The sequence below is a fragment of the Mustela putorius genome, unplaced genomic scaffold (genome assembly GCF_011764305.1).
Source record: "Mustela putorius furo isolate JIRA1106 unplaced genomic scaffold, ASM1176430v1.1 tig00000759_pilon_pilon_pilon, whole genome shotgun sequence".
Taxonomy (NCBI): Eukaryota; Metazoa; Chordata; class Mammalia; order Carnivora; family Mustelidae; genus Mustela; species Mustela putorius.
The window spans coordinates 50,448-122,536 of record NW_025421467.1 but is presented as its reverse complement, the minus strand read 5'-3'; the positions used below and the strand labels follow the sequence as shown (position 1 = coordinate 122,536).

General features: G+C 40.7%; 2 long non-coding RNA genes across 5 annotated transcripts; one reads left to right on the top strand and one right to left on the bottom strand.

Annotated features, from left to right (window-relative positions):
- Positions 1–34,987: 34,987 nt before the first annotated feature.
- Positions 34,988–62,727, top strand: LOC123386991. Of its 2 annotated transcripts, none has more exons than XR_006607890.1 (3): positions 34,988–35,794; positions 48,382–48,494; positions 59,804–62,727. It is a non-coding gene; the product is annotated as an uncharacterized LOC123386991 (long non-coding RNA). The 2 variants fall into 2 exon arrangements; XR_006607889.1 differs by lacking the exon at positions 34,988–35,794 and adding an exon at positions 35,801–35,979.
- LOC106007279 lies at positions 48,493–69,080 on the bottom strand. 3 transcript variants are annotated; one of them, XR_006607893.1, is made up of 5 exons: positions 68,873–69,080; positions 58,292–58,366; positions 57,643–57,693; positions 50,053–50,814; positions 48,493–49,937 (listed from the first exon to the last, which is right to left on the bottom strand). It is a non-coding gene; the product is annotated as an uncharacterized LOC106007279 (long non-coding RNA). The 3 variants fall into 3 exon arrangements; XR_006607891.1 differs by having other exon boundaries at positions 48,493–50,814; XR_006607892.1 differs by lacking the exon at positions 50,053–50,814.
- Positions 69,081–72,089: the final 3,009 nt, after the last annotated feature.

The following is a 72,089-nucleotide window of genomic DNA, read 5'->3' as shown; positions in this document are numbered from 1 at the left end:
ACCATTCTGTGTGATTTTTTTTTTCCATTTGTAGGAAAAGAATATTATGGCTCAGAGAGAAGTGGTCAAAAGCAGTTTGTTCTGTGCTTGGGTTTTTAGGAAAAAAACAACTATCCAAAGAGTAGTAAGTTGGGTTACAGATCAGCAAGATTTTAAAAGCCAAATCAAAAATGAGAACACGTGATTGTGATCACTTCTACTATTACTGTACTGTTATTACTATTTTCATACTATGAATGGAAGTTCCAACTGAAACGGTATTGCTTTTCAACATTTTTGTATGGAATTAGGAGACAAGTTGCTGGTGTCAGATTGCTCAGGTTTGTGTCTCAGCTCCATCCCATGGATATTTGATCTTGGACATGTTGCTTAACCTCTCTGGGCCTCAGTGAACTCTTCTATAAAATAGAGATAATAATATTGCCTGCCTCCTAAGGTTTTCTTGAAGGTTTAATGCAGTTCTATTCACAGGAGAACCTAATACCTGGTAAAAGTGCTCAGTAAATATTGGCTGTGTTCATTTTTATCCTTTTAAAGTTTTCGTTTAGTTTTTTGTTGTGAAACCACATAAAATTTACCCTCTTAACCATTTTTAAGTGTATAGTTCTATGGTGGTCACTATGTTTATGTTGTTGTGTAATAGTTCTCTAGAACATTTTTATCTTGTGAAACTGAAATGTTTATTATTTTTTATTTTTTATTTTTTATTGGGGCATCTGGGTGGCTCAGTCATTGGGCATCTGTCTTTGCCTTGGGTCATGATCCCAGGGCTCTGGGATCAAGCCCGCATCAGGCTTCCTGCTCAGTGGAAGCCTGCTTCTCCCTCTCCCACTCAACCTGCTTGTGTTCCCTCTCTCGCTGTGTCTCTGTCAGATAAATTTAAAAAATTGAAAAAAAAGTTATTTATCTGAGAGAGAAAATGAGACTTGGGGGGCAGGAGGGACAGGGGAGAGAAACAGACTCCCCATTGAGCATGGAACCCTACATAGGACTCAATTTCATGAACCTTGAGATTGTGACATGAGCTAAAACCAAGAATCAGCCAACTGAGCCATCCAGGTGCACCTGAAATGGTTATTATTTTTTAAAAAGCTGATTTTCCTTCATCATCAATTCTATTCCAAACTCCTATCATGATGGTGTAAGCATAACATGACAATGCACATCATCGGGGTAGGAGTTGGTGTTTGTTTGTTTATTTATTTATTTTTAAAGCCAGTCTGTCTGTCTGTCTGTCTGTCTTTCTTTCTTTACCTGTCAAAGAGAGAGAGTGAGAGCAGAAGTAGGGGGAGTGGCAGGTAGAGGGAGAAGCAGGCTCCTTGCTGAGCAAGGAGCCCAGTGTGGGACTCTCTCCCAGGACTCAGGGATCCTGACCTGAGCCAAAGGCAGATGTTTACCTGACTGAGACACCCAGGTGTCTCCTTCACTGTTGTATCATGAGTTCTGTGAGCCATGCCTGGCCTGTAGCAGGTTTGTTGGATGGATGGATGGGTGGATGGAGAACAGTGAGGCTTCATTTGACATAGCAGAGGTGTTTTTGAAAAATTATTTTTCAAACAGTAAATCCATTTTTTAATGATCTTAAAGATGCATGGAAAACCAGTTCTTTTCGTAAAGTGAAGCAATTTTTTAAAACAATTAACTGGTATCTTATTATTTGTCAAAATTCTGCTTTTGGCAGGCTCGACTTCTCTTAAACTAGGAAAAATAGTATACTTAGTGTAGACATAGTGAAATGAAAAAAAGATATGTTAAATGATTTGTCTAAAATTTGAACAGGATTTACTCTACATTTTGTAGCATTTTTATTCTCTTTCAGATCTGGCCATCAGACCTACTTTTTCCTTAGGCATATGTGAGTCATCTTGTTCTTTCATTTAGAAGTCAAAGGTCTGGGTCTAGATCACTATTTACCAAAATTGGTAGAATACTACCTTTCCACTGAGAGTAAGCATCACCTTTTTTGGGGTCTTTTAAAAGAAGGTCAGCTGAACATCATCTAGAAATGGCCCGTACTCTGTGGGTGGGGAGAAAGGAAGGAAGACTATGTCTCTCACTTAGAAATCTACCACCTATGAAATAAATTATAGTCTTGCTCTATGGAGTTTTTCATTTAAATGATCTATTCTTTTGGAAAATATAAATTTTTTATAAGGTTTATTTGCTTCTGGATGAAATACTTAGTGTTACCTGCTATTGCTCAACCTTAGATTTTTTTGGCATATTAAAATGTTCCACTGAACATTCTATTTCATATTTAAGTATTACCGTGAGGTAGTAGGCACAAAATGCGGCTTATACAGAGGCTCACTTCCTTCTCCCAAGCAATGGGGACCCTGCATTGCCATGGACTTCACAGTCCTGGGCAGGACGTGTAGGAAACCGTGTCACCTGTCCAGATTTTTATTGGCTTCACTCCAACACAGAGTCAGGCTGGAACCAGAAGCAAGATTGCCTCTTTCCTTTCAGCTGATGTTTGACAAACCTTCACTCTGTTCCCATGACAGAAACAGTCACCCCATCTTCCAAAAGGTGGCATCTTGAGTCATTTCCATTACGATTCTGGCCTGTCACTTGAAAAGTGATAAAGAAAAAATCATCTTAACTAGTCACTCTTCCCCAAGCCACAAGCAGAGTTTACCTCTGAATCAGAGACCATAAATCTTCTGAAAGTTCTCTGGTTTCTGAGTTATTAATATTTTTTATTCCTCTGATCACAGGAAAGTGTGTAAAATCTTCCCAATTTTTTTAAACTCCCTTTCGATTCCATCCCTAAAGAGAAACAAAAAACAAATAAAAGGCAGTCCCATTGCCCAGACCATGAGCACAGTAGTGAAGGAGCCAGCTCACGCTACCGCTCATCTGTCCTCCTGTGGTTCCTGTCACACAGAGAATCCAGCCTTCTCCTTGGAGCACACAGGGTTCTGCTGACCTGGCCCCAGCCAGACTCATCAGCTGCCCTGACCAGAGGGCAGGCTCTTCCTGGTGCTGCTGCTTCTGCCTGAAATGCTCTCCCTAGACCTTTTTGATTTTGCTAACTCTAGCTTCATCCTTCGGTCTTATCTTAATATCGCTTCCTCATGAGTCTTTCCTGGTCCCCACCCTTAATGAGCACCCCCTACTTGTTCATAATTTCCCATCTCCCTTCTTTCCTAGTCCTTATTAGAATCTTAATTACAAATTTATCTCTGGGTTTGTTTATTCAGTGGTTTTCTCTCCCATTGGACGATAAGCCCCATCAGCATAGTGGCTGTTTTGTCTGCCCTTTGTAACTGCCAGTTTGCCCCCTTTGACTGAAGTAGAGTAGAAGGTCGCTGATGGTGAATAAGAAGATGTCAGACCCAAACAGTAGGTAGAGGCTATACTTCAGAGAAACGAAACTTCTGGAAGTTCGGAAAAGACTGATTTTAATTACCTTCATGTAATGATACTAATATTGCTCTCCAGTAGCCCTTAATAATTTAGTACTTGCCTAAATACTTTGCATGTCTAATGCACCATACCTGTCCTCTCCTAACAAGAATTAACAGTTGCATATTTTGAAACAATGTCCGTGTTCTTATCAAATAGGAGGCAGGTCAATAATTTATTCATGGTCTTTAGTCCTTATCAAAAAGTATAAAGAGTAGAAACATTTTTATAGTAACCTGATATTTGAAGCCTTTTCACATTTGTAATATCAGAAACCTGACTTTTAATAGGTATCCTAAATTGACAAAGAGGCATTTAACATGTATTTAAAAGAAACTTTCATAGAACATTAATGTTCGCAGGGGACCTGGGTGGCTCAGTCATTAAGCATCTGCCTTCAGCTCAGATCATGATCCCGGGGTCCTGGGATCGAGCCCCACATCGGGCTCCCTGCTCAGCGGGAAGCCTGCCTCTCCCTTTCCCACTGCCCCTGTTTGAGTTCACTTTCTTACTGTGTCTCTTTGTCAAATAAAGAAATAAATTCTTAAAAAAAAAAAAAAAAAAAGGAAGAACATTAATGTTAGCTTTCTTTTGACTACTTCCACATGCTATATCTAACAATTTCAGTGTAAATTTTCATTTTCTTGACCACATTCTATTTAACTGCCCCATTGGTGTTCAAGCAGAAGTAACTGGCTTTATAGAGTATCTGTTCCTAGAAAGTGTGTTATGAAATATGATTTTATAAAGCAGATTATACTATGATATACTTGATCATCTTTTACTTAAGATAATCCTTTAATAATTCCATTTATATCATTATTTCAACTTTAATAATAAATAAATAAGTACTCCTTTTTCTTGAATTACAGGGTAACCATTGAAAACAATAAACTAAGTAAATGATTTTTATTCAATCTGTATTTTTTTAAGAGCATATGTCACTTTGTTTCAGGTGAACATGTTAGTTAATATACCTCTTGCATCAGTCCATGGAGGGGATTGGTGGAGGCAGAGGGAACTTAACACTAACAGAACTGATTTTTTATTTTGTATGAAAACTTGCTGAAATGTGTCCTCAACAATTCTAAGCAGAAATTGAAGGATGAACCAGAGGTTTTCAGATGACTTGGAAGAAACTGTTTTCAGTGGATGACAGTAATAGTAAAAGTGGGACAGTTACATTTACAGTAGGTATTTCATTATAACTTTTAGAAATTGATCATCTCCATGGTACACATTACCCATATAAAAGTACAGCACTTTACTCTGCTTTATACCTACTCTGTGACACTTGTTTAAGGGGTGAGAGGTGTATGGTGGAGACAGAGAAAAACAATAAAACAGAAACCCAGAGTTTATGTACATTTATGATTAATTGTAACTTACTGGTTTCTGGCAGGCACCATTCTACATTGAGTAAAGGATCTTCTGTTCATTCTGTTCCAACAATAATCACTCAGACTCAACCTACCAATTTATCATTCCAATTTAACTTCTGTCATTCCCTTCCCACTTCTCTTCCCTTGATGGCTTCTTTAGCTGTCATCCGTTCCACCTCTTTGTGCCTCGTTATTCTGTCACTGCCAGCCTCCTGTCATGGAATGAGAATCTGGGCCTGGAGGCCCTTGAAACAGATTCTTGGAGAGCAAGACTAGAGCTTTTTCTCAATTCTATTTCCACCTCCTAAAAAAAGAATTTTTTTTTAAGCTCTACGCCCAATATGGGGCTTGAACTCATGACCCCAGGATCAGGAGATGCATGCTCTACTGACTAAGCCAGCCAGGCACCCCTAAAAAAAACCCTTTCCTAATCCAAATACGAAAGATTTTTTCTAAAGTTGGACTGTATTTATTTCAGATTTACATTATTTCTGGTCACCTCATAGCTCAGTCTGAAGTTCATCTGTGTAGGAATGGAGATAACCAACCTAGCAAATGATGTAAATGGAGATCTGAAGGAGATACTTCCCTAGCTTCAGAGGAAAAATTACTTTCATCCAGTTCAGAAATACCCATTTATCTTTAAAAATATATTCTATTTTAAGGAGAAGTTTATCATGTTTTTAACAGTTTATTTTAAAAAAAGTCACTGAAATCTTTTGTTAAAGCAAAACTTAGGCAGTAGTCCCCCCGATCCATGGTTTTGCTTTCCACCCAGAAGCAGGTGACCCTCCTGACATATCCTATCATCAGAAGGTCAGGGGTGGCCTGACACTACATCACAATGCCTGTGTTCGGCTCACTTCTTCTCCTCACAGAGGCACTTTATCATCTCCCATCCTCACAAGAGGAAGGGTCAGCACAATAGGATCTTTTGAGAGAAGGAGAGAGAGAGAAACCACATTCCCGTAGTTTTTACTACAGTATTTTGTTATTATCATTCTATTTTATTTTTAGTTATTGCCATTAATCTCTTCCTATGTCTAATTTATAAATTGGACTTTATCACAGGTATCATATGTGTAGGAAAAGACGTAGTATTCAGTACTATCTGTGGTTTCAGGCATTCACTGGGGGCTTGGAATGTATCCCCAGGGGATACTGCATTAGGCTTTGTTTATCTTTCGTGGTTGTTGCTTAATTTCAGCAGATTAAGGAAGATTACCTGGAGCTAGAAAGACCCATGAGAGTAGAGGAGGGCTCAGAGGAGATGGGAATAGCTTCTGTGGGGGAGTCAAATACAGCAGGAGAACATGGGATGTGCCAGACAGTGGTCCCCATAACATTTGTGCCCAAAGCACATACAGGGGCATGTTTTTGTGTTTGTGCATGCACCTGTATGTGTGTGTGTGTGGGGGGAGACAACTGTATACACACATGGAGACCCCAGAAACCACTGATACTAGTCTGTCCAAGTAGGCAGCAAGCAGGGTCTGTCCACAAGAATTTTGGACCCAGCCATGATCCAGGGGTACTGGCTCAGGGCTGCAGTTCCTGAGAAGAAGATGGGAGGGATCACAGCAGAGCCCCAGCTTGACATTTTTGATTTTCCATTTCTGATTCTGTGAAATGGAAGCAATAATATTATTACCTTACAGGGTTATTTTGAAAGCTAACTAAAAAGATACATATGAAGACCTTAGATTAGCATCTGGTGCATAGTCAATAAGTACTTAGAAAATGTTAATTTTTACACAAAAGCCATGAAAGTGTATCTTACTCTATTTACACAAAAGTAATAAAACAGTATTTCTTTTTAAATGTCCCATAACTGATTTTTAGTTATTCAGTCATTTCAGTTATTTCAGTTCAATGTCATTTTGCGACAGTTTAGGTAGATGACTTCTAGAGGTGGGTTTTTAAATTTTGGTTTGTTTTGTTTGTGGGGGTTTGGGTACTCTAATAATAAATGTTTTATGACAAAGAACTATTTACATGCTGAGAAAAGGGCCGCCTGGGTGGCTCAGTCAGTTAAGCTTCTGCCTTTGGCCCAGATTATGATCTCAGGGTCCAGGATCAAGCCCCACGTCAGTCTTGCTGCTCAGTGGGGAGCCCCCTCCCTCTTATTCTTTCTCTGTGTTCTCTCTCTCTCTCTCTCTCAAATAAATAAAACATCTTTTTTAAAAAATGCTGAGAAAAGAAATTTGCTTTGGGGGAACTAATCCTTATTTTTGCTAAATTCATGGAGTTCCCCAGTGGTGCCAAACTTTGAAGTTCATGGGAAGGGGATGCAGTAATTTCTTGGTAATAATAGGGTAGGTGTAGGAAAAAAGAGATGAAGATTATGTAAAGACCATAATACTAGTCAGAAAATGTCTCCAGTGAAAAGATAATGTTTTCTTCATTAACAGGAAAAAATTTTTATGATCTAAAACCAAAACAGAAACAAAAACGACAGCTCAACCATCCAAGTGGTTTATGCCATCTTGATCATTACCCGTTTTCTTCAAAGTCTCCACTGTTCATTAAGGTTTCATTGAAAATGACACCAACACAAATTAGTTTAAAAGTCAAGCAGAATTATTGACATCACAAAAATCACAATTGCCCTCTTAAGAACGGCATAAGATTTAATAACTCTAAGGGATTTTAAAGACAGTCTTCATGTCTAGGTACACTTTTTGAGGCTATAGAAGTCAAGTAATTTGCCCAAAGTCACTAGCTGGGACCACTGAATTTTTCAGTCAGATAATCTTAAATGTTTGGTCACGCTCTGACAGTCAGCTGTACTTCACTTAGATAGGCCACAGGTAATGTTCTGGTACTGTTTCTTAGTCATATTGTATAGATAGAACAAGATGCACTTTGGTAAGAAGAATTTATAAATGTTACCAGCAATAGATTGGTCCAGCTGCTTTGGAAGACAGTTTGGCAGTTTCTTACATAGGCTGACCATACAGTTCAACACTTGAATTTCTAGTGATTTACCCAAATCAGTAGAAAACTTACATCTACACAAAAACCTACACATGAATATTTAGAACAACTTTATTCATAACTGCCAACACTAGAAGGACACCAGGAGGTGTCCTTCCATAGAAGAATGGGTAAGTTGTGGCACATCCATACCATGGAATATTATTCAACCTTAAAACGAAGACAGGAAGAGCTATCAAGACATGGAAGACACTGGGGCGCCTGGGTGGCTCAGTTGGTTAAAGCCGCTGCCTTTGGCTCAGGTCATGATCTCAGGGTCCTAGGATCGAGCCCCGCATTGGGCTCTCTGCTCGGTAGAAAGCCTGTTTCCCCCCTCTCTCTCTGCCTCTCTCTGCCTATTTGTGATCTGTCTGTCAAATAAATAAATAAAATCTTAAGAAAAAAAAAAAAGACAAAGGAAGACACTTAAAAGCATATTGTCAATGAAAGAAGCTGGCTGGAAAAACACACTGTATGATTCCAACTATAGGAAAGGCAAAACTATAAAGACAATAAAAAGAGCAGTGGTTGCCATAGGCAGGATGATAGGCAGAGGAGCAGAGTGGATTTTTAGGACAGGGACAATGTAGTGTATAATATTGTAGTGATGGATAGATGACATTATGCATTATCAGCCTGCAGAGCTACGTCATACAAAGAGTGAACGCTGAGGTAAACTTTGCATTAGTTAGTGCTAATGTATCAATACTGATTCATTAATTATAACCAATATACCATACTAATGCAAGATGTTAATGACAGGGGAATCTGACAAGAGGGAACATTTCTGCTCAATTTTTCTAAAGTCTTCTAATAAAAATACCAAGTAAAATTTTATTTTATTTTATTTTATTTTAAAGATTTTATTTATTTATTTGACAGAGAACACAAGTAGCAGAGAGGCAGGCAGAGAGAGAGAGAGAGAGAAAAGCAGGGTCTGCACTGAGCAGAGAGCCCGATGCGGTGCTCGATCCCAGGGTCCTGGGATCATGACCTGGGTGGAAGGCAGAGGTTTTAACCCGCTGAGCCATCCAGGAGCTTCCCAAGTAAAATTTTATTTTATTTTATTTTTTTTTAAAGATTTTATTTATTTATTTGACAGAGAGAAATCACAAGTAGTCGGAGAGGCAGGCAGAGAGAGAGAGAGGAGGAAGCAGGCTCCCTGCTGAGCAGAGAGCCCGATGCGGGGCTCGATCCCAGGACCCTGAGATCATGACCTGAGCCGAAGGCAGCGGCCTAATCCACTGAGCCACCCAGGCACCCCCCAAGTAAAATTTTAAAAGTTTATAATCAGCTACAACAGAATAACATCCACAAACACACAAAAACCCCCTAAGTATAACTTCTTATGTAACATAATCTGCCCCTACCTTGTATCTCTAGCTGTTTTGAATTTTTTTTTTTCCATTTATCTTACATGTTTTCTCATCAACCTGTAGCTGGTAGGTTAAAAGAATAAAAAGTGAGTTTGGCGATTCTCTGTGGCACACCAAACTTTCAGGCTCTGAGGGGCAGGTAGAGAACAAGAGAGCTGCCCAGCCTGTGAGTGACGGGTCCTTGTCTTCCCGCCCACATCCTTCCCCCTTCTTTTTTCCCCTTAGCTTTAGCTGGGTCTCACCTGGCTTTTGACAGCAGACAAGAACTGAGGGTGAAGATGGGCCTGGTCACTATTGTGCCTTTATGCTTTATTTTCATATATCTTCTAGCCCTCCCAGCAATTCCCATTTTGTAGATGAAATCCGTGGAAGAGAGAAGATCCATACCCCACACAGTCCGGCTGCCGCGGACCCCTTGAAGGTGTAAGATTCCCTGTCCCAACCTGCCCCCAGCGCCCACCTAGTGGGACAGGTGAGAAGAAGAGCCATTTGGAAAGGTTGGTCCCAGCCTTGGTGCCCTTTAAGTGACCAAACAGCAGGACTTGGTTGGTTTTAGCTGTGATAGGTAAAACCACCCCATGCACCAGCAGCTGCCATTAAGTGTCTTACAGAGAAGAGTGTGGTATGAGTTTGAATGTAATGCCGATTTGGCTTTAGAAATAGCATTATATTATTGTAGTGGGAGTTTGCAGATTTAGCTTCTTAATTATGTTTGGCTGGAAGGACTACTAACATTTGCTTGTCTTCTGTAGCCTGCAGAAGTTTGTGATGCAGAAGATAGGGCGTCCGTTCCCGGCAGGGTAAAGCCGATGTAGTAGTCAGTGCTCAGTCCAGCGAATCCACATGCTGAGGATTAATAGTTGATTTTTGTGTAGACCGTAGTTTTGAAAGTCAATTTGCTTTCTTATTTTGTGGTGAATATGTAAGACTTTTGTACTGTATAACCTCTTAATTTGTGATTTTCGTAAGGTTCTATTATAGTGGGCCTTGGGGAACAACAATTATTCTTTCTTGTGTTCTTTCTTTTTTGTGTGTGTTCTTTTTCTTAATATAAGAATTTGTAAGGCAGACAGTAGCAGAATATGTAAAAAATTCTAACTAAATATTGTGGATTTAATCCCAGACCAAAGGAAAATATTTTCCAAATGTTTGAAAAATTCATTGTTACATAAATTATATTTAAAATTCATATCATTTAAATTAAAATTTTTGGATGCAGTTAGTTTACCTCCTCGAAGCATAAAACATTCTTCATTGATCTTAGAATTACTTCACAATCTACTTCAGATTTTTTATGAAGGTAAAATAAACTTTTAAAAGGATTAGTGTGCTTTTTTTCTTAAAAGATTTTATTTATTTCTTTAAGAGAGAGAATGAGAGCGAGCAAGCGTGAGAGGGGGAAGGTCAGAGGGAGAAGCAGACCCCCCACTGAGCAGGGAGCCCTGTATGAGACTCAGTCCTACAACTCCAGGATCATGACCTTGGCCAAAGGCAGTCGCGCAACCGACTGAGCCAGCCAGGCACCAGGATTAGTGTGTTTAAACTTTTTAATATTTAATAAAAATTAGAGTATTAAAGGGACACCTGGGTGGCTCAGTCGATTAAGCACCTGACTACATTTTTTTTATGTTGTGGTCTGGGGTCCTGAGATTAAGGTCCATGTTGAGCCCTGCATTGGGCTCCCTGCTCAGTGGGAAGTCTGCTTTTCCCTCTCTCTCTGCCCCTCCCCCCATTCGTGTTCTCTCTCTCTCTCTCCCTTATAAATAAATAAGATCTTTTTAAAAATCGTAGTATTAAAAACATAATATTTTTCATTTCCAAAATATTCTGAATTAAACTTTTTTCTGGTCTAGCACATAACTAGTACAAATTGAAGTTTTTAAGGTTAGGACGTACTATGGCCTAGAAGATTAATTTTTCTGTCTTTATTTTACTTAGCAAGTTTGAAGTAATAGTAGAGGTTTGCTCTGGGGTTGATTCATATATTTCTTTTTCTAGTCATCCTATTATTTTATTTTTGAGTAGGCGCTACACCCAGGGTGAAGTCCAGCATGGGGCTCGAACTCATGACCCTGAGATCAAGACCTGAGCTGAAATCAAGAGTCGGATGCTTAACTGACTGAGCCACCCAGCCACCCCAGTCCTCCTACTATCTGACTAATCTTTATATGATGGGTTTTTTAAAAATTTTTTTAAATTGTCAGAATATATCTATATCTATCTCTATCTCTGTGTTTTTTACATATATTTTAATAGAGAAACAAATATGTCATTTGATCCTACCAAGATAACCATCATCTCTCAGTCATATAGAAATAAGGTCCATCTCTTAGTCATATAGGTAAGATCTATGTCTTAGTCATATATAGTAATAGAAATGTGCTTTTTTCCAGAGATTATTGAAATATGTACATCTATACATATTTGCAGTTTTTAAAGCAAGAAGAGAATAATAAATCATTTTCTAGAGTGGCTATGTCCCTTGAATGTCTCATCGGGACCTTTCTGTAATTCTAGAGCCAGCACCTGGCTCAGGTTCACTCACGACATTTTCAGTTGATCTTTCTCTTGTTTCCTTTCCTAGTTGACCTTCAAAACAGAAAGTTCATAGCCTCTTTCCAGATGTTGATGTGATTTATTTCTTAGGTCTAAAAGTCAGGATTGCTGCTGAATTCATTGTTTTAAAGGGATTGAGGTTCCTGGTTTAATGCCAGGGCAGACCGTCCCTGCTAACAGAAAACTAAGTCCCCAGTCTTCATTTTATTTTTTATTTATTTTTTTTTTTAAAGATTTTATTTATTTATTTGACAGACAGAGATCACAAGTAGGCAGAGAGGCAGGCAGAGAGAGAGAGAGAGAGGGAAGCAGGCTTCCTGCGGAGCAGGGAGCCCGATGCGGGGCTCGATCCCAGGACCCTGAGATCATGACCCGAGCCGAAGGCAGCAGCCCAAACCACTGAGCCACCCAGGCGCCCCCCCAGTCTTCATTTTAAAGATTACTGGGTTTGTGACTCACGGACATCTTAGATCCCAAGTCAAGCTGTTGTTAGGCTTGCTCCCAGCACGCCCCATACACACTGGGTTGTCTATTGATTATAACCCAGGTATCAATATAGCATTGATCATCAAACACCTCAGTAGCTTTTAGTCTGAAAAACTTAGTGCAGCAACTACCTGCTGTTCCTTATGCTTTAAAGACAGTATTTGAAGGGAAAAAAGAATAAAATGAAATGAAAATTGAGAAGTAGGCAAACCATAAGAGATGCTAAACTCTAGGAAAGAAACAGGGTTGCTGGAGGGGAGGTGGGGGGAAAGGATAATTGGGTGATGGGCATTAAGGAGGGCACTTGATATAATGAGCACTGGGTGTTATACGCAACTGATCGCTAAATTCTACCTCTGAAACTAATAAAAAAATAAATAAAAATTTTTAAATAGGCAGTATTTGAGTAAGCGGTTGTTACACTTTGCAATTCCGATCTTTACATTACAATGTGTATGTTTTCTTAATTTTTAAAGTAGAAAGTGTGGTGTGTGCATTATAGGGTTCTAAGGCTCCCAGTAAGTACATAATTAAATATAAATAAAAAGGAGACACCTGGTGAGTTCCACATATGGCAATATTACAACTCTTACTTCCTCAAGGGGGAACATACTGTCGTTTCTCACATTATGGGAAAGAGCTAGCTTACTGTAGAAAAATGAGATACAAGTATTAGTTTAATTAAAAGCAATTTACTAGAGTCGTCTAGTTAGTTGGCCTGCAGCACATTAGCACCAACAGTTTGAAAACCTCTCTCAAGGAAGACTCACCTGGTTTTCTTAGATTCCTGTCTTTATGCCTTTTCCATTCACTTCAGCTTCTTCCCAGTATGAAACAGTGGAGAGGCAGAGAAAGGCTTTACCAAAAAAAGATTAGCTTATTAAGAATGATTTTTTTTTCTTTATAGATATTAGTAAGCTAAAAGTAGAACTAGTTTAGTTTTTTTAATATACTTTTAGGTGGACAACAGCGGTTGTACTGTTGTATATATGCAAATACTCTACAAAATTTAATATTTTATCAAAAGGCACAACTCCAAAAAAGAAACCTACCAACTTGTTTCTATGGTAACCACTACTGAAATGTGTCTAGCCAGTGTGTGTCTTCCCATAATTTTTCTCTGAGAGTTTCAGGGAGTTCATTAAATATACTTTCCTAACAGAAAGATAGATGCATAGATAGATAGATACAGAGATAGATACAGAGATACAGATACGAATATTTTTTTCAATGAGGATTTCAGACTATTGTAAAAGTCCCTTAGCTTCGTATAGAATATGGTTTCATTCTTAAGCATGAATATCTTTGGCTAAGTGACAAATCCATTGTTTTATAAATTTAGTTTAAGCTAATAATGGATCCGGTAAATACTGATTTCTAAAGAGGGTATTGATCTTACTTCCTAAATGTTTTCTTGTATTTATATCTGGAACAGGTGGGATTCAGCACATGTTGATTTCTAGAATGACCAGTGTCCCTTTAAAATTAAAATTCATTGGGCTCTCCCTTCAAGACCCTGCCTGGAATGTTTGATGTTCTCCTTTGTCCGTTTCGCAACATTGTCTTTGATATCCCCCAGGCCACGAGTCTCTGCCCTGGTGGAGCTCTGACCTGGATTTAATAAACCCCCTCTGTGGCTCTACTTTCTTGTCAAAGGTTGTATGTGGTGAAGGACAATGGAAATCATGACTTATTTATGTAGAGATCTCAGTGTTGCACAACAGGTTCATTCAGAAAACTGACTACAGTGTAACCAGTGGTACAGAAGGGATTCCATGGCCTTTTATATTTAATATAAAATAAATGGTCTGTTTTGAGAATTTCCCCACCTCCCTTAAGGCCTGTGCCATCACAAAACAAATAGACACGGCCAGATATTCTTCTCGTGATGTGAGTGCTCACTGAGAGTATTAATGTTCTGGTAGGGCTCATGGCATTTATCTAGTTAAATTCAAAGGGAAGACATTTTGAAGGGTAAAATGGCAGGAAATAAGTACTAAGGAAATAAATGCGTGACAATAGGGGAATTTTAGTTAGACCACAAGGATGGCAGAGAAGCCAGGATATCTCGGAACCTGTTAAGTCATGATTGGTCATAATAACTTCTAATTGTTTGGGGAAGAGGAATGAATATTTAAGGGCCCCCTTTTCTATATTTTCAAGTTCTCTTAGGCTTCTAAATTGAGGGTGTTGGCACCCTTGGGTCAGAGGATGGCTCTGCACAGTTTCACAGATGCTGCTGACATAGTGCAGACAGGCATAGTTCATGGATTTAACCTGTAATCTCTGTTCCTTCAAGAAGTAGCTGAGCAGTGACAGCACCCCCCATTCTGTCCAATGAAACTGAAATAGAATCACTTCATGAATTACAGTTCCTCCCATTTTGTGGAATCCCAGAATCCCCCTTTCCCCCCCTCCTTTGTTCCTTCTATCTTTAGGCTTTACCATTTCTCTTCCAGCTAAACACAACAACCTCTTCTTTACTGGCTCCCTGTTTCCCCATATATCCCCCGGTTCATCTGGCCAATGAGAACGGTCTTTCTAAAGGCAAAATGGAATCTTGTCCTGACTTTGCTTAAAGTCTTTCAAGACTCCTCTTCCTTAGTAGAACACATCCCTTTTTGAAGCACCTAATACCCCCGAGGGTCTAGGACCTGCCTCTCTTCCCCGCCCCCAGTCCCTCTGTGCTCCAGACAAACCTTTGGTTTCTCAAATGCTTTGTGCTGAATGCATAAATTCTTTGGGGGTTTCCCCCTGCAGGCCTGAGCTCTCCTCACGCCTCACATACGCCTCTCTGTCCTTGCACAGGGTTTTCAGATGGTTACTTGACTCCCCTGCCTCCCTAGACTCTAAACAGCTTGAGGACTCTTTCTTGTTTGCCTTTGTTTATCCAGCTTCTAGCCTAGCACCTGAGGCAGAGTTGGTGCTCCCTAATAGTTTATCATGTGGATGAATGAGTGAGTGAGTGATTACATCACACAAGAAGCAGGGGTGAAGGAGACGCTGCATTTAATTGGTACATTAAGTAGGCTCCAGTTGAAGTTAATACAGATTTCAACAGGCGTGAGGCTGGCTGGTCATTTAGGGTAGGTTTTGTAAGGACATAGCCATGGGAGATTGCATGGGACCAAAATCAGTTCTATTCGTTTTCCTAGAGAGACGTGACTCACAAGAATCGAGTCATCATTAAATTTATGGCAGGTTCATTCAGAACCGAGATGTTCTTGCCATCTGTGACACCAAGGAAGAGGGAAATCAGGCAGCACGACGGACGTGGCTCATTTGTTCAGGCCATGTCCTCTTGGTCAGTAAGTCCACTCACGGGGCCAAATATTAGAGCTTACTAAGTTCGAACATGAGTAATTGTATTCTTTCTAATTGTCCTTAAGGGATTTTCTATCAAGCTAGATTATTGAGAAGAATGATTCTTTTCTTAATGAAGGATATTTCTCGCTAGATCAGTGACTTTCACACAGTCTTCAGCAGCAATCAGAACAGCTCTATCTTTAATAATAATAAGAGTTCCCATATGCTGAATGTTTACGTGTGTCAGGACCTGTTCTAAGTGATTTCTCTACATGGGCTCAATCCTCACAACCTGGTGATGTAGTTACTATGATTAGCTTGTTTTTACAGACAACGTAACTGAGAACAAAGGCGTTAAGCCATTCATCTGGAGGGATCATGGGAAGGGAGCTGCATTTTGAACTCGTGCTGTCGGACTCCAGCATTTATGCTTATCCACCTTTCTATAGGCAGACAACCAGCGTTTCTTGTGTTTGCTGAATTATATCACTTAAAACTGAATTCTCACTGTGCACGCTCTCTTTCTCTCTAAAATAAATAAATCTTCAAAAAAAATGTAATTCTCATTGCAATTCTTGCCCATGGGGTATATTAACCAAGACTTTTTGGATTCAAGCAACAGGCTAACTGAAGCAAAAAAATACTTAATTATGAACTGAGCTATCTTAGGGTTGTGTGACTTGTTACCGTGCTGGGCTCTCCAGTGGTAGTGGAAAAGCAGCTCCTCCAGTGCTGGACAAACAGAAGTCACATGAGAAATCAGAAGTTTAGAGAGGTTAAGTGACTTAGGCAAGGGCACTCAGCCAGTGAAGGCCAAAGGCGGAATTTGGAACTCAGCTGCCTCCCTCCGGAACCATTCCATGTCGTCCTTGACTGGTCTGAACCCGATGCTGACTGCCCATCCTTCGGCCACTTCTTAAGCAGCCTATTGGTGTCATTGACCAAGAAGTGTCTTTCTTTGCTTTATTTCGGTTCTAAGTACACGTTGTGGTCACCTTCTATGAATCTGGCTCTTTTCCAAATATAGTATGCATTGCTTTATTTAATCTTAAGTGGTTATTTTGGGATAGTTATGTAAACAGTTAAATTCACTAATAATTTCACTACTTTCCACTTCAGAGAGTGAACTTTTTCTGACCAGGCCCCCAATTCTAGAGAAATCTTTACTGAAGCCCTGTGACCAGACCAGAGCTTTTTCAGGCTAAGGTTTATGCAAAACATGGGCCTTCATGGAAAATCTGGTTCTTGCTCACTTGGGTCTCAGTTCATGGAAATGTTCTTCAACTCTAGGAGCAGGTCATAGATGTCGTACAGGCGTGGAAGGTTAGCTGTGTTCTCCCTGTCCCTTCACAATCCCACTGTACAGATCCTTAGTAGGGAGAATGCCCTTTGGAAGACAGCCTGTACTTTGCTCTTCTGAACCTGTTTAGAAGGAAATAACAGTATTTTCAGCATTTGCAACACGACTGACTGAAGCTCTGATCCTTGATGTGCTTATTTTCTAAGTGTGTTCATCTCTACATCAAAAACAGAGGAAGCCACAGGAAATTGCTGCCTGTATTTCCAGGAAATGTGCCTACCTCACCAGCTCCGCAGTCCACCCAACCCAGAAGACCCTGGTGCAGACATTGGCATCACTGATGAAAGTAGTGATAAGGAGTACAGGGAACGTTCTCGTTCTTCTGCTCTGCTAGCAAAAGCCCAAAGAAGACAGACCCTTCAGACTAACGGGAAGATTCTAAATTGGGCCCTTTAAACACTCAGTTTCTGAATACATAAATGCTGTGTGTGAAGTAAGGTAGAATCCCAAACCAGATGACTGGTCAGTCCTCGCTCCTTCCGCTCAGCTGTGGCACCTCTTGGCTGGCCCACAAGGCTGTGGCTGGCACTGTCTCTGATCATGCAGAAATGAAATCGTCCTGGGGAATTTCTCACATTAGCCTAATGATGATGATAATAATAATAGCTGATATATAGTGAGTGTTGACTGTGGGGTGCCAGACATTTTACTTAGGACCCTATGTGTGTTATTAAATTCAATCCCTACATTGAATTTAAAGCTCAAGAGGTACTTTCTTTATTACCCCAATTTTCAGATGAGGCACCTGAGACTCAGCTTAAAATCTTGTCTAGGATCACGCGGCCAGTTAAAGATACAAAATTCAAACTAAGACCTATATAATTCCAGCTTGCACTATAAACAGTCACGTGGGTTTCGTTGGGGATGGAGCAGGGCTAGCAGCCTGAGTAGAAGCAGACAGGATGCGTCGAACTAGGCTGGATGGAGATGTGCCCCCAGAACAGGCTTTGGTGTGTATCTCTTGTGATGACTATCTCACATGGAAAAAAGGATTGGATGGTGACCCAATAAATACTCCAGCACAGGGAATTCATGTGTCTTCTGGGCGCTGGCCAGTACTAAGAGTCTCCCCCCTCTCACTTCTCCCCCTCTCCCAAAAAATGTTGGCTCCTCACCTCTCATGGTCCAGCTTCCTAGACTAGCTCTCTTCTCTATTTTAGCTTATCATACTGTGATTAAAACAAGTATGAGAAATTGATGTTGTTTAAACTTCTCCGTGAACTGAAACAAATTTTCTTTTAAGCGTGAAATCTCCCATCTCACAGATCAAAGAGATGCTCTGGAAGAAAGGCATCCACAAATATTTGAAGCTTAATGAAGGCTATCTATTTAATAATACCCCGCATTATGGCAAAAAAGAAAAAAATACATTTGACTCCAAAGATACATGCTATTAAAGCTGATCACAAAAAGTAGGAAAATGAGGCTAGAAATTAAAAGATCCCAAGAAAACCATTTCTAGACTTGCTAGAAATGGGCCATAAATATGGCTTTGAACTTTCTGGCAGCTATTGTGATGATGGAAAAAGGAATGTAGTGGAAATTCATTTTTAAAACCCCAAATGAGAAAAGTTCTGGAATTTTAGCAGAAAAATTATTTGCGACTCTACACAGGTGGAGGTTGATGTTACTTTATAGCTCTTGACATGCAGCCTTCTGTATACTTCTCTACATTCTGCTTATTTTTAGAATTAAAAAACCCCACATGGTGTGATTTATCCTGTGTCTACTTCTGGATTATTTCAGGACTGAAAATCTGGTGGATGGATTATCTGTGTCTTCCTTTCTCTTTCCTTCTCACCCTACTGTTCATCTCCTGGACATTTCTTGTTAGCATTCTGATAAATGGTAAGCATTTAACAGAGAAAAATAAAGGGAAAAATAAAGATAAACACAACACTGGTGATCAGTTTTGCCTTTTACAGAGGTGACATTAATGCTTTTTTAGCTAATGGGAATTTCAGGAGAGATCTCCGTGAGTCAGCTTACTAATAGAGCTCCTGACGTCTTCGAGTTCAGCCTGCCCGGTGTATGCTTAGGGAGACCCACCTGGGCCACAAGGTGAGGGCCGACAGGCAAAGACACCTGCAGAGGAAAGTTGGACTTCCATTGTACCCAAGATGGAGGGCACTTCTGGGAAACTGATATGGAATGTGAAATGGGTGGAACTTGAATTTGTTTGTCTGGGCTGCCGTGACAAAGTACCACAGACAGTGTGGCTTAAACAACAAAAATTTATTTTTTCAACCAGTCTTGGTGGCTGGAAGCCCTTGCTTGATCAAGGGGTCAGTAAGGTTTCTTCCGAGAGCCTCACTCTTTGGTTTGTTGATGGCTGAAAATCACCTGATCTTCCCTCTGGGTGTGTCTGTATGCTAATCTCCTCTTCTTTAAAATATTTTTGTAAAGACTTATTTATTTATTTGAGAAAGAGAGAGAGTGTGGGGGGGAAGGAAGGGGCAGGGGGAAAGGGAGAGGGAGAATCTCCAGCAGACTCCCTACTGAGTGCAGAGCCCCATGTGGGGCTCAATCCCATGACCCTGAAATTATGACCTGAGCTGAAGCCAAGAGTGGGACACTCAGCTGACTAAGCCACCCAGGTGCCCCTAATCTCCTTTTATAAGAATACTCATCATATTGGAGTGCCTGGGTGGTTCAGTCATTAAGCATCTGCCTTTGGCTTAGGTCATCATCCCAAGGTTCTGGGATCAAGCCCTCATCAGGCTCCCTGCTCAGCGGGAGCCTGCTTCTCCCTTTCCCACTCCCCTTGCTTGTGTTTCCTCTCTCACTATGTCTCTCTCTGTCAAATAAATAAATAAAAAGATCTTAAAAAAAAAAAAAAGAGTACTCCTCATATTGGATAAGGGCCCACCCTAGTGACCTCATTTAACTTGAAATACCTCTTTAAAATACCTTTTTTAAGAGGTATTTAACTTAAATACCTCTTTAAAGTCTCTGTTTCCAAATACAGAAATATTCTGAAGTACTGAGGGTTAGGATTTCAAAATACGAATTTGGGGAAAACACAATCCAGCCCATAACAAAACTGTTGATTAAAACAAGATGTTTGAATTACCTGGATTTCTTTTTTCTCCAGTTATAAGGAATTGAAAGTCTTGCAAGTCATCCTTGTTTTATATTGACGTGCTTGAAAGGCTTAGATCACAGGATGTGTGTGTGTGTGTCTTTGGAGTCAAATATACAGTGTCTATTGAAAGTTTGAAAATCAGTGTTTCCTCCTGTTCAGAAAATAATAATGCATAGCTTTCACTAGAGTTCTTTTCATTCCCAAGGCTCTCTTAAATATTGACTAATTAAGTAAAAGTAGAGGAAGCCTGGCTAAATAGCCTCTCTTTGAGGACCAGTCCAATGGACTTAGAATACCCAGTGATTTGCTGTACCTTTGAAAACAGAAGCAACTAGAAATCTTTTATTATTGGCTATAATAGCAAATGACATCCCTTATTATGCTTGGCAGCTGACATACCAAATTTCATTTTAGTTGGTTGTTATACATGAAAAAATAGGATATGAATCGACTAAAAATGAGAATTTACAGCCCTGGGACATGGGATATCTGACATCTAGGGGTTGCCATGACAACTCATCAGGATGTTGCTTTCTAATCTTTTGGATTAGGTTCTAGCCCAGGGTCACAGGATTGGAATTGGAGGGGGGATTGGTGACAGGATGTGAATGTTGTACCTTTACTAAACGGTATTGAATTTGCAGTTTGGTCATGTTGCTAAGGTCAAATAAAAATGACATTGAGGGAATGCTTAAATTCTTCCAGGACCTAGACAAGGTCACATTTGTCAGTGAGAATATTCAGACGGAGTGGTCTGAGACTCAGCAGCTGAAAGACAGGATTTCCTGTCCTAGGTTGGTGGATTAAAAAAACAGGCAAGTATCCCTTAATAAATGCACCCCCCTGAACAGTTATATGCATATTAAAATTGGGGAAATTAAACCCTTTTTACAATTGTCTCATGCTTTAAAACTGGAGCTGAACATCCCCAAGAAAACAGTTTGGCCACTAAGTAAACCACGGCTGCTTTCTAGTGTTCCATATCCTCCATCTCAGCAGGAAATGGCCTGCAGGGTGTGGAATTTGGACCAGGGAAGGGAATTGGGCAGAGTAAGGAAGGAAGCAGTTGGAAAACAGGGCAACACATTCCTCCTCTCATGTTGGCTCTGATTGCATGGACCGTGTCTCCTCTATGATGATGTACCTCCCAGACAGGTTCCTCACCAGAGATGATCAATGGAGGGAACCTGGAAATTAGAGTCTGATCCCAGTTCTGCCACTAACAGTGTGATCTGGGACGGAACACATGTCAGCTCCGGGTTCCCTTAGGAAGGGAAGGTGTTGATTGTCCCCAGTCTGTCAAGTTCTGCTGTTTATCATCATGTGGTGAAGGCTATCTCTCTTCTCTGCCATTAACCCCATATTTCCACCATTACTTTGCAGTAGAACAACCTCTCATGACTAGTGGGACCTCCTAATGATTAAGACAGAGCAAAAGGATTCTTCCCCATCATCATAATTTTTTAGGTCTTATAATTGTGGCTTTCTGTCATGCAATGGGGAGAGGATGAAATCTTCCTCTCTGCCAGTTCCACAGTTGTCCCATGACCACCACCATCAGCACCACCATCAGCATCAGCTTAGCTAGTACCTACTAAGTGTTTCAGCATGGAGACAGTGCTGTGCAATTTATATACGTCGTATGTTTAATGCTTATGACAAACAAGCATACATGTACATGTATTATGTGATACGTATAAAACTGAGCATTTGTTATGTACCGGCTGTTATGCCAGATACTCCCAGTGATCCAGAGAGGTCGATTAATGGATCATCAGTAAGCCCCACGACAGATGTCTTACCCATCAGCTTCGTTTTTGCCGATAAGGAAACTGAGCCTTAGCTAGTAACTGGTAGAGCAGGGATTTGAGTCCAATTGTATGGCCTCAGACTCCTTTCTCATAAACTTTCTGCTGGTGGTTTTCCATATTCCTATGACATAACAATCACCTGGGGGGGGGGGTTAAAATATATGGATCCTGTGGTTCCTCTGCAAACCAGTCAAATGTCTGGGGTTGCAGCTGCATTCGGCTAATAAGCAGCCAGAGTAGATAACTTAACCTCAGGTACAACACTAGGGTTATTGGGTTGGGCAGTGGCCTATAGCCCCACAGCCAGCAGGTGGCTGGCCTAGGCCTTGCATTGAGGCTGCTTACTGTAAAGCCAAATACCTTGACAGCACAATGGTCTACATTCTAGTTATTAGTGTTGTCAATGGCTCTTACCCACCATCAGGCCCAGTGTCCCTTTCCTAGTCTAAAACCCAAGGCCACAAGTTCATCGAGGGTCTTCTAAAGACTGTGCCTTCTTATTTGAATCAGAGTCATGATTTCCCACTTAACAGTCTCAAAGTTTACTTTGACTCATTGCCATTACCACCTTTCACGTAAGTTAGTGTGCTCTTTTCCTCATTGAGCAAAGCCTTCACCAGCAGAGACTTGGACAGTGGTTCCAAAACCTTGACGCATATTGGAATCACGTGGGAATTCCATATGGATGCCTGGCTCCCACCCCAGACATTCTGATTCTATTGATATGGGATGTGACCTGCACAGTGGGAGTTTCAAAAGTTCTGCAGGTGATTCTGATATGCAGCCAAGTTTGAACCACTGGTTTCAGAGTTGGTCAGACTTACGTTCACAAGCGTGTTAACTGTGGCATCTCCTCTATGGGCTGAACTCAACTTTTTCATCTCTCCAACAGTGACTCACCACCATCTCCTTCTGCATTTTAGCTAGCATTTTCAGTCTGCAGTAAATTCCACTCAGCCTGCTACCTGACCGGGAATTCTACTGCAATGTCAAATAATGGTTTCTCCCCATGGGGTGGTGTTCTGCTTAGGAGCTCGGAGTGACACTGGTGACCTGTCTGTGAGATTATCTTTGCCAGGTTCTCAGCCTCACTGGACTCTTCTCTTCACTGTGTGGCATGTCTCTTTGCCTCTTTATAAGTTGTTTTAAAAGGTAAAATTTAAAAATTTAAATTGTTTTACCTTTTAAAACAGTTTATGATTTCAATACATGTTGCCTTTTTCTTCCAGGAGCAAAATAAACACATCTTCCACGTAATGCTTTATAACAAGAAGTCCCTTATGGGTCTTTTCCCCAAACAGTTAAGGGTCAGAATATCTACAGACGGACTATAGCAGACACGCCCTGTCTATCACAGTTGATAGAACCGTACATATAGCAAAAAGTTGGGAGATCACATAGAGCAGGGACTGACTCAGACCGCATGTCCTCAGAGAGCTTAGAAAAGTTTGATTAGTTTAACCAATTGGAAAATATAGTAGGGATATAAAAGCATGTTAAAGTAGAAGGGTAAATTTGTTGACAAGTTTGCAAATGTACTTACTCTCAATTCGTTGTGCAGTATATACGAAGTCTTAAACTGAGATTTCTAAGATGAGAGATGTTGTTCGGTGGGTCAGAGAGACGGGCAGTTTGCAAGCCAGATATCTTGCAGCAGCAGCTAGGAGCTAGAGGATGGGGCACTGGTCACCCCTGGGCTGGCTAGCGAGGCAGGTGTGAAGGTGTAAACTAGGTAGGGCAGGTAATAAGGAAGGATTGCTGCGGGGGAACTAGTTGTGTGAAATTAAGTTGCAAGAAGACTTAGGAAGACCTAAAACCTATCTATATGAGAAGGTGTTCTGTTTTTCTTTGTGCAGTGGTGGAAGTCCATTTGGTCTGTAATTATGCTGGTATTATGGACCGCCAAACGAGACTGGTCGTTTGGGTTGGTTTTTACACTTCTCTTGAGGGTAAAGCTTTTAAAATTAACTTTGCTCCTTTGGGTTTAAAATTTTCTCATTCCGACGTCTGTGTCTTGCCCTGTAATCCCCACGAGAAGAAAAGGAGGTTAGGACGCCTCTCTTTTGAAATGGAGGGGTCAGAGCAGGCGGGGGGCTGTCACGGTTGTTTGCCTTTGTTCAGGAATTAGAACATGTGAGCAAGTGGTTCCACCCCTCATTTTGTGAGCTGTTTTCCTCCGAGATTTCCTAATTTTTCCCATGACGTTTCAGCCTGTTTCTTCACAAGATGGTAAGGCCTGAAAGACTTCATTGTTTTATGGGAATACGAGTTCATGCACATTTGCTGATCTGGCCGGCTGGGGTCTGAGTGTGGGTGGGATGTGCCTGAGGGCTGATGCGGACTGGAGGGCGCGAGGCAAGTTATATTCTGAATAGTAGCAAACATATTTGTTTATCAAGAGTATATCGCAGAATGACTTTTTCTTCATAGACGGTGCCATACTTTTAAAATATGCAGTCTGCCCTGATTGACAGAAATAAGGCCATTCTTTTAGGCTAAGGGAAGTTTCTTCATGGCAAATCAACTTGAAATTTCACTTCATCTTCAGATAAAAGCAAACTTTTGTTCATGTAATGCATACTCCTTGATGCCCTGCCCCGGATTTATGTGAGCTCTTAGAATCGCAGCCCTGCGTATTCTCCACGGCAAATCGCAGTCAGTGCATGCTTTGCGGGGGGGAGGGTGTGTGTGTGTGTCCAAACTATTAATTATAGTAGGAGGAAAAAAGCAATAGTAGAATAGACTTCGCTAAAACGTAAATAGATTCATTGAGTAAAGGAAGTTGGGGCTTAATGTTAGAGAGGTTCTTTTTTAAAATGAAGTTTATATATTGTCTTAATGCTAACTTCTGAGGAATTGGGATCTGCATTTGCTTAACAGTAATTCGCTGGCAGAACACCTACATTTACATCTGAAGTAGTATTAACATTTTCAGTCAGATTTACACAATTCCCCATCATTTTTAAGTGTTCTCCTTGGTAGCGGAGCCTGTGGGACCTACAGTCAGTGCTGGGCGTAGATTGCACACATCCCTTCACAGCTCCTGTTTCCATGAGTCATGTTGGCAGCTTGAAATCAGCTGTGGTGGGAGTATTTATACCACGGACATCAGCAAACACTACAAATGGGAGCGTTCCACTGTTAGGGACCATATTTCAACATATAGCCACGCACCACATCCCAAAGAGATGTAGAAGTTAGGAAGTCTTAGGGTGCCCAGGTGGCTCAGTTGGTTAAGTGTCTGAGTCTTTTTTTTTTCTATAAAGTCTTTTTTATTTATTTAACTGACAGAGAGAGAGAGAGAGGGAACACAAGCAGGCAGAGCGGAAGAGGGAGAAGCAGGCTTCCCACCAAGCACGAAGCCCAATGCGGGGCTCCATCCCAGGACCCTGGGATCATGACCTGAGCTGAAAGCAGACAGCTAATGACTGAGCCACCCAGGTGCCCCTAAGTGTCTGACTCTTAATCTCCACTGGGGTCTTGATCTCAGGGTCATGATACTTTAAAAAAAAAAAAAAGAAGAAGAAGAAGAAGTAAGGAGTTTTCTCCTGAGGCAAGTAATGTAGTGTTTGTACTCAACACAACAACCAATGTGAACCTTTTAAAATATAAACCAAGCCATGTGGCTCCTCAACCCAAAACCCTCCCAAGGCTCCCCATTTCACTTGGAGTGAAGGTCTCACTGTGGCCTGAAAGTTGTCCATGGTCTGGCTGCCTTCCTCACCCCTGCCCGTGTCCTCCTGACCCTCGTGACCAGACCCTGATCTCACCCCTCTTTCTGTAGAATGTCCCAGACCTGCTTCTGTTCTAGGGCCATGGTCCTCAGACTTAGTGTACATCAGAATCCCCTGCAGAGCTGGTTCAGATGGACTGTTGCCTGCCCCTCCCTACGGTTCTGAACCAGTGACAAGTTTTCAGAAGATGCTGATAGTTCTGGAACCCTACTTTGAGACCCACTTCTCCAACCCATCTCTTGGGTTTACCTGTCACCTTCTTCAAGTCATTGATCTGCTTTCACCTCCTCATTTCTCCTGACCCATCCTATTTAAAATTGCAGCCTTTCTCCTCCATTCCATTTCCATTTTTTTTATTGTACCTGTTACTTTATAACAAAAATAATTTATTTATTATGTTTTTTTATTTGTCTTTAAGGTCTATCTCCTGGAGCGCCTGGTGGCTTAGTTTGTTAAGCGGTTAAGCATGTGCCTTAGGCTCAGGTCGTGATCCCAGGGTCCTGGGATCAAGCCCCACATTGGGCTCCCTGCTCAGTGGAGAGCCTGCTTTTCCCTCTCCCACTCCCCTTGCTTGTGTTCCCTCTCTTGCTGTCTCTGTCAAGTAAATAAAATCTTAAATAAATAAATAAAGTTTGTCTCCCCACCCTGCTCCCCACCCCCCCCGCGACTAAACTCTAAATTCCATAAAGGTAGGGGTTTTATCTATTTTCTCCATTGCTGTATCTCAAAGTTGAGAAAAACACCTGGCACATAGTAGGTGCTCAGTGAATATTGATTAGAGAATCGGTGAATGAACAACATTGAGAAGTGAATGATGTTTCTTAGATTTGGGTCCCAGTTGCTTTAATTCAAACTCACTAGAGAAACTTAAAACAGTTTCGTTAGGATTGCTCCTCAGCTTTACTACTTTTAGGATCATGAGGAATAGTATCTGCTCTTGGCTAAAGTTTAGGAATGTCCCAATGATCCTTAAATAGTAGGTGCTCCAAGTTGTTGCTCTTAGATTTACCTCCTAACCTCAAGGGTCGTAAGATAGTAGTCTTCAAAAACTCTCGTCTGCAGAAGTTTTCTTACTTCCTTCTTGAGGTTCTCTGCAAATATTTAATTTGCATTTCCCTTTTAATATATTTTAAACAATTTTGTATATTCATAATAAAAACACGTGCATACTTAAACATGTTGCATATGAAATTTTAACACATTGGGACCACCAATGCATTGAACTAGACTATCAGGTTAACCTTGAAATTAAGTGTTTTCTGCTGTTTGGGCTTATATATTAGAACTTCTTATAAGGACGTTCAATACCAGTATTTTTCAGATTCCAACCTGATTGTGAATTGAACAAGCAAATTCCTCTTGTTAAACATATTTAGCATACTCAGTTCCTCACTGGGTAGAGCTTGGGGTCTCTGTTGGGTGTAGGTTTCTGCATGGATTAACAGCCAGTTATATAAAAAGTAAACCAAGCACACATCACTTGATATATATTCTGTTTTAGGGTTCTGCATACCCACTCTACATTTTCCATGCTCCTTGACTGATTGTTAAATCAAGTAGTTGTCAGATTATCTTTACTGTTAAAATATGGAAGAAAAAAAATCTTAACTACTACATTTTTTTTCAAGCTTTTGGGTTAGTTTGAGGCATATTGGGAGATTACAAAATGAATTGCTAAAAACTTATCATTTCCAGTATAACTGTCCCTTGCTGTTCCAATTCATTCATTTCCAGAATATGGATACAGAAATTCCCCACTGCAAGTTCCCATAAAAAAGGATACAGTGTTATTTGTGTTAATTTTGTTCTAAGTTTCATGTACAAGTAATAAAAGTAGCAGATCGCAAAACATTTATCTGAAAATTTGTCTGCATCTGTTTGGTCCCTGAGTTTATAGAGCAGAGATTCAGACAGTGGGTGATACCTGCAGTTCCCTGTGAACATCAGGATCTGTATTAATTCTTATTGGAATGTTTGGTAGAATTCACCAGTGAAACTTTCTGGTCCCAGACTCTTGTTTTTTGGGAGGTTTTTGATTACTGATTTTCTATATCATCACGATTCAATCTTAGTAGGTGGTATGTTTCTTGGAATTCATCCTTGTCTTCTAGGTTGTCCAACTTGGTTAAAATTGTTCAATGTAGACTCGTGATTCTTTGTATTTCTGTGTTATCAGTTGTAACATTTCTTCTTTCATTTCTGGGTTTTTTTTTTTTTTTTGAGTGTGTGTGTGTGTGTTTGTGTATGTATGCATGCACTTTCTCTCACTCTCACTCTCTCTCTCTTTTTCTCTTTGGTGAGTTTGGCTAAAGGTTTGCCAATTTTGTCTATCTTTTGAGAAAACCAGCTCTTAGTGACATTTATTTTTTCTGTTGTCTTTTTCGTGTCTATTTCATCTATTTATTTCTGCTCTAATCTTTGCTATTTGTTTCTTCTACCTAACTTTGGGCTTCATTTATTCTTTTTCTATTTTCTTGAGGTATAATGTTGGGTTGTTTATTTGAAATGTTTATTATTTCTTGAGGTAGGCATTTATCACTGTGAATGTCACTCATGGAACTTTTGCTGCATGCTTTGCTGAATGCTTTTGCTGCATTCCATAAATTTTGGTATGGCACATTTCCATTTTCATTTGTCTGAAGGTATTTTTACATTTTCTTTTGATTTTGAAGAGACCCATTGGTTTTCATCTCCACCTATATGTGAACTTTCCAATTTTATTCATGTAATTAATTTCTAGTTTCATACCTTTGTGGTTGGAAAAGTTGCTTGATATGATTTCAGTTCTCTTAAGTTTATTTGTGGCTAACATATGATCTGTCTCGGAAAATGTTCCATATCAACTTGAGAAGAATGTGTGTTCTTTTGCTTTGAGATGGAATGTTCTGTAAATAACTGCTAAGTCCATCTGATCTAACATGTCATTTGAGGTCAATGTTTCTTTACTGATTTTCTGTCTGGATGATCTATCTACCAATATAAGTGAGGCATTGACGTCTCCCTACTGTCATTATATATCTCCCCTTAGGCCTCTTAATATTTGCTTCATGTATTTAGTTGTTTCTATGTTGGATGCATCAATATTTACAAATGTTATATTTTCGTGTTGGATTGAGCACTTAAGTAACACCTTTTTTGGGTGTTATTACAGCCCTTGATTTAAAGGCTATTTTATCTGATATAACTACAGCCACTTTTGTAGCTGTTTTCTTTTGGTTTCCATTTCTATGAAATGTCTTTTCCCAGCCCTTCATTTTCAGTCTCTGTGTATCCTTACATCTAAAGAAGGTCTCTTGTAGGCAACATATAGCCACATCTTGTTTTGTTAGTCATTCAGCCACCCTTTGTCTTTTGACTGGATAATTCAGTTCATTTACATTTAAGAATATAGTATTGGAAGTCTTAGCCAGAGCAGTCAGGCAAGAAAAAAGAAAAGAAAAGAGGCATCCAAATTGGAAAGGAAGAAGTAAAACTGTCATTATTTGCAGATGACATGGTATTATATATTTAAAAAACCTTAAACAATCTATCAAAAAACAATATACAGATTCAGTATAACTCCTATCAAAATTGCAGTGATATTTTTCACAAAAATAGAACAAATAATCCTAAAATTTGTTTGGAACCACAAAAGACCCTGAAAAAACAAAGCTTAGAGGCATCCTGCTTCCTTATTCCAAACTCTGTTACAAAGCTATAGTAATTGGGACCCCTGGGTGGCTCAGTGGATTAAAGCCTCTGCCTTCGGCTCAGGTCAAGATCTCAGGGTCCTGGGATCAAGCCTCACATCGGGCTCTCTGCTCAGTAGGGAGACTGCTTCCCCTTTTCTCTCTGCCTGCCTTTCTGCCTACTTGTGATCTCTGTCTGTCAAATAAATAAATAAAGTCTTTAAAAAAAGAGAGAGAGAGAGAGAGACAAGTAAAACTTTAAAAAAAAAAAAAAACCAAAGCTATAGTAATTAAAACAGTATGGTCTTGGAATAAATACAGACAGATCGGTAAAGCAGACTAGAAAGGCCAGAAATTGACCATGTATATTTGGTCCATTGATCTACAATGGAGAGAGGATAGTCTCTTCAATAAATGATGTTGGGAAAATTGGAAAGCTGCATGCAAAAGAATAAAACTGGACTCCTATCTTACACCATACACAAAAATTAACTTGAAAAGGATTAAAGGTGGGGCGCCTGGGTGGCTCAGTGGTTAAAGCCTCTGCCTTCGGCTCAGGTCATGATCCCAGGGTCCTGGGATGAGCCTCACATGAGGCTCTCTGCTCGGCAGGGAGCCTGACTCCTCCTCTCTCTCTCTCTGCCTGCCTCTCTGCCTACTTGTGATCTGTCTGTCAAATAAATAATAATCTTAAAAAAAAAAAAAAAGGATTAAAGGTGTAAATGAAAGACCCGAAACCATAAAACCCCTAGAAGAAACATAGACAGTAAGCTCCTTGACATTGGTCTTGATGATGATTTTTTTGAATCTCACAGTAAAAGCAAAGGCAACAAAAGCAAAAATAAATAAGTGGAGCTGTATCAAACTAAAAAGCTTTGGTACAGCAAAAGAAGTCACCAACAAAATGTAAAGGCAACCTACTGAAAGACAGAAAATAATTTGTAAATCTTATATCTGATAAGGAGCTAATAGTCAAGATATATAAAGAGATGTATAAAGAACTCATGCAATTTAATAGCAACACACACACACGGACACACGAACACAAACAAAAAAAATCTGATTTTAAAAATGGGCAGAAATAGGGGCACCTGGGTGGCTCAGTGGGTTAAAGCCTCTGCCTTCGACTCAGGTCATGATCCCAGGGTCCTGGGATTGAGCCCTGCATCGGACTCTCTCTCTGCTTGGTGGGAAGCCTGCTTCCTCCTCTCTCTGCCTGCCTCTCTGCCTACTTGTGATCTCTGTCTGTCAAATAAATAAATAAATAAATAAATAATCTTTTTAAAAAATGGGCAGAAAATATGGAGACATTTTTCCAAAGAAGACATACAGATAGCCAATAGGTACATGAAAAGATGTTCAACATCATTAATTATCAGGGAAATGGAAATCAAAACTACCATGAGATGTGACCTCATACCTCTTAGAATGGTTGTTATCAAAAAGATAAGAAATAACAAGTGTTGAAAGGATGTGGAGAAAAGGGAACACTTGGATACTGTGGATAGAGATATAAATCGGTGCAACCACTGTGGAAAACCATATGGAGATTCCTCAGAAAATTAAAAATAGAACTACTTGATCAACTGGCAATTCCACTTCTGGGTATTTATCTGAAGAAAACAAAAATATGAATTTGGAAAGATATATGTACCACCATGTTCATTGCAGCATTATTTATCATAGCCAAGATATGAAAACAACCTAAGTGGCTACTGTTGGATGAATGGATAAAGAAATCATTACTTATACATATGCATATGAAATATATTCCAGTGGAATATTATTCAGCCATATTTTGCAATAACATGGGTGGACCTTAAGGTCATTATGCTAGGTGAACTTGAGATGCCTAAATTATATCCATAACCGCTATTTCTGCTTCTATACCTTCACTTGCTAACCCATGAAGAGATGGGAAAAATACCAGCAGACTTTCTATAGACACACTGTAACCACACAACCCCCGCCCAGAATGGAACCTAGCAGAGTGGCCACTCCCGGACCCCCACCCGGCTCTGGGCCGAGAGATAACAGCCATCTGGCACCAGAGAAACCCCCACCCAGAATTGGATGGGACAAAGTGACTGCTCCCGGACCCCCCACCCAGCTTTGGGTACAGGAGATAATAATCATCTGGCACCCCGCAGCTTGACAGGGAGACCCCGGCCAATCCTGAGGTGACACATACCCTAGTGGTGCCAACCAAGCAGTTTGAAGAATGACAGCCCTTTGACCTAACCAATAATCTGTTCCCAGCCTTTTCCCTCTTTGTAGCGCGCCAGTCATATTATAGAGTTGCTGTTTGATTTTCCCGCGGTATGTAGTGATTTGTTACAAGATATTATGATGTATGCTAAGTCCCTGCCTCCCCAAAAATAGTGTATAAAAAGTGCTGTGATCCTGAGCTCAGGACCTCTTAGCGTCACCGGCAACGAGTGCGCGGAGGTCCGGGTTCGAACTCGTAATAAACGACCCTTGCTGTTTGGCTTTGACTCTGGACTCTGGTGGTCGTCTTTGGGGGGTCTCAGAATTTGGGCACAACAAACTTAGTCAGGCAAAGAAAAATACCAAGTGATCTCTCTCATATGAGGAATCTTAAAAAACATATAAACTCCTGAGATGTACAGAGAACAGACTGGTGGTTGTTATGAGCTGGGATTGGTAAAATGGTGAACTGTTCTTTTGAATAAAAAAAAAAAAAAAATTAGGTTAGTTAATAAGCCTACTACAATCTGAAAGCCCCACACTAAATGTACCATAAGAAACAGTTACAAGATATACTTTATGGAACGTTTTGTAGACCTCCTTGAACATCCTTCTAATAATACACTTAGCACTTCCCTGTAGGTTGTTTTCTATTTCCCATAATTTATCTGAGCCCCGTGAAAGGAAGAATTGTGTCTCATTCATGTCAGTTGCTGGAGTTTCCTAAGACATGGTGGGTGCTCGGCACACGTTTATTAAACAACACTGCATTTCACAGCAGAAAGAAGCACGCTTGAAAGGAACAACACAATCTCATCTTAAATACACAATTGGTAACTTTATACTATGCCCAAATTTAACAGTAAAAAATCTATTTGACAGGTCCATGATTTTCCTTCTTTATCTATCATGTACAGTCATTTGTAGTTTTATGAATTCTTTTTTTTTTTTTTTTAAATTTTATGTATTTACTTGTCAGAGAGAAAGAGGCAGGCAGAGGGAGAAGCAGGCTCCCCACTGAGCAAAGAGCCTGATACGGGACTTGATCCCAGGACTCCAGGATCATGACCCTAGTCGACACCAGACCAACTGAGCCACCCAAGTGCCCCTTATGAATTCTAGAAATCTTTTTTGACTCTGACCCTTCCATGCTATCCTACTGTCATGCCATGACTGATCTCAAGTGTCATCCTTCTCTCCCCTTGCTTAGACTATGGAAGCATAGTCCTCTCCCAGACCTAGTCTTCTATCTACTTCTCCACGCTATTGTTGTCCTCAGCAAGTCCTTTGACCTACACTGCCTGTAAGAAGAGGGGTAAACCTGTGCTCCCCAATAGAGTACCCACTAGCCACACATGGTTTTGAGCTCTTAAAATGTGGCTAGTCCAAATTGGGATGTTATAGATTAAAACACACACACACACACACACCCTATTTGATTTTTTTTAAAGATTTATTTATTTATTTTATTTGACAGACAGAGATCACAAGTAGGCAGAGAGGCAGGCAGAGACACAGAGGGAGAAGCAGGCTCCCCACCAAGCAGAGAGCCCGATGCAGGGCTTGATCCCAGGACCCTGAGATTATGACCTGAGCTGAAGGCAGAGGCTTTAACCCACTGAGCCACCCAGGTGCCCTCCACACCCTATTTAAAGTGAGAAAACAATGTAAAATATCTCCTGAACCATTTTTATATTGATTACATGTTGCAATGATTATAGTTTAGATCAGTTGGTCTAAACATGTATTACCAAAATTAATTTCTCCTATTTCTTGTTATTTTTTTTAATGTGGATATTGGAAAAATTGAAATGATCTGTATGGTTCACCTTATATGTCTGCTGGTCATTGCTAGTCTTAACTGTATCCTGGCATTTCAAGTTTCTTTTTTTTTTTTTTTTTTTTTTTTTTTAAATATTTTATTTATTTATTTGACAGAGAGAGATCACAAGTAGATGGAGAGGCAGGCAGAGAGAGAGAGAGGGAAGCAGGCTCCCTGCTGAGCAGAGAGCCCGATGCGGGCCTCGATCCCAGGACCCTGAGATCATGACCTGAGCCGAAGGCAGCGGCTTAACCCACTGAGCCACCCAGGCGCCCCATTTCAAGTTTCTTATAACCTGGCCTCAGATACCTCTTTAGCCTTGTGCCCCAGCCCTTCCTGACCTCCTCAGAATTTCTCATAACTCTCAGATCTCACTAAGTCTATTTATACTTGTGGGTTTGGTTTGGTTTTGTTTTCTTTTCTTTTCATATTCTGTTCCTTCTTCCTCAATGAAATGTCCTTCCCTTTCTTTGTTAGTTCTAAAAATCTTACTCATATTTTTAGGACCTTATTTAATTGTCCCATGCTGGTGAAGTTATGCCTGTTTCCTCAGAAAGAATGAGCCAATTCTCCCCATCTCAGGCTCTTGGTGCCTCTAGGATTATTCTTATTTTGCTGTGCTGCCATGATGTGTCTTCTTAACCAGGCTTCTCAAGGGAAAAGGCTGCAGCTCATTCCTGTGATGACCTGCGAGGGCAGTGTCTGGTGTGTACTAGACATTTAATCGACATTTATTAAATTAATGTGTGAATTAATTTAATCCTACTGCTGCACACACTGCTCTTTTTACATATATCCAGCCTTGATCATCTGAACCTCAGGCCATGGAAAAAAACTGGATGTTGAGGTGGGCAGCCCTGGACCTCTCTGCCATGACCCCAATTTTAGAATTTTATGTTCAATAAAATAGCCTCTTCATCCTCACTGGTCGACTTACAGTAATCAAAAAATGACATATTTGAATTTATGAAATCTATGGATGAGAGTACAGACTGAGAGCACAAAATGACAGTATCAATGACACTTTTACTGTTTTGTGTACAGGGATTTCATAGAAGATTTTTTTCAGTTGAAGAGTCCACTTCTAAACATGATTGCAAGACAGTGTTCTAATCCTAAATTTCATTTCCATTTCGACCCCAAATGTTTCCTAGTTTCTGGTATCATGTGGGTTCATGTAGTGTAAGACGTCTCCACTCTGGCTGCGTGATAGATACAATCAGGAAGCTTTCAAAAGTACTGAGTCCCAGGCCCATCCCCTGGGATCCTACTGTAATTGGGCTGGGGGAGGAACACCTAGGCGCCAGTATTGATGAAAAGCATAAATATCTTATAATAAGTTGACTCCACAAGTGCTTAAAGAGCCAGGTACACTATAGAAATGTTGAAGCTTTTAGGTGTTCATTTTTCTTTCCTTTTATTAACGATGTTGTGAGTAAAGGTAATGCGATGTTATTCTTACTGTATGATTCCAGGGTCCAAAACAAATTAATGGAACCTAACATCTGTGGACAGTTTCCCAAGTTGTCTGAAATTAGAATTTCTGCTCTCTGTCTTTCTCTAAAACCTACAGGCAGCATTTTAATGTCCCTTATTGGTAGAAATAGCTAAGTCACAAAGGCTCTATTTTAGATCATGGAAAGAGAACTAACCAGGGCAGTGGGTATAAACGTTTGCATGGGTAGTGGCCTCCCTGGCATACTTTTTAGCCTCAATAAACACTTCTCCCATAACAGAACTTCCATAGCCCTGCCATGTTGATAAAATCTGACATTCTGCTTAATCACTTTTTAATGATCTTGTTCCTTTTGTGCTTGTGTGAGAAACCAGTGCTTTTTTTTTTTTTTAAGGTGTGGGAAAGAATTCGCTTGAATTTCCTAATTCCATAAAAATAGGCCGGTAATACAAATATAATTCTTGTGGGGACAGGAGAAAAAATTACCTAATTTCTGTTTATCAAAGGTCTTTTCATACATTTTTTAAAAGTTACAAAGTTCCTGAAATCTTGCAAAGAAGAAAATCTGGGATCAGTACTCTGGCAACATGGTAAGAAAATCTCGTGAACCCTTGATAGCATGTTCTATGTCCTTGGTGTATACTATTAAAACACAGATGTAAACAAGCATACGTTTTCACAAATTATCGATTGGGTTTCAATGGCTGGCGCTTTAGGAAAAAGAAAAAGAAAGAAACACACACACACACAATTGGGATGGAATCCTTCAGGGCGTAAAAAGGAATAGAAAATCCTTTCGTTAGCTTGGTTATTTGCAGCCGGTATGTCATCTGTGAGAGACTGATGTCATGCAGATTGAATGCAGAGGCAAAATGTGTGTGTGTGTGTGTGTGTGTGTGTGTGTGTGTGTGTGTCTCTGCGCAGTGCTTTAAAGCCCCACTCCGAGAACATGAAGTGAGTGTGAAGGGCACCAAAACAACCCCTAGATCTGTCAAGAATGTACCTATTTTTAACAATCGGGATCCAGTGTCAGCACTCAACAGGAGATGAAGAAGGGGGTAGCGCGCGGTCTCCAGCCCCAGCGGATGGGAACCGGCCCTCTGGCGTGTTTACAGTACAGCTGTGCATTCTTAATGGCCCTGCCCCCGCCCTGTCAGGTAAAGTTTTCTTTGCACGTGATGAACGGCGGAGACGGCAGAGACGTCTTCAGCAGAGGGAACCAGAGGGGCTGGGAGGAGGAAAAGGGAAGGGAAGAACGGAAAAGAGAGAGAAAAAGAAACACGCCGCCCCAGAGGGAGATAGTCTGTGCTTTGCAGTTGCTTGTGTGGATAGAAACCAGATGGTAAGCTGGAACACCCGCTTGGCTATCCGAGGAGCCAAACATATGGTTAATGGTCGGGAGAAATAGCTTTCAGAGCCAGGGCTTCGCTGACTGCTTCATATTACAGATTGTTACAGTGTGTCATTACATTGCCAACCTAAGTGCTTAATACCCACGGCGGGCGCTGGGCATACACTTACAAGAAGGACTTTTAGCTCTTTGCTGGCTCGGAATGCACAAGTGACATCATAGGGCGGCTTAAAATGTCTGGTGTTGGGAGGTAGGGAGAAGAGTCATTTTGTAGTGGAAACATTTTTTTTTTTTTTTTTTGCAAGCCAAGCCTTCGCTCCGCTGAACTCTACTGTTTTTCTGAGGACCCTTTCATACAGGAATCTCTCTCTCTCTCTCTCTCTCTCAGACATACACATACACACACACAAGTTCTGAAACAGAAATCTAAAACACGGGCTATGCCCCCCACCCCTCCAGTGGGTCTGACAGCCCCCTTTCACCTGGAAGCCACATCACTGCACTCCCAGGGCCTGCATTTGAAGTTTCTGTTTGGGGAGCTTTGGGCAACAGCAGGCCTGTGTTATCTAAGGAACTGCTGAGCCCATTCATCTGCTTTTCACGGCCCGCTTCCTTTTATTTTTAGCCAAATCCGTCAGGCCTGACAGGCGGGTAATTCGAGCCAGAGAAAGGGCAGAGCTCCAGGTCCTTTCCACAAAGCAATTCTTCTCCTCCCTCCTGGGAGGGCTCCAGACTTGGCCTGCTTCAGGCAGATGGATTTGTTGAGTCATGTGAGATCATTTACACAAAAACACAGTGAGGCAGTGGAAATTTAAAAAAAAAAAAAAAGAGAGAGAGAGAGAGAGAGCGAGCGAGGGTGGGGGAAGAGGAAAGAGGAGGGAAGCCAGGGGGAGTGTGTGCTGCCGTGGCTGCTGGGGAGCACAGGAATTTTGCAGCGAGGCAGCTAGACTGAGGAATGTTGTAGATTCATTTGTGTATAAGGTAATGTCTAGTTTACACAGCAGGGGGGGTGGAGGTGGAGGGGGTGGGGAGCCAGGCTGGGGAGGTTCCTCCAACTACTCGCCTGTATTTTAAAAGCAGAAGGGGGTGTGGGTGGAAAAAAATTTTTTTTATTTTTTATTTTTAAAGCAACACCCACCAAACAAAGACCACACTGTTGACAGCACTGGGTTCCAGTAGCAGTAAACTACCAGCAGAATGGTTTAGAGAAAATGAGTTTGCACTGTGATGTAATACAAGTTTGCTTTGTCCTGACTCCAGCATGACTGAGGCAGCAGGGGAGGGAGGAGAGAAAAATTGGAACAGGACTCTCAGTTAATGGTTTCCAGAGATTATTTAGCAGGACTTGAGTGGAAGGAGGAAAGTGGGATAATATGGAGAATTACTTCGAGGTGTACCATAATTGCGGTAGGTAAAATAAAGTCATTACTATGGCTTCCTTGCTCAAGAGGAATTGAGCAATGGTTTTTGAAAGGCCGCGGAAGGTATCATTTTTCCCTACCACAGTATCCCTTTTCCTCTGGCTTCTGGAACATTAAAAAAGCCCCACTCTTGCATCATGGTAAACAGTATTAACAGTTAGTGAATCAGTTTTGTTTACTTTTTATACAGCAAGCCTCTAAAACATTCCATTAAAAAACAGTCTTCTGCTCATTCATGAAATTCTTTTTCTTCTGCAAATGTGCTTACATGCATTAGCTGTGCTTGGAAGCAGATTTTTCTTTCTTTCGCTGGACTGAAAGGGTTCGGGAGAGAATCACGACTGGGTTATCCAACCGTATGTTCTTTACTTGATGTAGTGAGAGTATGCTATGTAGAGGAAAGGAAATATTTTGAAATAGGTTCAGAAAATTTAAAATGGGAGAGGTTCAAAATATACACTATGATTACTTTCATTGAGACCCATTTCTGCAATTCTACATGAAGTGAGAGCCCTACTACGTACCCGTTGTGCTCAGCCTCCCTGGAATATAGGTCACCATCACTGTGGAGCCTCATACTGGTTGAAACTGTAGAAGTTGAAACACTTCTCCTTTTTTTCCAGACATAGATATATTCAGATTATATATATAGTTTTAGTAATCATAGAACTTAGCTCATCAATTTCTAATGTGAATACTCACCACTGAGTTTTGATAGGAAGCATTCAGATCTCAGCTTCACCTAGAATAACATGGCACTCACAATGGTGCTGAAAATAGCCTCGTCTAATATCAAAGCCACTCCTGTTTTCCAGGCAGCTGTAATGCTCTAGCTCTGCATACCTAAAAGGTAGATTTCATTTATTTTACTCGAAGAGAGAGTCGGTAAATTTTGGGGCTTGTTAATTGTGCACGTTTGACTATAGGATATCAACATTACTGTTCTGTGATGGTGAGTTGTCATTGTTTTGGATGACTTTGCCTGCTTACCTGTGCTAGAAATAACAGCATCCACAGTGAAGACTTAAATGGGTAGTGATGCCTAGATTTTTCCTTGGGACTCTGCATGAGCTGTGTGATATTCTTGATATTTAAAAAAAGGCATATTTGTCACAGAAATTTAGTTAACATCTTCTAACTAAACATGTATGTATATTGCTTAGATAAATGTGGTCACTGTAAACATCAATAGGATCTGAGATTTTGTTTTTATTTTGAAATGGAAGCTTTTTTGTTTGCAAGTTCATTAAAAAGTGAAAACTGTTTCTGTAACAACAACAAAAAATTGTCATTATTTTAAACCTATCCACATCCTTGAGTGTTCCCTCTACATCGGGGTTTCTCAGTCATTTTGGACTAGGTAATTCTTTAGTATGGGGGTTGGTTTTGTGCACAATAGGATATTCGGCAGCATCCTGACCTCTACCCACTAGATGCCAGTAGCAGTCTCCCCCAGTCATGACAAAAAGGAAAAAAAAAAAGGCTCCATGCATCACAGATGTCCCCTGGGGGAAAGTCAACCAGGTTCAGAACCAGGGCTGTATTCTTTTTTAAATTTTTTTTAAGATTTTATTTATCTATTTGACAGAGATCACAAGTAGGCAGAGAGGCAGGCAGAGAGAGGAAGGGAAGCAGTCTCCCTGCTGAGCAGAGAGCCCAAAGCGGGGCTCAATCCCAGAACCCTGGGATCATGACCTGAGCCAAAGGCAGAGGCTTTAACCCACGCAGGCGCCTACCACTGTTGTATTCTTATTTTGGTTTGGAAGTTCACTCTTTATTTCCTGAGCTGGGCACTCAGTTACTTCTGAGATTGACTTTAAGGCTATAAAGTAACATTTTCCCTCCTGCTCTTCATCCTAAAAGCAGGAACCCCAAGTTAGGTGAAGTGTTGCAAGGCTCAAGCAGGGGTCTTGTGGGGGAAGAATTTTCCTCCCCAAAAACCTGCAGTTTTGTCACACAGAGCAGTCTCTTTGTCAGGATGCCGGCCTTAGCAGGTGGAACCCTTCAAGGCCACGCAGCGACTTTCCCAGAGCCGTTCAAGAGGAAGTGGCCCCACCGACTGAGCTTGGGGATGTTGACACAAGAAGAAAGGGGACTTCTCTGCAGGGACCAGAGCAGAGAGCCTAGGCCACATGTTCAGTGGCTCTCTGCAGGCTCTCTGCCTTCATATCCAGCCCTAGAAAGAGGGAAAGGAGGCGACAACAGTTCTTTCTTTGGAGCAAAGCAGACATCCTCCCCATCCCAATGGCTGTGGTCTCAGAAGCTGGAACTCTCGTTAAACAAGGAATGTAGAGCTCTCCACAGGCTAAGGCAGGCATAAATTTCCTCTGTTTGTTTTGTGAGGACTAGTGTCGACTGCTGTAATGAGATCAGAGGATACCCCAGGGACGAGGCCTCCAGGTCGGCTGCTGGAGCCGTTTTCTGTGGCTGTTCTCTTGGCTGCTGTTGAAGAACGCCTTGACTCTACAGACCTCGGTTATGATGCGGGGAGGTGGTTGTGCCCTTTCATTCTTGCCTCTTGGAGGCTACCAGAAGGTCCGCGTGCAGTCACCCAGTTCTAAGTCATGGAAAAGCTCATGGAAGGCAAATTGCTTTCCTCAGAACCAAGGACAGCCCAGGCCGTGTGTGGAAAGTACAGGGAGGTGACAGCTTTCTTGGGAAAATGCCTGGACTGCTGATGCTGGCTGGGCCAGCCCTGTGCTCTTCCTCCCCCAACATTGCTCCGCTTTAGGAAGAGTTAAGCTGTGCGTCACAACAACATAGCATATGCTACAAAGAACAGATTTCTGGCTTTAGCCTGAATTGTAGCCAAATGGCCCTCTCTGGGACACAAAATATGGCAGAATTGAGTTTAGGGAACCTCAAACTGGACATTTCTGGCAGAATAGTATAGAGTGTGCTGGTACAGCCTGACCCACTTCTAGCCCCATATGCCTGCCCACCCACCCAGAATAATCCTTAGGTATGTTCGATGAAATAGAAAATAGTGAGGACTTACTAGGGGGGTTCCCATGTGCCAGAAGACATTCCGCAGGCTGTGATGGTTCTACTCCAGTGGGAACTGTTTGCCAAAGGGGCAAAGAACTCCCCCTAGAGTCTGCTTCGGGCTTTGAGTGTGTGTTTGGGGTGCAGTGGTGGGAAATGGCAATCCAAGGTTACATTGTTTAAAGAGCTGTAGGGTCTGCAGTTCTGTTACCTCCATAGTACAGGAACTTCCGTTGTGGCGGTGGTGTTTTGTGTTTTTTTTTTTTTTTTTTTTTTAAATAGAGACACTAAGCTGGTTTGAGAGCACTGAAAGCTGTAGGGCTCTGGGAGAAGCAAATACTAGATCCTCTGGAAAGGTTAACCACCCAGGACGTGGTCCACCCTCAGCGAGAACAAGCCACGCGAAGGAGAAGCTGGTATTGGGAAGCACAGAATTAGAGCCTCAGGAAAGCAGAGATTAACAAACAGTGAATCCCTGAGACTGCTTTTGACAAAGTCCCACCCTGCCAAATTGAGCTTTCTTCTGAGGATTAATGAAGGTCTCCTCCCAGAGGAACAAGGCATTACACCCAATCTGGTTTACTAAGCAGAAGAGTTTCAGTTGTAAGCACCAGCCCCCAGTAAGGCAATCGCCCCTCAATATACTTGTCTTCAAGGTGTTCTTGAGAATATTTAAAATTCCTTCCTTGCAAACATTTTATTGGAGAGATAGCTGGTTCCCTTGAGCTTCTGTAAAAAGATACCTTTCTAGCGAATTCCTTTGCCATTGGTTCCTTTTCAGTAGGTCATTCTGAAGTAACCTGCTAACTAGACTTTCTGTTAAATTATTTTAGCTTCTTGGCAAATCACAGGAAATGTGTTTGCCTGAATTGTTAAGCAAACCCCTCAAGGGAGAAGGAAGCTGGAATTGTTTGAAGGTCTCCAGGATTTCTCTTTGAAATCAAAGAAACCCAGGGGTAGGCAGGCACGGTTAATAAACCACCTTAGATGCTCAGGGGTAGTCAAGCATGGTTAGTAAACCCTCTTAGGTGAATACAGGCCTTCCCAATCCATAGCGGACAAAAGGATAGGGGATTGCCTGGGTCTCTGGGCAGCCACCAAGTGCAACCCAACCAGCGACATGCTCTGTTGGCAGACACGAACTCAGGATGTTGAAGGGAAAGCAGGCTCCTTTACTTGTTAATAGGGTGATGAAATCTCTTACATTTAATTTTTTCTACTGACGCACACACAGGGTACCCAAATGTACCCTCTTGACCTAAAAGCAATGCCATACATTTTCAGAGATATTCCTTCAGTATTTTATTCTTAATTTGTGTTTTCTTCTTTTAGTCTCAAAATATTCTGGCCAAATAAGGAGTAGATATACATATTGACATTAAAGCATCAGAAGGGCATAAGTGGAAATAGGCCCAATTGGTGCCAGATTCAAGGAAGGTCTTCCTGAATGTTTGTCTTAGTGAGGGCTGCTGTAATAGAACACCACAGACCGAGTGACTTGAACAACAGTTTATTTCTCACATTGCTGGAAGCTGTGAAGTCCAAGATCAAGGGTCTAGCCCATGTGGTCCTACTGAGAGATCTCTTGTAGAGGGCTGACTTCCTTGTATGTCACATACAGCAGGGAGAGGGGGAAAGAGAAAGAATGACCATGAATGAAAGTTCTCTAGTATCTCTTCTCACAATGGCACTAATCCCATCATGACAGCTTCACTCTCAAGACCTCATCTAAACCTAATTACCTCCTCGAAGCCCTGCCTTTTAATACCAGCACATTGGAAATTAGGCAACATATGAACTTTGAGGGAGTATAAACTTTCAGTCCATAACAAAAATATATAACAACATTATGATTAAATTTTGCATGTTTTGAAAGCATACTGTAGGTAGGACAATGGGACAGGTGCTGGCAGTTTGGGCATAAAACAGATATCTTCCCTTGGAATACTTAGAATCCTGTAGTGTGGTTGAGAGGTAAACCCCAAATGTGTGATTGCAAGCAGCATGAGATGGTGCTGAATAGTGATGGGAAACAGGGGCGGGAAAGGGCCTCATCTCTCTTTAACACAATGCATTAAACACTTTCTTAATATTATTCCATTTAATCTTCAGAACAATCAGGACATACAAAGAATTTACCCCAGTTTTATAGAGGGAGGAGTAAAGACTCACAGGGGGTTAGTAAATTGCTGAAATCACATGCAAAGAGGCAGAGTTGATACTCAGATGGAGTAAGTTGGCTCCTGGGTCTTGCTTTGCGCACTCTCCTGGAGAGAATGCTGAGCCCCCTGGAGCCACAGCAGTATATCCCTGCAGGGGTCGGGAGACAGATTGGGAGCCCCCAGCCCTGGAGAGTTAAAGAAACAATCCCCTGACTTACATGAAAAGCGTCTGATAGAAGATACAAACCAACCAACCAAATCCAACCCCTTTGGGATTTCCGAAATGCTCACAGAAATTGCCAACATTAAACAAGCCCAAGATTTTACATAATCTCTCCATTTTCTGGCTTTCTGGAATATCTGAAGTTCTGGGAACCTGTGCCTTGTTCCTACTTTTCTAGAGTTGAGTAGCAGACTCTCCAGGCCTCCTTCCTCCTCATTGTCTTCTCTAACCAGACCATCCCTTCAGCTTATTCCTCCTTGACCCCTGTAGGTCTCTGAAGCTGTGTCCCCAGGTTTACATGGTCACCCAGACAGGACAAGTAGGCTGAGCCAGGTAGCCCCTTGGGAGTTCTATATCCTGCCTTCAATTACGATATTTCTAAATCAGAGAGGAACTGGAAATGACCTTTTATAGAGTGATAGCCCTGAATCTGAACACTGGCTATCTTTACGTATGATTTCTGAAGTGGAGGAAACCCTCAACATGTGTGCCAAGTAGTCTTCTGGAAAGTGATGGACGCGCCATCACTTGGCGCTCTTACTCCATCTCGTCTGGCTCTCGGGGCAATGTTTTCCTGCTACCACTGATGTCTCTCTTCTTTATAATTTATAATCCTCTCATTTCCTCTTCCTTATCACCATTTCTTGTGGATCCATTGGTCTCATGCTAGTCAAAGTTTCATAAAGTTAATTATCAAATTATGTGACCTGTCCTTGGGGATGAAGGGCCCTCACAATGCCTGATGGGAAGATGTTGTCACCCTTCTGACTTGGGTTGTTTGTTTTCTATGGCATACTCTGAAGGCAGGGTGTGGGGGCAAGGTAGAATGGCAAACGTTCTGTCTCTTGGGACAAAATCATGTTATGGCATGTTTGCTGCCTAAATGTGAGGGTGGCAAGGACACCAAGGTCCTGAAGAACCAGAGACATATGTCTGGGGATGGAGGAGCGGCCTGCAGGAAGCTCCTCGGGGAGCTCTGCTCTGATTTCCTCTGCTTCTTCTGTAGAAAGAAAGGAAGGAGCCAGCCATGTGGGAAGTATGTGTGCATTTGGAGAAGGGGACAGGGGACCATTTGTTGCTTGACCTTTGGATCCTTTCATCCCAGCACCATGCTCCTTATTGTGGAAGAGAGGGATTGGACTGTCTGTAATAGAGTGGTCTTAAATTTATCCAGTCTTGTACAAGGATTCCATTCAATTGAAGGTTGTTAAGATTTTACTCCAGAGACATGTAAATTATTCCAACTCATAGAAACAGGGGTGGGTGAGTATGAGGGATATATCTCTCATCTCTTTGTCTGATCTCCCAAGCCCTGAAGTCCTAGATTTAGAGAATTTCCTGTAGACTTTTATCATCTTGACTTTTCCCTTTTTCCTCCAAACCCTGTTTGTGTCTTTATGACTTTGTTTAATCCTTCCTCACAAGTTCTTGGGTTCTTATGCTTGACCCCCTGCCTACTTAGGCTGCTGGATTTGGTGGTAGGCGGGAAGGAGTAGGAGGCCATTCTGCAGACTGAGGTCAGGATACATTATATCTAAAAGCCAGCCAGACCATTAACCTTACCAGTGTCCTATTGGCTCCTGTGGGCCTGTTTCCCGTAGGAATGCCTGAGCAGCCCAGCTTTGCATTATATGACGAAAGCCTTCTAAAATGGACATCTTGGAAGGGGGTAGGGAGAGTTGGATCAGGGAGAAAAGCCCAACTCATCATAATCCATTCTACATTGGCGGTATTAGTTGCATTTTCAAGGGCCAAGAAACAACACTGTGCGCGCACACACAAACAGCTCCTTGACACATACAGGAGTGTCAAGAGTAAAAATAACTACTCCAAAGAGTACTCTCGTGAGAGTAAGGAGACTAGAGCAAAGTTGGCTTATGCTGTTCTCACCATACCTCTATAGCACATTATCAGAGATCCAGAGAAAACAGATTTTTCTCTGTGGTAGGTGGAAGCTGATGGTAAATAAATAGTGGAGAAACAGGTAAGTCCAGTCTTAACTTTGCTTCAGCTCCGCTTGCTAACACCCAGATAAGCCGTAGGATGTGGTGGTGTCTCCAGGATCCCAAGTCTGTCCTTGTCTCTTCTGTTAGTGCGGACCTGGCTGGTGAGGGACACCTGTCTGCATCGCTGAGCCTGTTTCTATGTGTCTTTGTTAGCTTACCTGCCCCTTCATCGTCTTCTCTCTTTGTAGCCTTCACCTTTCCTGCTCATTCTCTCTTTAATCCCTTCTTCATTGCTCTGTCTCTACTTTTCTGCTTACTCACCCTTCTACCCACTTGGAAAGATGAATTACATTTCATTAACCTTTCCAAAGCCTCAAGGTGACCACAGGCTTTGTTGCCCATTGAGCTAACTCTGTTAGGATCCACTGAGTGGAAGTCACAGATCGCTTCTGGGATTGGCTTTCTCCGGGCCCCCTTTGAAGGTATCTGTACTTGCCTTTTGTTTAGTATCAGAGGAGTCCAACTTCGCCAACGATTAAAAAGAAACATTCAAAAATAGAATAAAGAAGAAAACCCCCTTAATTCCACCATGGTAATGCCTGTATCTTTTCCCCTAATGCTTTCTTTAAGATGCAGTCTCCTTTTTTAAGCTGTAGATTTCTCTAAGCTTCTAAATGGAATTGGCTGCAAAACCACCAGGTTCTCTCTGTTTCAAAGGAGATTTAAAATACTTGGTAGAACAAGGCCAGTCTTTTTGGTTGCTGGCCAGAAGTGAACTGACCCAATTTCTAAAACTGTCATCTGTTTGCTGAGGTGTTTTCAGCTAATGATGGTGTGTGTGTGTGTGTGTGTGTGTGTGTGTGTGTGTGTGAGAGAGAGAGAGAGAGAGAGAGAGATTAGGAGACGTATTTTATTTGTAGGCTTTGTATGTATTTTAATTCTGTAGTATCTTGAAATGAAGCCACTTGAAGCCCAGGGTCTACTGTCTATGACAGCATGACTAAGAAGAATTCTTTTCCTTCTCTGAATCTGGTTTCCTGATTTAAAAAATGACCACTCAGATCAGTATCAGTACTCAGAGTATTCACAGAAAAGTGCATTGTGCAGTTTTGAGCTCTATTCAGCTGTAAGATACTCTTAACAATATTTTTCCAAAAGATTTACAGTCCTGGACATTAAAAGACTTTTTTTTTTTTTTTAAAGGCAGTCTGCAATGATTATGAACACTGTGTTTAAGACTGTATGTTATGAGTCTACATCATCCTGGGCTCTGTGAGAACAAAGAAAAAATTTGTTAATAGTATTTAAGTACTTTCTATGTGACTAATATTTCCCTCGAAGAGTTTGTACGTTGACTCTGTTGTAGAACCAACATACATGAAAATAATGTAAGAACACTTGGGGTGGTGGGGAACACAGGGGAGGATCCGTAATGACTTTTGTGCCGGCTGTATCCCCAAGTTCTGAGGGAATGGGGCCCGTGGCATGATTGGAGCTGGGTGGAATTTCCTTGGGGAAATTATGTTCGAGAATCCTTGTCTGTTTATTATTATCTTCTTGTGCCCACCTTTCCTGTGTTGATACCAGTGTGTACGATTTAATGGAATTGTGACATCAGGCATCTGTGCAAGGCATTTGGATAAGTTTCCCAGGAAAGTGCTGGGTTGTAGGCTTTAAGTGGATTGAATTACATACATTAAAAAGGAAACAGCATGTATAGAGTTCTACTTGGAAACAGAAATGTATTAGCATCTGCTTCTGAAATTCAAAGAGTAAAAGTTACATGAGTAATTTTCTTTCAGTCATTATAAGATTGGTTCGAATTAGATACTGAATTTTCTTGACTTTGAAGCAGCAATCGATTACTCGGGCGTACAAGACATCGAGAGGTATTTGGATGTATTTAGGCTACAAAGTCAGAATTCCAAAAAGAGAATTCCAGGGTGTCTCCATGCTGTACATCATTCTTAAAATATGTTATTGCTGTGACTCAATGTGGTATTTTCTTTGGAATCTAAGTGTGTCAAATAGCCAGGGAGCAATCTGTAATTTCCTCTCCCTATCTTCTGATTTGTGCAAGGAATTTAATAATCTTATGTTCACAGAATAGTAATGTGTATGGGATAGGAGTTTATCTTTTGAAAATATATATTACAAAGTCATTTTCTCAATAGTGAAAGATGTTAACATAGGGAATATAGCCTTGGACTTCTCTGCGTCCTTGATTCGGCAGACACACCAGGACGTCTGGTCACTCCCCACTAGACAAAGGCTGAGTGCTAAGAACTAAAAGTGATTATGTTGAGCACAATTATGGCAACTTTTTTCCTTTTCTTAGCGAATAGTTTCTGTATCATTATTATATATTGTTATTAAAAAGGCCTGGGTGGCTCAGTTGGTTGGGCAGCTGCCTTCGGCTCAGGTCATGATCCCAGTGTCCTGGGATCGAGTCCCGCACTGGGCTCCTTGCTCTGCAGGGAGCCTGCTTCTCCCTCTGCCTCTGCCTGCCTCTCTGTCTGCCTGTGCTCGCTCGCTCTCTCTCCCTCTATCCCTGACAAATAAATAAATAAAATCTTAAAAAAAAAAAAAGAATATATATTTTAAAGCACTGCAGTTCCATTTAAACCTGTAATTCCAGTCTTTAAGGAAAGGTTCGGATATATAAATCCTTTCTAGATGCAGCCGGAAAAAGTAGCACAGAAATAAGATGATTACAAGGAACCTTATAATGTTTGGCTCTCCTTTCCAATTCACCCACAAACATTGTTCAGAGAAAAGACTACAAATCTAATTAAGTGGTTGCAGATATTTTCTTTATTTTTCCTTAATGGTTGACACATTAAGAGCTCTGGAGCAATACAAATAACAATTTTACTCTAAAATGTCACTCAAGTGAATCAAAAAGCCTCCCTAAATAACCCATCAGAGGGGATGTTGAGTCATCTGGTTCATTTGGCTCATGGAAAACTGACCTCCTGAATTCCCTTCTAGTAGGAACTCTACTACCTGGAGAAGGTCCTATCGGGAAGGTCCTATCTGTTGAGCCTGGCATTGTGTAGTCAGTCTTCAGCAAATGCCTGTCTCTTTCTCATAGGCCGCAGGGGAGGCATTGAGATCTGGCACAAAGTAAGTACTGCTCACATGCTAGATCCTTTCTCCTCCCAAGGAGGCTAAAGCCTGAGTGGGAAACTTTTACATAAGCGACCCCTCTGGGTTATTGATTCCTATGTCCTCAGTACCCCAAACTTCATAAGGGCTGAAGAAGTAGTTATTGAAGGAAGGTTCTTGTTCTGGTATGTTGATATCTGCTCTAAGCATATGATATCCAGCTTTTCCTTGGCCACTGGCATGTCTAGTGTCTGTGACCCTAAGACTTCTGATTTGAATCTCTAGACCTGTACTGTCCAGTAATATCGCCACTAACCACATGTGGATCTTTACATTTAAATTTAATTAAAATCACCTACAATTTAAAATTCACCTCTTAGTTGCACTAGCCACATCTCAAGGGATCAGTAGCCACACGTGGCTAGTAGTTACCATACTGGACCATATAGGCAGGGAACATTGCCATCATGGCAGAAAGTTCCACTGGATGCAGGACTGCTCTGGTTTTCCTGAAGCACCGCTGATGGATTTCCTCTTTGTGTTTGCAGTGCAGCTGTCTGCTTCAGGAAGTGAAGTCTACAGTAACGAGGAGAATCTTTAAGAGCTGCCTCGCACTGTGACATGTCTGAGCCCTTGCTCCAGTCCCTGCAGCATGAACAAGGTAAGAGATACTTTTGGACATCAGCTTTCGTGTCTTCTTTACCGTACCACGATTCTTCTGGGTACATAATGCCTTCCCACGATGTGAGGACGTTGCTTCTCCTGCCACAAGCATCCCAGAGGTTGGAGAGTCGGGGGACCCCAGCGAGCAGTGTTCATAGGCGGGGTCGCAAGAGGTGGTGGTAATAGCCTTCCAGATGTGTCATTGCATTTGTCAGAAGTTTCTGAGTGGCTGAAATACCGGTTGTTAGTATAATTGCCTTGGCATAAATGTTGGAAAATTGAGTTCTGAAGCCAGACTACCCGGGTTTAAATAACAGCTCTTCCAGATGACTTTGGGCAAGTGGCTTAACCTCTCTTGTCCTCAGTTTCCTTTCCTGAAAAATGCTGATAAGAGTACCTACCTCACAGGGTTGTTAAAAGGATGAACATGAGTTCATATGTACACCAGTGCTTAATATAGTGCCTATCTACATTACAGGCATTTGATAAATATTTGCTGTTGTTGTTTCTGATGTTGAGGACAATGTTGTCTCTTAGATGTCCTTGTAGGAGAGTCTTAAGTGCATCTGCAACTTTTCTATTTATTCCTTGAGTGACTGAGGAAGTAACAATTGATTACAGTTGGACACTCAGGGATGAACAATGAATGAGTCTTAGGTTTTGCCTGCAGCAGGTGACAGGCTTGGGGGTAGTATGGCTAGTGTTTTAATGAGATGCGTACCAGGAACTCTGCAAGTACAGAAGGAACAGCCAGCTTTGGGAGATATGGAAAGGACTGTAGAGGAGGTGACATTTTGAGTCAGATCTTGAATGATAAATGGCCATTTCTTAGACATAGAGTAGGGCAGGGCATTCCAGGTAAAGGAAACAGGCTATGTTTAAGCACAAAGCATATGAGAAAGTCTGGTATGTTTGGAGAACAAAGGACTTGGTACAGCAGGATATCTCAACACTGTTAACATTGGAGCTAAGTAATTCTTTGTAGTGAGAGGCCGTCTTCCACTTTGAAGGATGTTCAGTAGCATTCCCTTTCCCCCACTTCAGTCCGGCCAACCCAAAACTTTCCCCAACATTGGCCAGTGTCCCTTAGGGGAACAAAAATACCCATGGCTGAGAACCACTGCACTGGGGGATGATGGTTGATATGAGCCCAGAAAATGAGGTAAGGGTCCAATTCTAAGAGCCACTGAAGGATCTAATACAAGGGAAAGATCTTGCCAGAGGCCTACAAGAAGAGGTAAATTATCCCATTAGCAATGGATTGTGGTAGAATTAGACAGTGTTTTGAGACAGTGTGTCTTCAAAAGGTATTATGGAATACCTAGGCTTTAAGAAAACCCATTTAGTTTGTTGAAAGTCCTTTACTAAAACCCCCTTTCCAGTGGTGATCTTTTTCTCTTGGTCTGTTGTCTGGCCTTCTCGTGCTCTCTGCTTTACCCCACTGGAAGAGACCAGAAAATAGTAAGAAATGGTTTTTGAGAGATTTTCATTTGGCCGAGAGAAGAAAACCTGTTCTGACGCCCACCATCACCACGACCACTGGCTTAAATACTTACCTTTAAGCAGTCTTTGAGGAGAAAGCTTTTGGAATACTGGAAAGTAGGCAGGTATTCCATCCCAAAGTCATGAATGGAGGGTGGGGAAGAGGAGGAGACTTATCACTGTGGTCATTGCAGACCTTGGCATCTATTAGTCAGGGTTTGGTGTACTGAAACATGAAGTCAACTCTTGGGAAGACTGGTTGGTGGACACTGCTATGACAGCCCTGCCCTAAGTTTCTCCAGGACAGCTCAAGACCTGATGTCATGGTTTGGCTCTTGATATGCAGCTGGGAACCAGACTCCTCAGACATTTCAGGTGTCTCAGTAGGTGTGTCTGTTGCTTGGGAAGGTATGTTCTGCCTAAGTGTCCCAATGAATGCTTTATTTTATGTTATTTTAATTTAAAGTAGTGATTAAGCATGATGTGTAACCTTCATAGGTCAGCATTTTTCTTATGGTTTTCTTGGCATAAGACAAAGAACACACCACCCTTTGGGGAGGAAATAGATCTCAGCTTAAATAAAACCAGACAATCATCTCATCAAGTAGGATATGTGAGTTAGAATGTTGGAAATATTTCTGTGGGTATGGTTGATTTTCTAAGTAGATGTGTTTCTAGAAAGCTGGAGAGTTTTGAATTGCGCACTTTCCACTTGCTTGGACATACAGTCTCATAAATCTCCTTTCTTCCCAAACCCCAGCTAGCGTGTGGGACACTTGAACTGTGGAGATGTCAAGTTGGAGGGCGGCACAGTGTTCTAAGGTCCACCATGATTCCTGTGAAGTGATGGGGCAATTGTGATTACAGTGAGCCATTGACATTTCTCTTTGGGTTATTTAGCAATGATATCACTAGAAAACAACTGGAATGAACCCCACAGCACAAGACACTGACCGTTTGACCAGTTTAACCAGGCTAACCTGATGGTGAATTGCTGTCCACCAAGCAGTAGCTTCTCTCCCCACATTCATGAACTTCTGTCTGTGGTAGAGTTTGGGGTCACACCAGAAAAGGGTGCAGTTCCGGGCCTCAGACAGCTTGCCCACCAGTGCATTCGTTTATACATAAGATTTCTACACAGCAGATACCCTCACATTTATTAACCTTTTTAATATTATAAACAGACTTGATTGGTTATTCATTTTGGGCTTATGTTCTAGCCTCACATGTTGAGGACACTGTGGGTGCAAAGGTTTCCCCAGGGTTCTCCTTCCCCTTGGCTCTTGTGCACACTTGGAGACCCATCTTTCCAGTTTCCATACTCTTCTCAGATCTTTTTGCAAGCGCTGACTTTCTAATCTTTATATTGATCCCAAACTCTATCATTAGGATTTCACTATAAATTTTGTCAAAAGTTTTTATCCTCTCTACTTTCTCCAGCATTCTCTTGTTAATAAAGATAGATGATATAATACGCATTGTTGCTAGTAAGAAGGGTTAATGTTTCACATTTGTGTTATTTACCTATCATCATGCTGTAAAGAAAGGATTTTAGTGTGTTACTTAAAAATCAGAGCCAAGGGCTGCCTGGGTGGCTCAGTGGGTTAAACCTCTGCCTTCGGCTCAGGTCATGATCTCAGGGTCCTTGGATCAAGTCCCGCATCGGGGAGCCTGCTTCCTCCTCTCTCTCTCTGCTTGCCTCTCTGCCTACTTGTGATCTCTCTCTGTCAAATAAAATCTTTAAAAAAATAAAAATCAGAGCCAAAGGGGAGTCAAATTGGATAGGATGGGATTTTGTAGAGACCACTGGGCAGGCTGATGAACGTTGGGTACCCAGCAGCTCGTAAGTTCACAGAGCCATGCTCACAGGACCCGTGTTCTGCTCTTGAAATCTCCCTCTTCCTAGCAGCAACCTCAGAATTACAATTTTAAACTCTTTCCTTCGTGGTCATTATTTTCATGAAGGCATATCACTTGCTGTGGTCTGCCTTGAATTTATGAGGACGCCCCATCTGATTGAAAAATAATTGATTTTTCCGTGGTTACACAGAAGGCTTCCCTCCCCCCACAATGAAAAAGGAACCTTCTTGAGACTTGTTTCTTCCTTCTTATGCTCAAATACAGTCAGATCTGATTGCTGTTGCTTTGGACAAATGCCATCGCATCCAATGAAGTACAGCCTTGTGTCTTATCTCTCTTGGTGGGTGGATGCTACTGTTTTGCTTAATATCCACCCAGCAGAATTTTTTCTCTGAACATTTTACTGTGCCAGGTTTGAGGCAGTTTCACCTTGACACTCAGATCAATATCTCTATAGTCAACTAAAGAGTAAAACTGAAATTCAGTTTTTGCTTTCATTTAGAGTTTTTCTTACTTGGCTCCTCCTTACTATGAAGCAGTGAAGTTCGGAACTCATTGCCCCCGGCTCTCCCTCCAGCATAGACATGACTCTACTTGATTAAACGTCAGCTCCTCTAACACACACTTACCAAGGGAGTACTGGGTCCCATGCACTGTGCCTATAGGACACCAGTGAACAAAATAAAGGTCTTTGCCATCCAGAGCTTCTATTCTGGCCAGGGTAAGGAGAGTCAGCTTATTTCAGAGGTTTAATACTTAAACATTCACCTACGGGTGCCTGGGTGGCTCAGTGCGTTAAAGCCTCTGCCTTCCACTCAGGTCATGATCCCAGAGTCCTGGGATCAAGCCCCACATAGGGCGCCCTGCTCAGTGAGGAGTCTGCTTCTCCCTCTGCCTGTCCCGTGGACCCCAACCCCACCTCATGCTTGTGTGCGTGTGCTCTCTCACAAAAAAATAAAATCTCAAAAAAAAAAAAAATGGTCCCATCCTCATACCTGACCCTAGTCAGCCCTGCATGGGGCTCCACAGGGAGCCTGCTTCCTTCTTTCTCCGCCTGCCTCTCTGCCTACTTGTGATCTCTGTCTGTCAAATAAATAAAATTAAATTAAAAAAAAGAAAAAGAAAAAAAATCCTTAAAACATACACCTAACATGAAAATGTACTCAGTGAAGGTAGGAAAGAGATTATCAGGCTCTCTCAGATGCAGTGAAAGAACACATTTCTCAAGGAAATTTAAACAATGTGTATCAAAGTCCAAAAAATACACATACCTTTTGACTTAGAAATTCCATTTCTACAACAGTTACTCAAAGGGAGTTGCCATGGATGTGTACAAAAATTGAGGCAATGTGTTCATCGTATATTACAATAATAGTAATTTTTGGAAGGTATTAATTGTGGTATACAGCCATACAATAAAAATACCAGGAAGGGATGAAGGGATATTTAGTGACATAAAAAGATGTTTTAAATGAGTTGTGGAGAAGGCAAATTGTAGAAGAGTATGTACAGCTGGATCATTATTTCCCTTTTCAAAAGACATACATGACTATACATACACATCAAAATGTTAAAAGCATTATCTTCTTTTGCTTGTATGTTCTAAATTTCTTAAGCAATGTACATTCTTTCATACTAAAAATACTATATAAAAAAGATATTAGGTTATTTTTAAGATACTACCTTCACTACAGTTTTGGATATACATGATAGGATGTTGTCCAGAATGTTAGCAATGGTTTTCTCAGAGGGTGGGTACATGGTATGTCTGTCTGTCTTTCTTTCTTTCTTTCTTTCCTTCTTTCTTTCTTTCTTTTTTTAAGATTTTATTTATTTATTTGACCGAGATCACAAGTAGGCAGAGAGGCGGGCAGAGAGAGGGAGGAAGCAGGCTCCTCGCTGAGCAGAGAGAGCCCGATGCAGGGCTCAATCCCAGGACCTTGGGATCATGACCTAAGCCGAAGGCAGAGGCTTTAACCCACTGAGCCACCCAGGCACCCCTGTATTTGTTTCTTATTTGAAAAAATACTTTTCTAAAAAATAAATAAATAAAATAAAATAATAATAATAATAATAGGAAAAAATACTTTTCTATATTTTTAACTTTCCTACAATGAGAATGAGTGTTTGTATATGTGATTAAAAATCAGAAAAAAAGCAAGTGGGGTGCTTGGGTGGCTCAGTGGGTTAAGCCTCTGCCTTTGGCTCGGGTCATGATCCCAGAATTCTGGGATCGAGTCCTGCATCAGGCCCTCTGCTCAGCAGGGAGCCTGCTTCCTCCTCTTTCTGCCTACTTGTGATCTCTGTCTGTCAAATAAATAAATAAAATCTTTTTAAAAAAAAAGGTAAAGGTTTTAAAATAAGTACCCCTTTAGCTGTGGTACAACTGGATAAGATATTTAGCAGACAGATAGAAAACCAGAGCCCTTGGTCAAAACAGAGATTGAAAATCGGGAGAGATTCTATGTGACATATGACCAGGAAGGAGCTTTTTGATGTGCTCATGGTTTGGAGGCAGTAGTAAGTAGAGCAACACTCTAGAAAAAGATACTGTCCTTTGCCTCAGTGACTCAAAACTTTTAAATGGAATTACATCCTCTTACTCAGTATGTGTGTCATTTCTTCATCCAGCTCTTCAAAAGACTTGGCTGATGCACACAAGTTTAGACCAGTGCTTCTCAGACTAGGGTTTGGGAACGCCTGGGGAGCCCATTCACAGGCTACCTGCAAGGTCAAAACTACTTTCATAATAATGTTAAGTCTTTTTTTTTTCTTTTCCTTTCTCTTGAGTGTACAGTACAGTTTTTCAAGAGGCTGCGTGGCATCCAATGACATTCATCCAAAATGTCTGTTTTAATTTTTAAGATGGCAACAACCATGGGTAGAAAGAATTGATGTAGACAAAAGCCCTTTAAGGTCTGCAGTCATTTTTGAGCACGTCCTGAGATAGGAGTTTGAGAAGCTGTGGGCTAGCCCATGCCTATGTCCTGGGTTTGGCAGTCCTTACTCTAGGAAGAAGCTGGACCCAGGGCTCGGAGCAGTGAGCGCCCTGGGCATGTGTCACATCTGATCTCACCTTCTACATCTGTAAGGATGTAGAATGAGCTTAGTCCTTATTTAAAAACAAAACCATTTTATGGAGTTCATAAGACTAAAGGGAACATTGTTGGCACAAGGCCAGTGTAACACCCATGCTACTTACATGTAAGTCAGATTCTGCTTAAATGGGGGATATACAGAAATGGCAAACCTGGACCTCCATTCTCTTCCATGTTTATCACACTGGGAAATTCAGTGCATTTTTAGGAAGAAAACAGGAATATAATTCCCTTCTAAGAGGTATGGGAATACAGGTATTTAATACATTAAATGTAATGTAATGTAGTAGATGGTCAATTTGCTATCAAGTAGGGAGAAGACAAATTTAAAAGAATTAACTAAATATGTTAATGCTTCGTTGTCTTTAAAATGTATGCACGAGGGGGCCCCCTGGGTGGCTCCGTCTGTTAAGCAGGTACCTTCGGCTCAGGTCACGATCCCAGAGTCCTGAGATCAAGACCCGTGTCGGTCCCCCTGCTCGGCATGAAGCCTGCTTCTCCCTCCTCCCCTTCACCCTGCTTGTGCTCTCTCTCTCACGCTCTCAAATAAATAAATCTTTAAAAATAAATAAAATGTATGTGTGTAGACAATTCATTTGTGCTAGTAAATATAGATAAAGCATACAGGTTATTTGAGAAATGCTTCCTACTTTATGTGGAAATATCTCTTGATAATTTCTAGTCATTTCTACCATGGAGGCAATATTGATGCTTTTATTTCAGTAATGAGACCTCTCCTCCTTTCTGCTTCACGGAAACCCAGTTCAGTGGGTCTCAGCTCACCTCTGAATCTCGGAGGAGCTCATGGCGGCGCCGCGGTCAGTGCCTACTTCTCTTCGTGGTCTGGGTGTGAGTGGAAAGTCTGAAGCTTTCTGTCCAGAGAAGTGGAGCATCAGATGAATCACACACTGATGCACTCAAGTCCGCACCAGCCCTCAGACCGCGCACGCAGGGCAGGGTTCACGTGGTTGCGCCGGGGCCTTGACTTGAGTGTGGAGCTCATCACGGGCCTGACTTAACAGCTCCCAATCATGTCAGAAAAGATGAAGGAGGAGCTGCACAGGTGGGAGGCAAATTAAGGCTTTGGAGTAGAAAGGCTGGACTTCGGGTTTAAGACCATAATGACCCCAGCAGGAGAAGAGATATGTTTTGACACGACGGTAATATAATTTCAAGTCTGAGAGGCCTCGTTTTGAATCACGATAAGCCCTTTGAAATGTGGCCACCGCTACTGACCATAAAATAGGTTTCACTTGAATGAAAGAGAACATTCAGTTTCATCTTGGTTTTCTTCAGGGGCCCCTCACACACTGGGCTCGGTGGTTTGGGAATCTCATTCGTCCTTATTTCTGGCAGATTTAAAGAAGAGTGCCTAGGATTTTCTTGACTGAAGCAAGTTTTGCTTATTTATTTATTTATTTATTTATTTATTTATTTATTTAAATTGATGAACTGCCCCATGCCAGCCTTCATGTGGAGCTTTAATTAAATGTTGACCAAACTGGTGGGTCCTCGTTCTGCATCACCATATCTGCCTCACTAAGCCCACACAAGCACACGGCATAATTAGACAGGTCCTTTGGGCCTGGAATGTGTGCTACGACCTCTTTCTTTGATGCTGTTTGTGGCCGGGTCCCTGTAACAAAGAGGCCAGTTGATTCTGGTCTTTGTGAATCATGCAGAGGAATGCTTCTGTCTTCCAAGTCCTCAACCCTGCCCTTCTCCTCTCAATTAGTAGTCCTTAATGGGTACAATTAAGTTACATCTTATTTAGTTAATTGGTGATTGGGTGATTGGAAACATGACTGTTTAGGTACTTAATCTGTGGTTTGTCCATCTTTAGAATATTAACCACTCAATTTGTCTGATTTTGCAAACATATCAGCTCAAATGATGGTATTGCTTTGTATCCGGGGAAATGCATAAATGAGAGATTACTTCCACCCAGCTTATTAACTTGAGGACCTAGTACTTTAAATTGCCCCTTTCCCCCGCCCTTTCTTGTGGTCCAGCTATCTTATTATTGCATTTAGCCCTTTGTTAGTATTCTTTCCAGCTTCCTTTTTTGGTCTTTTGTCTCTGTAAAATACTCCTAACATCGTTTTCTATGTTTTGAGAGAACATGGTATTTTTTAAGATATGTGCATTTTTTGCTTCATTCTTTTTTTTTAAAAAAGATTTTATTTATTTGAGAGAGAGTGTGCATGCATAGGGTGAGGCAGGTAAAGAATCCTAAGCAGACTCAGTACTGAGCACAGAGCCCCTAAGCAGGGCTCGATCCCCCAACCCCGAGATCACAGCCTGAACCAAAACCAAGAGTCAGACACTAAGCCAAATGAGCCATCCAAGTGCCCCATTTGCTTCATTCTTAAAAACCTCATATTTTGTGAAAAAATTAATAAATGTCCTAGAAGAGATGAGATACCTATTTCGAGTATATAAAACTACATATGTTTGCAGACAGTCCTCAGTTAATGTTCAGAAGACATATTTCTCGTCTTTTATAAATGACTGTGTTTAGGTTTAGATGAACATTTAGATTTTATTAATCACAGCTTGTATCTTCTTCTAGTTTATTTGGTTTTCTTTTCTTCGTGGAATAGTTTTATAACTTCTTACCACCCTCAGATTTTAATAAAGTGGCATTATCCCGAGAGGCCAGTCTCAGTTAGATATAAGTATAAGCAATTAATTAAGATAACCAACCTTAGCCAGAGAGTTAGAGTGTCATCACATGTCACAGTGATCAAGAAGCACCTGTTAATTAGAACATTGAAGTAGCAATGAATTTTAGAAGAAAACAAAGATTGGTTGAAATTAGCAATATCTGCGTGTCTTGTTTTTTCATAAATCCAACCCATAAACAATTTGTTGTGACAGCTCTAGGCTGGCGTTACGGCATTTTGGATGGGGTCTGATTATGGCTAAAAATAGACATGTGTAAAGATCAGAAGAGGAATATTAAACAATTGAAATTTTGTGAAAGACTGATGCTGTTTCATTGTAATAATTTCCCCAAAGGCACATTAGTAATGCTGCTAAATACAGACTTTAATAGACTTTAATAGTGTGTACTTTAGAGGCCTGATACACAAAGGAATAATGTATAAAACATTCATTATGGAAAATTGCTACCTTTTTTATTTAATAAGAAATCTGTTGAAACAAAACTATTGCACTGCCTATGGCATTATGTTCCTGGTATTAGCAGGCTGGAGAATAATTGCTACCATCTTTTACATGTTTCTCCTTACCTATTCTAATCAAGTTGCAGTCATATTTACTTATTTGTTCCATGAATGAAAACGGGGGCTAAAGAAAAGCATTTGCATTGGTTGCACGCTTGTCCCATTACCTGTGTAATCTCAGGCAAGCACCTTAACCTCAGACTCCATTTCTTCATTTGCACACTGGAGATCGTTCTGCTTACCTGGGAAGGTCAAGGTGGGCAAAGGTAAGTGCCGACGCGGTGGAGGCTCCTCATACCAGGCACTCAGTGAATGCTTCCTATTATGATTACTTTCTACATCTGTTTCTCTTTATTCTGGTGTTTCTACGGATGACAGTTGTTGGGGGAGCGGGAAGGGTGCGAGAGTAAGAAAAAGCAATTAAAAAGAAGCCTCGGTAAGCAGCTCTGTCGCCAAGCCTTGCATTGGATTTCAATTTGATTTTAATGTGCTGCTGCTGAGAGCCATGCTGTTGAAAAAGAGAGAAGAGTAAGAAGCAGATGCTCTGGGAAGAACAGTGGGGCATTTATCTCTTTTAATGAGATAACATCATTAGAGTGACAAAGTGCAGTGAATCGATACTCGAAATGGACTGGTGCTATCTTCCCAAAGTGCGGATTGTTATACTTCACAGCCTTAGAATCTGCTGAATCACGAATTCTGTCTTATCTGTTATTGGAGCCACCGACTTTGATCTCGCAGAACAGACCCACACCTTAGTGATCTCCACAGGAGCAGGAAAACGGACTAATTGGATAAATGAGGAAAATCCAGGGTGATTTATAAGTTGCCCTGTAATCAAGGAACCTCAGAGAAAGGAGGTTGGGTCTCCTTTTTTTTTCCCCTTTGGCTTTAAATGGCTGCACATCCTAACCCTCGTCCCCCTCCACACGCTTTCCTTGCTCCGTGTCTGCTTCTTGGTGTAATGTCAGAAACGCTAATCATGTCAGACCGTGACACTGACAGCCCTGACATTCACAACAAAGAGACAAGAAGGAGAGAGAGGGAGAGAGATCTCAGAGGGGGAAGGTGAGGAGAGGCAGCAGGGTAAGTATTTTTTTCTTGCACATAAAATCTGTAGCTGCAAAACCACCAATGTTCTGGATGTATCACATCCAAGGAAAATTAGGGAAGGAGCGAGGTGAATTCTGATGGGGATAAAATTGGGCTAGGAAGACTTTGTGCTACTATTTTTCCCCCTCTTAGATTTTCAGTGTGTAGCCTACATTATAGTTACTGTGGCTATGATTTCTTCTCACCAAGAGGAAAAAAAAAACCAAAAAACAAAATATGCTGTTAAAATATTTTTTCCCTTTCCCTACCCCAGTTTTTCTCTTTGAAACAAAGCAAAGTTAAGCGCTGATCTTAGCAGGAAGCGTGTGCTCTCTAAGGTTTTCCATTGACCAGATTCCCATAGTTTAATCTGAACAATAGCTGCTTCAGGAAAGAAGTCATCTGTAAGAGATGTTTTTTGACCGTGACAAAGCTGACTTGAGGACTGTTCAGTGTCATTCCCCTGGCTGCCTTGCCTTGGCCTCCCCGGCACCTGCCAGCTACAAGAAAAGCTTATGTTACTGCAAGTTGGAGGGCTGACTATGGCCAGGTCTTCCAAACACCTTTGAGGTTTCTCTCTCCCTCAGGCACTTTCTCCATTTGGAATTGTTCTGGTCAGTGGTCGCTGGTCTCGGATCCGTCATGACCTGGAAACCTGCCGCCACATCTTCCATGTGTTTGGAATCCAGACGCTGGGATCTAAATTGAGCTCTGAGCACTGGCTGAATCATCCTAGCTTTTCTGTAAACACGACAACCCAGCTGCCAGCTCAGCTTTTGAGGTATTTTGAATTAAAACTCTATGTCTTAGCTAGGATAGCCTTTTACTTTTTCATCACATGATGTAAAAATAAATTAATTAAATGATCAAAAACTGAAAAACAATGTATTGATTCCATGTTATTCACCTTATCGTAAAGGAAGTACATTTTTTTATTTGTATTTGAGAGCAGAAGATGATGGTTACATAGTGAATTCTCTTCAGATTGATTACAAATAATATTGAGAACTCTGGGAAAACCTGAGACCTCTATTTACAATATTCTTGTCCTTAGCACGCAAGTAATACACTGGGGCCACTTGGGAGAATTGTCCCTCTGAATTTACAAAATTAAACAAATTTAAGTGAATTATAGCATAATTTAAACTATATATAGCAACCTTGACATTGTGGCTTATTTAAAATTCTTGAGGAAATTCTACTTCTATTGGCAGAGGAGAGTAAATTGGTACCTTGGGGAGGATTTAGGGGAATTACCCCAAAATATCTTCTTGTAAACTCACAATGTTTTTTGAACTTCTTTTTTATTCTAAAAATCTACGTGGATTTTATACCGTTCTCTATGATGTGTTCATGTTTTCTAATTCATATAAAGTAACTTTAAAAATTACTTGCCAGTTTAATTACTTAGTTAAGTATTTTATCAGGTAATTTCATTGTTATAATGAATAGGTCCTCAAAATTCAGTTTGACACAATGAAAGTTTCCTTTCTTGCCAAAGTACCAACCTAGGGTCGGTCTTTCTGGTCAGTGAACTGCTTTTATTCAGCACTTGTTCAGAAATCCTGAACTCGGGCTCCTTCTATCTTCTGGCTTTACCAGCTGTATTAGGTTTCCAGGATGCTATAATAGAGTACTACAAACTGGGCACTTCAGATAACAGAAATTTATTGTCTCTCAGCTCTGGAGACTAGGAGTCCCAAGCTCAAAGTTGAGCAGGACTGGTTCTTTCTGAAGATCAGTTGTCCAGGTCTCTTTCCTTGGTTTGCAGATGGCTGTCTTCTCCCTGTGTCCCTCCATACTGTCTTCCCTCTGTCCAAATTTCCCCTTTTTATAAGGACACCAGTATTATTGAATTAGGGCTCACCCTATTCCACTAAGCCTCATCTTAACAATGACATCTATAATAATCCTATTTCTGAATTAACATCACTTTCTGAGGTATTGATGGTTAGGACTTCCACCATCTGAATGTGAAGTGAGGGACACAGTTCAGCCCATAATGTCATCTTTTGAGGCTTTTGATTGTCTGCATCTGGCTGGTGGAAGAGATAGAGCGTAAAAAAGGAGCATTATACTTCTTAATCACCAGAGCCCTGAAGGGACTGGGCATCTTCTCTTCATAGTCCATTGATGAGAGCGAGCTGTGTGGCTCCACCTGAAGGTAAGGAGCTTGGGAAAAGTCCCTGGATGACTAGTGACTGTGCTCAGTGTCTTCAGGCACATGTGTGTGCACACGAGCCAGACCAGCTTTCTAGCAAAAGATGTCATGTGTCCCATTTCTTCCCATTCCCATTCTCATATGGCACTGAAAGAGGTTTTAAGAGTATCCAAATTTGAAAATTCCATCCTGCCCTGGCTAGGAATGCTTTTCAATTAATGGTCCAAGTATTTATATGTAAATGAGTGCCTAAGGCTCACTGTTTTGTTTCCTTAAGAATCTAATAGATTCTCCAGGGAATTTTACTTACATTATTAATGGGCACCTTTTTTTTCCCCCTTATGAAACCGTGAAATCCTAATTAATGAGGCTTTACTCTTGGCCAAAAATTTAGCTTGTGGTTAGAAGGATTTCCGACAGTACAGTGACTTTTTTATATTGTTACATGTTCTATTATTACTGAAAAATGATATGCATCCAAGAAGAGAAAAAAGGATATTGTGAGTGCAGGGGACAATTACATAACCTGCTGTGCTTATCTCAAATGGCTAGACTTTAGTATTTAATTATAAAAGTCTTGTCTCTCCTATCAGGTTAGTCATTATTTCGAAAGTTGAACGTGGGTTTTATAAGTGACTAAGTAATTGCTTTATATGTTCCTTTTCAATTACAGTAAGAAGTCATGAATTCACTACATTTAGAACTGCTAAAAATTATTTAGATTTGCCTGTTGAATAGGTTTTTTTTTTCTAAAAAAGGACTAGGGAAAAAATTTCCACTGTAAATTTTTGGCTTCTCAAAGTAATTTGTAAGAAATTTCCCATGAAAAAAGATACTGCTAGTAATTTAAAAAGGATAAGTAGAGTGCAGTCTGAAAACTTGGTAGGTAGTGTGAAAACACATTAATACTACTGAACCATAATATTTAATTTAGACTTCTAGTCATGAAGTTCCATGTCAAGAAATCATTCTCTTGCTGTTTTATTATTCTGGTACCTTAAAACACTGATGTTATCTCAAGACTTAAAACCTATCTACCAGCGGTAACAATAGATTTCCTTTTGGTCAAAAAAGCCCTGACAGTGATACTTTAGTAAAGATAATTATTTCAATGATGGCCTTTTAATCTTTAGTGGCTATACCTTTTAATATGTCAAAATAGACTAAAACAAGTATTGGAGTCATTTTAAGAATGAATTAAATCCTCATTCGTTTAGATTTATAAATTCAGATTTTTTGGAGAAGGGTCTAGGATGAAGTGTATCCTTTGTCAATTTTTGATAACTAATCATTATTTTATGTTGTTACCATTTTATTGAGTGCCTACCGTTTGCACTAGCTCCTTTTAAAATAGACTATATATATACATATATTTTTTAAAATATTTTATTTATTTATTTGACAGATAGAGATCACAAGTAGGCAGAGGCAGGGAGAAAGAGAGGGGGAAGCAGGCTTCCTGCTGAGCAGAGAGCCTGATGTGGGGCTTGATTCCAGGACCCTGAGATCATAATCTGAGCCAAAGGCAGAGACTTAACCCACTGAACCACCCAGGTGCCCCTAAAATAGACTGTATTATTGCTGATTTTCACAGCCAGTTTGCAAGAGTTGTTATTATTCCCACTTTACAGATGGGGGAACTCAGGGATGTTTAAGTAATGAGACTAGTATCCCATGTCTAGATATAGAAGAGCCAGTATCTGAATTCAAATCTTACTCTAAAACAAATGCACATTTCCATTTTGTTACATTGCTTTGTAGGAGAATATTTGTTGAAGTGAATTTGAAATAGATTAGATGCATTTGCTAAAAGCTAAAAGTAAAATGCGGCATCCCAGAATGAATGCTTTAGTTTTGGGGAGGAAAAAGCCATTTGCCATGAACAAACTAATGTAGTAGTTGGAAATTATTTCCATCTATTCATTAAAGCAGGTCTCTAGAACTTGCTAACACTTTAGTAGAGTACCACTTCCTAAATAAATGAGCAGTCTATGTATGATTCAGAATACTTCTTAAACATCCATTATCTGACTAACGGAGTTCTTTAGAACTCAACTTAGGTTCCTGAAAACTAGTTTCTAATTCATGCTCTCACACTTGCCCCCTTTCTGAATGTGCCAGGTTATGCAGGTTTTATTGATTTGCCAAGGCAAACACAGAAAAAGGCAGCCTTGAACCATGGGTGGGCCTGGCCTGAGGGCAAGATAAAGAAAACCTGCCTATTTTCCAGTGAGAAGCTCAGCTAGAACCCTAAGATAAAAGAAAGGTATATTCCTCTGAAAACATTTCACCTTTTCACCTTTCCTAGCAACCTGATAAGCCTGACTTCTGATGAAAAGGATGATTTAGAGTTTTGAGGGGTATCTATATCATTTTCAGTTTCATGCCATTTATTCTGTTCATGGTTTCTGCCGTGTGACTGTGGCCAAGTCACATCACCTATTTGAAACTTGGTGTCACCATACGTATGAGGAAGCAGTGGGAGTAGACCAGGAGTCGTTAGCCTCGTGTCTCAGCCTAGGGTGGCTTCAGAGGGTATCTGGAAAATGCTAAGAACTGAGTCCCATGTTTTGTATGCATCTGCATTTTTCTGGAGAGAGTGGTTCGTGACTTATTGCATCAGATTCTCCAGGGCCTCAACACACAAAGAAATCTACAGGACAGATTCTGTCTGAAGTCTATACGGACTATAGCATTCTAGTTTTCTATAAATTTTATTGTGTACAGGCTGTTGTAGACTGCACAGATGAGAAAATGAGTACATTCTATCTTCCTCCTACAGCATGACACGTTAAGGGAAACTTGGAGTGTTTTTATTGTAGACGACGGCTTCTCTGTCCTCTAAGATGAACCTGCTGTGTATAGCAGATGTGCAATAAATATTTGTGGATGGTGACAAAATTCTGTTATTAGCGGATGGATAGTCAATTCATTAGAAGTGAGTTACGTTTGGGTATTGAATGAACATGTTTTTCGAGTCTGAACACTTTTTTGTAGTTCCCTGCAATGGTAGTTTAAAGAATCACTTAAAATAGCACTTTCTTATTTGGAATCTCAGAGAGGTGGGATGTTAGTGCCTGAAAAACGTGCCGCATGAATAGATCGATTCCCACGGTGAGGAAGCAGAGGCCCAGAGGGGTGATATTTTGGTTCTTTTGCTGTCATATCTTCAGTGTGTAAGCGTGCTGTCCCTCCAGACAGCCTTCTCATACGTGTCATGGCTCAGCAGATTAACCTGCCTGAAGCAGGAGCCCTCTTGCTCAGCAAATAAACAGACGGGGAGAATAAGAAAGCACTCTAGCACCTCCCCCTCTGGTAGGGAAGAGAAAGACTTAAATAGCATCCCTGCCCAATGGTTCAGGTAGAATCCAATGGAAGTCCACTGTTGAACGTGACTCATGCATTCACTGTATTGAAACAACAGACCCCTCCCTCCAGAACATCCCAGTTCCGTTAAAGCAAACGAAACAGCTGCTTCTTGGATGCTTAGATATGCCTTCCAAAACATCAGGGATGTTTACCTACATTACTTCTCTCCAAAAATTGCATTTCTTTTTTTCTGATGGTGGATTTTAAAAATATACATTTGACTCCTTAATATGAATATTATGTGTGTGTGAATATGTGTGTGTGAATTGCTACCATTTACTCTTTCAACCTCTGTTTGAAATTAGGCTTTTTATTCTTTGGCAACTTCGTTAAATGAGAATAATCATGGTAGGCCACAATACTATTAATTTTTCTTCAAAGTTGCTGTGAACAATCTCATTAAGATTTATTTTCCAGGCCAAGTTTGCAATTCAAAGTCAAAAGCAGGCAAAATGTTCACAGCTAGGCTGATTTTATTTTGGAAGCTGGTTTTATTTTATTTATTGGTTAATTAAAAATGTACTCAGAGAGCTTCCTTTTGTTTTTTTTTTTCATTTTTGCACTATTTTGCACTATTATAGCTATTTAACGTGAAATTTTCATGATGATAAATCACTTTTTAGAATTGTCTGAACTGGATTGGTAGTAAGAAGTAACTCTTCAAATTTTTCACTAGGAACAGAAAAGGAACAGTACAAAATATTATTAACTGTTTTCTTTGACTTAGTTTCCTAAGATAGATTTACAAATTATCAGTGCCTCTTTTGGTCATAATGAGTACACAGTATGGCACATGGTTTTGTACCATGTATATTTATGTATGTATTTTTAATAGATATAAATAAATTAGTGCCCAGGTACCAAATAATGTACACCCTCAAAATTTGAATTTCAAGGAACAGTGGCAGAAAATACCATCGCTAGAAACCGAAACTCTCAAACATCAACATAAAAATGGCTGAGATTAGCTATGTGTAAAATTCCCAGAAGGTAATCCACACTTAGACAAACCAACAAAAATCCAAATAAGTGTTGATAATGTTAGCTAAACTTAACACTTTTGAGATTATAACATGTTAATATCAGAAGCAAACAGTTGGCAGCTGGTCTGTTTGGGAGCCACAGAAAGAAGTTGTGGCCCCTGAAAATTGTAGAGATGTCCCCGATCATCGCAGACCAGTTGCGTGCTATTGGCAAAATGTATTGCCAATCCATTTTAAGTCCGTGAGGTTTAATGACACCAACCTACAATCAAATCATTTGGTTCTTTTCCCGTGCTTCTGAACTTAATGTTTTCCCAGCAGTGAGGGCTCTGGCCTCAGCATTGAGGACTGAGCTCAGCTGGAAGCTCAGCTGCTCCTCTGGCTGTGTGACCTTGGCCAAAGCACTCAGCCTCTCTGGGCTACAGCCTCCTCAGCTTGAACAAGTACACAAAAGATACTTCAAAGGCTTGTCATGAGAGTTAAATGAAATCACTAATGTGAAAGTGCCTAGGACAGTTCATGCCCCATGGTAAACTCTCAATAGATATTTTCATTAAATAATAATAATAATAATAAGCTTGCCCCAGTATTAAGTTCTTCTGGGAAGTTCTGTTTTTCAGTGTAGATTGATAAGTAAGCATTCCAGGTAATCATCAGTCTGACTTTTATGACTATGGGTAGAATGAGCAGTCTTGATGTGAACAAACACAAACCATTTCTCTTTCGTGCAAACCTGAGACCTCCGTGGGCCTGGCCTCCCTGAGACTTTTGAGTTGCAGGAGGAAACCCCCCAGAAGAGACCGTGAGAAGCACTGGCCTCCGCCACTTAACTCCCACAAAATGGAAGCTAGTCCCTTTCAGAGTTTGGTAGATTGGGTTGAAAAGTTAAGTGTGTGTGTGTGTGTGTGTGTGTGTGTGTGTGTGTGTGTCTTTTAAATAGGACCCAGAAACTAAATATATGCGTGTACTGTAGCAAACGAAAGAAATATGAGTCCCACTCACAATATATTTTTCAGATGCTGTTAACCGGGTTTATTTTTACTTTGACAGATACTTCCGTTTAGGGGGTGCTTTCCACAGACAGATTGTATTGTGCAAGAGAAAATTCGGTAAATTTTGCCTCTAGATTTCCTCCAGATCTCACAGGTGACCACACCCAAGCCTCAGTATTGCCATGTTCTCAATAAGAGACATGAGTTATTACTTCGGTAAATAACCTTGGTTTCTCTCGGGAGATTTTGTTGTCAGAATTTGTCATCTTTTTTTAATAGGACATCATGGTTAATATAGGGAAAGACCAACTATGTTTATGCAACAGAGTCAAATTAAAAGTGGTGCAATTATATTTTTATCTCACTTTTAACTTCATTAGGTCCCTACAATGACCGTGTCCTTAATGATTAAGAGTTTGCACTCTGAGCATCAGGAGACCTGGGTTCAAATCCCAGCTCAGGAACAGAGGTGCTGAGACCTTGGACAAGCTCCCTAGTGTATTCCTAAACCTATTATCTCTGAAATACCCACCTCCTAGGGCTTCTTTGAGGATTATGTTGGATCATGCCCGTATAAATGTAACATTCAGCCTCTGGTGAAAGTTGACAAATGTTAGCCATTGTGAGAAGGATGAGGGAGGAGCCCTGGCAGAGTTATCAAAAGTGACTTTTCTGTTTCAATTTAATAAACACCTGGGATTTCACATTTGCCTGCTTGTCTATTTCATGATAACCTTGAAAGGATCTGACTCATTTGGACCAAATTTGATACACTGTATTTTAGGCTTCTAGTAAGAATATCAACTCCAAATCCTGAAAGTCCCTTATATCTTCTTGTAGCTACTATGCTAAAAAAAAAATAAAAAGCTACTTTTTATAGAGAGCAAGGTATATCTCCAGAGTGACTTCAGATGTTACAGTAACCTTGGTTATGTTTTGCAGGAATCATTAGGAAGGGTTTTGAGGGTAAGGGTCTAGAAAACACTGGAAAAGGAAGTAGCTTCTTTGTCTGCTGCTCCAGTGTTTTTCTACAAGTGGTTTGACTTAGTTCTGTTGGGACTTGGTTTTGTTTCTTAAGTGGAAAAACTCTTTTGTGTCTCTATTTTATATTAATTCCAGGAGTTTGAGTCAGTGCTGAGTCCAGTAGTTGAATTAATATTGAAATCAAACTCTAAACTAATCCTTAGGATTACATCCATTATGTAACTCTGAAGTGGGCTTGAACAGAGAAAATTCCAGTACTGTTTCTCTCTCCACGTTAAATATAGTAGAGGCCAGTCTTCTCTATGAATGCACATGCTGCATCAGAAGTAGTTTTTTTAAGAGGTTTTAAATTTGGGGAAAGGATGTATGTTCTTGTTCGGCGTCCCTGTCCCGGCATTAGTAACACTAAGGAATTTTCCAAGCTGGCTACCAGAGTGAATAAAAACCAGGTGCATTTATATAATCGGCATAAAAATTATGTTCTATCTGCATTTTTAATTGAGCCAAACACTGCACAGAATTAGACACAGCCTTTGCTCTCTAGGAGTTTAAATGTAAGACAGAAGATGCTAATGTGTGTGTACATGAAGACAAATTCATTTAAAATTTTATAAGCACTGTGGATGGTTCCATTTCGTACCTTTGCAGCCTTCCTCAGCCTAGGTGACTCATTCACAAATTATCCATGCCTGTTCATTCATGAGATAAATTTTTAAAATTAAAGAACTTGTGTTTTTCTATTAGTTTTTGTAACTAATACAGTTCATTTTAGAAAAAGTAAGAAGGGAAGTATAAAGAAAAAACAAAAATCACATATAATCCCATCACCTAGAGAAGACTATCCAGTGTTATATTTTAGCAGCATTTTTAGTGTTATCTTTTAAAATGTTATCTGTGTATTTTATATAACTGAGATCTATGTTTGCACGTTTGCTTTGTGCTATTTTCACTTACCATATCTTTTCATGTTTCCTATTAAATATTTTTTAAAACACAATCTTAGGAGTGTTACGATTAAGTATAATTTGAAAGTTGAGAATCCAGTTTCTGGTCTCCTAGAACGGTCATTTAATATATAACAAGTTAAAGGATCAATCTAACTGTTCACCAGAGCATCTAGACCTATTTCCGAAATAGAGCTATTGTTCACCTAAAGTGGAAACTCACCCGGCTCTGCATATTTCCTCGGGCTGGGTTGCTGTTCCGTGTCTATCTTTCCTCATTGACTTATCAGGCTCCATGCACACATGCACGCTTGTTTATAGCAGTCTTCCTGATATGCAGCCGCGGGGTGGGTTTTGGAAAACTGCCCAGTTACATACCATTCATACTGGCTGACATTCAGCTTCTGGTAGCTAATTGGGTACTCTTAACTCCTTCGATCTCTGAAGAGCTCACCCTGTAGGGCCACCAACCACAGGACTAACACACCCACTAATTCTCTGGCTGTTCATATTCACGCACACAGCTCTATTATGTATGAAAAGCGGCATATTGGCCCAAAAGCCATGAAAGAATTGGGGTCAACTTGTAAAAATCACTGACTCCCTGTTTGCCACTCCTTTAGCCATACCATAAACAACTGCATGAGTTCATAGGCCTTTAAGTTTAAGATGATGCTTCCTGAAGCACCTTGGAAGCAGATGGAGTCTGAAGGGGTTTCTAAGGAATGACAGAGACCATTTCCCATCTCCCTGAGGATGGGTGTGCCCCCCGGGCTGGGGTTCACCCCTTGTGTTAGGAAGTGTTGCTTCAGGATCTCTAAAGTCATTCCTTTCCAAAAACTTCATCTGGTCCTTCCACTTTCCCCCAGAAACCTGCTGTTCTTCATAGCTCTTCTGTTTCTTGTGGAGAATGAGCATCACAAGAGAAAGCCCAGTCTGGCTAAGTAGTAGGGAGGGAATAAGAAGAGGCAGATGGAGGAGGGAGATTATGCAAAGTAGTAAGATTACATATGAATACTGGATGAATTTCAAAATCTTCCCATTATCTCTGTGAACACTCACCTTTTTTTTTTTTTTCTTCAGCAAAGACTTTTACTCCCTTACATCAAACAGCTGTCCTTATATGCAGGAATCGAAAGAGGAAATATTCACAATAACAGCACCAGGAAGGGGGAGCCCAGATAAAGAGGAGATGTTAAAGTGACATTCATTCTATTTACAAATATCTCCACTGAACATGTTTCAGTGGTTAATCAGAGCTTTCTTGCCTGGCACTTTCTAAAATGATATCATTATCTGGCTTGCTGTTTCAGCCGTTCTAGGAATACCTTGCCTGTGGGTCAGGGTACTTGGTTTCATATAAACAACTCGTAAGAGCCCTTTACAATTTCAGAAAGACAGGTAAAAAGAGAAGAAACGGCTATACAAGTTATGTGGGGGTGAGGGGAGGCATTGGCAACATTCCTCTTCCTACACAGACACTGCGAGAAGGCATCTTCTGCCATCTCTCGTGATTAAAATAGTTTGTTTTTCCTCAAACCACACTGAATTTAGTTTCTCAGGAGATGAAAGCACCTTTGCTACTCCTGTGGGAGACCATGACATACAGGCTTAATTGCCTCATGGGTGATATGAAGTCGTGGAATAAAAACTAGCCATCACTCTTTAACCAGTTTGGCTTAGTAAACCTTGACAGCTAGCAAAACTCAGCCAGACATCCTTGATTACAGGCGGTGCACAGGGCCCCAGGAGCTGGTCAGGATGAGTTGTCCAGTAGGAGTTAATTTCACTACATCGGTTTCCTCTGTTTGAACTTATCCTCCCTCCTCAAATCTAAGAATGACTGAAAATGGATTAACCAAATGTTTTTCCTGCTTCCAGCCATGGCATTTTCTTCACAGTGATGGCCATTTTCTTCACTGGGATACTATTCACTTTTTTTGGCAAGAATTATTTGTTTTTATTAAAACTCTCTGGCTTGCTTAAGTCTATTTACGCTATATAATAAGAGAGAGAGGCATCAGTATGTTAGAATTTCACAGACCTTGCTTCTCACAGCAGGGACCCACAATCAGCATTGTCAGGCAGGGACATGTGATCAAGTCACAAACTCAATGGGAAGGTCTGCTGCGAAATCAGTATCAACATAAACATACATCCAGTTAACTGATTTGCTGTTTGCTCCATACCACAGGTCAGGTGATGTCTCTGAGAGCAAATACATTCAGTGTTATAAAGATGTCAGCTATTATCATTTCTGTACATAACCTCACACTTAGGGGGCACCAGCCTGGCTTAGTTGGGAGAGCATGCTACTCTTGATCCTGGGGTTGTGAGTTCGAGGCCCACGCTGGGTATAGAGATGATTAAAAAAAATTAAAATAATAATCTCCTACTTGGGAGGTAAAGGTAGTTCAGAGAGTAATCATCCTGCTAGCATGGTCAAAGAGATTTAGGTACAAGTTCTGGCTCTCCTCCTGTTTACTTAGTGTGGGACTTGGGGCAAGTTGCTTTCCTTTCTTTAAAAAAAAAAAAAAAAAGTAAATATATATGTGTGTGTGTGTGTTTCTGTCTATATATGTGTATATAAATAGAAGTGATTTTCTTTAAGTGCATAAGTGTGATGATAGCATATACACTTTTGGTTCCCCCTGCCTTTTTTTAAACTTTTCCCTTTTTGCTTGGATTACTTCCCTTTTTTTCTCCTCTTTTCCCACTTTAACTGCCCAGGTAGCCTTCCATATTTTTTCCCATTTTTACATAATCAGTTATATAAGTGGAGAATCATATAAACACACATGCACACACCCCAGCACACAAGTGAGAGGAGGACAGAGATTGTTGTTTTGTTTTATAAACATGAAAACATGTTCTATGGGGTATTCTCAAAGCATCAGTGCAATTTTAAGTTAATGATTTCAGAGTCATAATTGCTATGCACTTACAAAGACATACTGCAATATTTCATTATTTACATTTATTTTACAGCATATTTATACTTATTTAATTTTTTGGTAAATTTTGAATAGCACATTTTATTCTTAAATTTTTGTGTACAACAGCTTCTGTTATATTGAATTTTAATAAGAAACATCAACAGTTTTAAATGTTCAAAGATTAACCTCTCAAGTGTTGTTTTTGTAAGTATGTAACATTCATACTTCTGAAATTACTGAAGTTAAAAAATTCACTAAGATGTTTGGGACTCTCTATTACATTTCTTTTCCTATCTTGTATTCCTTTAAAAGCGTGTTGAAATATTTTCATTCAACTGACAGAGCTCTGGTTCATTCTTTCTAGTGGCTTCATAATTTTCTATAGAATAATCCTTATAACTTATTTCATAGCTTATTGATGAAGGTTTACCTTGGTCATTTTTTTTTAAGCCATTGTCAACATTGTAGTAGTCATAATCTTTGTACATGTCCTTGCAAACAAGT